We start from the raw sequence: 71675 nt of genomic DNA, 5'->3' as shown, positions 1-71675 counted from the left end.
ACCCGCAGACAAAGCAGTCATGGGAGACGATCATCCTCGACCGCGAGGTACTGCCGATGATGAGTGTTGCACCCCTTGCAAAAAGATTGCAGTCCTCCATGTTCCTACCGTACCCAGCTGGCAGCTCAGGACCATGGGGAAGCCGGAAGAAATCCGAGACCGGAGAGGGGGCACAGCAACATTTCCAAAAACAAGACGTTGCGGTGTTTTCCTCTTTCAAGAACAATTTCAAGGTGTTTCTTTCATGAGAGCAGGTGGCAGAAAAGGCACTGGAGATGCTAGAGAGTGTTTTAAAGGTTCAAGGGGCCAAAGAGTTTCTCCAAGCAGTGGGGACCCTTCAGTGCCTCTCTGGCTGGCCGCTTCTCCTTCTGCCTCTCGTGCGCTGAAACGGGGCCTTGCAGTCGCCGTTATGATGCTGCTGTCATGCTGTTCCCCATCTCATTTGTCGCGGAAGTGTATTTGAGCTCTCTCCGGCTGTGTGCCGCAGGACAGGGAGAAGCCTCTCAGCTTGGGGGATTTGTTTTTTCAAAACCATTGGATCCAATCCCTTCCGATAAGAAGGTACGCGCATGGCATTTGTGTTCACAGAAACAGCAAGAAATGGGGATACCTGCTCGTGAGTCAGTGCTCTGGTTAATGTCTGGAAATACCTTTGAAATCAAAGTGAAGGATTGGGTTTCTGACTATGGATAATACATCCCTTTCATTTTTCTGCTGGAAGACGGCAGGGGCAAGTAGCATACCAATGCCATCCCTGAAAGTGCAAAGTGGATGTTCAGTTTTTTTGCTGCCTTGTATCAGCCTAAAACACCAAACCATGAAGTCAGCTGCCACTGGGTTTAGGATCTATGATGCCTGATGGGGAAAAAAAGAAAGCAACGTGTTGCGTGAGAGAGAAAATCAAGCTACATTCAGCATTGACACTTCCGACCTCACTCGGCTCTTTCCCTCAAGCCCAGGAGATGGCCTTCAAAATCAGGAGACTTTAAAAAAATAAATAAATTTGGTCTTCATTTCCTTTGCCTCCTTTGTCCAAGCCCTTCAGATTTTCAAACTTTTCTGCACAGCTGAGAGGAATAGGTGCTTATTTTTTTAAAAGCACAAGAACAGAGATTTTTACATAAGCACATAACTCAAGTATCTGGTACTTTAAAAAACCCATCAAATATTATAAGAGTTGCAATGAAACCGAGAGATGGCAAGTGTCATGAGCTGAGCAGCACACACATGTCGGATGGAGATGGGGGGAATAATTGATGAATGAATCGATGGGCAATACTGTAGCAGAAAAAGGGGATTAATGCATGACACTTCTTCCCATTTAGCGAGCGAGCTATGCACATGAGGGACCGAATATCCCAGGTTAATGTGGCATTGCTCCCTCTAGAACGGGGGTTGAATGGAAGGAGAGTTTATCGTCAACTGATGCAACTAAAATCTGTGTTTAACAGAAAAGAAGACACCTACTCATGCTTGGTCTGTGCTACCTTTCTTTTTTTCTTTTGTGCCATCCCTTAGCATTAGAGCCAGTCTGGAGTTTCCCATCAGAATGATTTTTTCCAACAGTAAACCACTGCTTCTGTTCAAATTAAAGCGATTTGTTCAGGAAAAGTTAACTGAAGGGTTTCATTTCAGGTCAGGTCAGAATTAGAATCTGTCATTTTATGGATCTGACCTGGAACTTTTCATTCCCAGTCACTTCAGTGGAGCAATAAACTGCATTTCCTTGCCTGATAGGGGGTGAGGTTCAAGCCCCTGACCTCTCCCATGGCCTGAGCGTCATGGGTAACTTCATCTCCCGCAGGGCAATGCAGGTTTTCTCTTCCCAAATTGTGCAGTGCATCATGGGAGTTGCATAACTCTAGGTGTACCATGGGAAATGTAGTCTGGTCATGAAGCCCGGCTCACTTGGGGGGAATAGAGGGGCACCTGACTCCTGAATTCGAGTCCTATAAGTGAATATTACAACATGTTGCAACGCTGGACTTCCTCTGCAGGATGGCCATTTTGAATTTTTGCTTGGCTTTATACAATGTTTTGCAATTCTACTGACCTGAAGGGTTCAAATAAACTTGTAGACTTGTATCTTTGTTCCTGGTTATGTATTTTTGTTTTAACAGGAAGAAAGCAGATTAATTTAGACTCATGATAACAAGTGACTGCTCTTTTCATTTGTCTAAGGCTGCTATGTACATATGTATAGTTTGTATAAGCTTCTTGGAGGTAAACAACAAGGCCATCAGGCTGGTTTTGGAATCTGAAAGGAAGCTAAAATGTGTCTGTCAAGTCAGCCTGGAAATGAAAAGTATATTAAGTACACTTATCCAAGAGAGAGCATTGTAAGTCGATACGTTTTCCTTGCAAAGACACTGCTGCAGCCTTGCTTCTTAGCTAGCAGAGCACTGATCTGATTTACTGAATCTTTGGATCTATTTGTGTTTGCGTCTTTAGACTAGCATGGCTAACTGTGGGCGCACGTACATGAGATGTGTTAATGCACATTAGCCTAAGTTAATGTGCCTTATGGGCACATGTCTACACATGCATGCCCTTAATGCACATTAACTTAGGCTAATCATGCCTAAATTTGATAACTGCAAAATTTAGGCTTGATTAATTAAAGCACATTAATTCATGTGTAGATGCGGCCCAAGACTAACTTTAGTGTTGAGTCTGCCCAGCCACTAGGGGACCAGCCAGAGTCCAGCCCCTGGGCTCCTGACTGGTCACCTTTCCTGGCTTCAACTTGGGACTAAAGTTAGCCCCAAGTGCTGGTAGCCATGTGGCCGGAGGCTGGAGCTCCCCCGCAGTGGCCACAGGGGCCCATGGCAGGACTGGAGGGACTTGGGACTAACTTTAGTCCCAAGTCCTTGCACGTGTAGACACCTGCCAAAAATCACTTAATGCGCATTAAATTTAGTCAAGCTTATTTGCACATGTAGATGTACCCTATGTCTCTTTAGAGTAGGAGGCCATATGAAAATCCCAGTGTGAGTTGAAATCTGGGGACAATCCACTCCTGACTACTTGTGCTTTGCAAAGGGCTTCCCCCCTCCTTTTCCATTTGACCCGAAGCTCCGTGACGAGTGACTCTTCCTAGACTGTGACTTTGTGGCTCAGAAAAGAAAGCCTAGCATGCTTTAAAACAGTGCCAATCCCTTTTGTCTCTAAACTCTGAAGGTTTGCCTTCCAGTTTTTCCAGCTAACCGTTCCAACTTTTCGTCACCCCTCTTGGTTTACATGCTGTAGCACTGATACGATTCTCCTTCTCTTTCTGGGTAGGGTGAGGCATTGGGATGGTGCTTATGCGGTTGACTTTGGATTTTATGAGGATAGTGTTCACTCAACGCTGCCAGAAACAAAACAGTTTCTAAACCCCACCCAGAGATGACAAGCAGAAATGTAACCTTTCTGTTGCTCCATCTCCTAGTGTTTGCTTTGCATGAGTACACAATAACACTATAACCTTGGATTGTTTGAACTAGCCCGGAGTGTCACTGGGAGCATTATATTCAACAGTTGTACTTGACTGAATAAGCAGACGGTTTTTTTTCCCCTTGTCATAATGGCACTATCCCACGAAGGGGTGATGGATTGCTTTTCCTCTTGCGCATGCTGTTATCGCTGTGCTGTTCTAATGCTAGTCAAACATTATTGTGAATAGCCAAACTCAATAGCAGCAGTGTTAGGCTGGAAAGTCAATATTAGCTGAGCAAACAAAGCAAATAAAGAGTTGCTATTTGCGTAGCTATGAGTATTTGTGTGCTCTGCTGCTGAACAGGCTACTTTGAAATAATAATAATAATAAAAAAAAAAAGCCTTGGTTTCTTCAAGTCCATGAAGGTTTTATTTAGGATAAAGGAGGTGGATTTTTTTTTTAACTTCACATTTGCTCCCTTGAAAGCCCAGCTTTAGCTGCTGGCAGCACAGGAGAGTACTGACTGCCCCCGGAGGTTAGCTCTCCCTGGGTACATCTACACGTGCTATTAATTTGAAGTGGGCTTACTACACAGTAAAAATACTGCACAGTAAGCCTACTGGGGAACATGTCTATACATGCTCCCTCTTGGGAGTAGATTTGCTCCCACCCTGCTCTGCCCCACTTAAGCAGCCAGGGGGAGCTCCAGGCTGGCAGGGAGCGCAGGGCCGGTCCCCACGTGCACAGGGCCGGGTGAGCTGTGCCAGCTGCTGGTCCCGTATTTACAGGTAGTAGCAAACCATGCAGTAGCCTAATCTACTGCACAGTAGCTCCTGCGCACCGTTACCTAGTGACGCTTTAATGACCAGTGGATTAGTCTACTCTGCAGTAAAGCATCTCATGTAGACACACCCCCTGGGTAGCAAAACTGCTTTTAGAGGCATGAGATGGCTCCTTTGGGTGCCTCCATTGATGGCTGGCACTGTCCAATTGACAGACTCTTACTACCAAGGGGCTGGCACGGGGATCTTCCAGAGCAGCTGTAGAGCAGTGGGATTTTAAGTTACACGTTAAAAACCAGCTTCTTTTCTTGAGAGGTAGCTGGGGTCTTATCCTTCTCTCTCCGGAGATAGGCGGTTTCCCTTCACTTCTCCCACAAGGATCCTCCACTGCCCTCTTGAGATCAGCTCTGAGCATGCGTGTGTGTGGGCGCACACATGTGCATATGCACACGTGACAGGGGGGGAAGTTAAGCCCTGATTGAATTTGCATTTTACAGTCTCTCGTTAAGTTTCTGCTAGTTTCCAAGGTTCATGGCGTGACCTTCTAAATGACACACGCCTATTTATAACAAGCTGCTTGTGGCTGACTGCCACTTGAAGAAGAGCTGAGAAGGGAAACCAATAGTTAGTGCCTTCATTAATATTGTATTGCTCAATGTATGCATCCAAAGTGCATGCTAAGGAGAGATGCGATGCATCCTGTCTGGGTCTGTAGCTTGTTCCTTCTATGAAATGTTGTTAAATATGAAGACAGGACGCGACTCGCTGGGTCTGACACAGGCAGTATGGAGGCATCGAGATCATGACCTCCTTCTTCGGTGCCTTGCAGAGACACCTGGTTCAGAGTTTATTTCTCATCCCGAGAGACTTCTCTCTTTCCAGCTGCTGATTGAAGTGGCCCTGTTGGGCTCTGGAGGGTACAGTACATTACAGTTTGAGTTTGGGTAGCATATTGCATGTAAACTCCATCCCAGGATGCTTCGCAGAGCTAAATAATACAGTTAGTGGGTTAAATAATTAATTCCAAAGGAGGAGAGTAGCCGGGAGGTACAGCTAGGGACAAAATATAGACAGCATTTTCGGCTGAGATTTGACATGAGATGGAGAGAGAGAGGGAGAGGCAGGGTTGGCTCTTCTCTATTGAAGGTGGTGCAAAGAAGGAGACTTCACATGGCCAGCGGCCACATTGTGTGCAAGGACAGAGAGAGGACTATTTCTAGAGAGGCTATAGAAATAAGGACAGGTGGCAAACAGCAAGTAGGGTAGATTTGCACCTTATAGACTGACTAAATCAGAGGGGTACTTAAGCACAAGCTTTCATGAGCTCAAGCTCACTTCATCAGATGCGGTGAAAGGATAGAGCAGCGTATCAACCAGTGAGTGATTTGAATACAAAAGGCTGGCAGGGAGGCAGTGCCGGGAGAAGCAAGCAATAAACCCATAGGAACAAAAGGGTCACCAGTGGGGCAGAATCCCTAGTTTTGGTTTAGACCATATTTAACACAGTCCGGCCTGTGATGATCTCTTGTTCTGCAATTTCTCGTTCAAGTCAGTCTTTAAAACTTTGCTGCCTATGCACAGACAGCCTGAGGTCGGTGATGGTCTGTCCAGGGAGGCTGACGTGTCCTGCCCCATGCCTTTCCGGAGCTGATGTCAGATGTAAGAGGTGACAAGATCGAGGTCTATTATCACTGGCTGTAAGGAAGCTCACTGCCCTGCCTGAGGAAGCGTTGATGGAGCTATGCTGGGCAGAATGGAGGTGGGTCCTAGAAGATGGCCCGCCAAAGTAAACCAGGAAGGGGTGAGATTTCTGCAGCCTGAAAGCTTTCTCACGTTGCTGGTGCTGCAGTGGCCGTTTCGGCTGGGGCCGTTTCCAGGAACTTTGCAGCAAAAGCACTTTTCGGGTTGCCAAGCCGAATGCGGTACATCAGCACAGCTGAGTGGGGAACTCAGCTGAAAATGTTGGAGAGTGAATTGTGCTTGCTGTGACACGCTTTTGCAAGGCGAGTCAAATTGCCCATGTAATCAGCTGCATGGACTCTTGTGGCTGGAAAAGCGGAGAGGGAGGGCCACAGCTTTCCCCGGCATGGAGGGAAAAGAAGTTGTGCCCACAGCTCTGCTGACTGCTGCATCTGGGCTGCTGGAGGTGGGCTGAGTGTCTTGGTCTACTTTGGAGAAGAGAGGGGGAAAGGAGGCACAGGGAGAACACCGGGCCTTTTGCAAAATGAGTCCAGGATAGGAAGGAGAATGGCTCTTTTCTCAGACAGGAGCCAGGAAGGGTTCCCTAGACACCCCCTCCAGAGAAGCAAAACCAACTGTGATTTCAGTGGTTGATACTGTGCAGAAGGCTGACTGCTACAGGAAAGTTGGTGTATGTATGTGTGTGTGTGCATACATGTGCGTGCATGCATGCCCCCAAACTGACTGTGGCAGGGCATGGGGATCTGGGTGTCCATCTCTGTCCCACTTTGGCAGGGACTTTTCTGGCCTTCCTGCTGTAGGAGCTTTTAAGATGTTGCCCCTTAGAAGTAGGGAAATATTACCCCCATTTCACAGGCAGGGAAACTGAGGCATGGGGTAGACAAAATGACCCACTGCAGGTGATGTGGGGAGTGAGCCCGTGTCTCCTGCCTCCTGGCCTGGTGCCTTCCCTACGTGACTATCCTTCCTCGCTCCCCACAGAGGCAGGCTGCAAGCAGCCAGCCCTGAGAGGTTCTGGGCCGAGGCGGTGGCTGTCGTGCCTGAGCAAGGCCGTAGCAGGAACCAGTGAGCTCGGGCAACGTGCTTCTACCCTGCCCTCCCCGCAGGGAGCAGGTGGAGGACCGTCGTCTGATCTTCAGTTGCCGTCATGCACGGGACCTCAGAGCAAGGCTTGGAGGTCCCCACGCCTGTCACCTCCAGACTGCAAATCCCTGGATCAGGGGCTGAATGTGAAAACAACACGCGGGCTCCAGCTGGCACTGCACGGGCTGGTCTCAGCCTCGGCTGCCATGGGCACATCAGGCCTGTGCTTCTCTCCCTCGCCTGTGCCAGGGTGAGGCTTTGGTCCTAATCTTCAAAGCAATTAATGGATCAAGCCCATGCAACATTAAAGAGTGAATTTTGGGCTGTGAATGGCTGTGACAGCTGCACTTCTCCGGGATGATGCCCATCACGCCGTCTGTGATGAAGCATGTCAGCGCTAGGGACAACATGTTCCCTGTCAAGGGGAGCGGTGCTGGAGCAGTCTTTCAGAGGACAGCAGGCGCATACAGGGTATGTCTACATGTGTGGTTCAATGCACATTAAAGTGTCGCTGAAAAAAAAAGCTATTTAGTGAATGCACATTAAACATCACTTTAAAAACCGTGCTCTTTAGTTAATGTGCATTAAGGTAGGCTAATATGGATTTTCCTACAGGGTCTAATCAGCTTTGAGACATTCCTCTTCCGAAAGCTGTTTGCAGCCGAAGGGTGTATCTACATGTGCATTAATGCATTTTAGTTAATGCACATTAAATCTAGCACCTCCATTGTGAGGTACTAAGAAAATGTGCATTAGCCTGACTTAATGCACATTAAGTAAAAAGCACAGTTTTAAAGTGACGCTTAATGAGCATTAGCCTATTTATGCGCATTAACTAAATGGCACAATATTTCAGTGACACTTTAATGCACATTAAAATAGGCTAATGCAAGTGCATGTGTAGATGCACCCTAAGAGCCCTGCTTGCATTGCTCCTCCCCTCACGCTGCTGGGAAAAAGGAAAAGGAAGGACCCTCGAAATGGCGACTGGAGCAAAGAGCCCCACAGGCAGCTCCCACCTCGGCCAGTCTGTTGCTGCTTTTAGGAGAGATCTGCAAGCCATGGCGAGAGGTGGCTTCATGCTTCACTTCTGGGTCAGACCCTTGCAGGGCAGGGGCAGCAGTGGGTAGGACCAAACCTCCTCGCTGTGCTCTCCGGAGAGCCGGGGAAGCAGCCCAGGCAAACCTGAAAGGGTTTTCCAGTCCAGCAGCCAGCACAGCTGAAGAAATTGGCCTGGAAGTTTAATCTCTGACGATGCAGCTAAACAGAAAATCAGGTGTGTGCGTTTGCCACCGGTGTCCGTGGGCATCTGGTCTTTGACTTGTTGCTTTGGCAGTCTGCTGTACCCAGCCCCCGTTCTGACAACAGTTGTTGCATGGCTGTGTGTACAGATGGTGCAGGTGTTCGAGTGTTGCACGCAGGTTGGTGGGTGTGTGCAATCACACCCCCATGCCAGATGCAGTCGTTCCACCCTACAATTTAGGCGCTGCGCTTCCTCGGCGCTTTCAAAAATGCAACACAGATAAATAAATAAATAAATAAATAAAAAGCTTGCTACTAAATTTCGCTCTGTGAGTCTCAATATCATGAAGCACATTTCCTGTACAATTATAGCCATGGCTAATGCCATTTGGAATAATTAAACTCATGTGACAAATGTAGTTGCATTAATTTTATTTATCTTGAGTGGGTTAACGGGGACTAGCAGTGGAAAAAGTAATTATTTTGTTTCTAGGGCACTGGGATTGCTGATTTGGAAACCTCTCTGCGACACATTCCTTAAACATGGAATAGCAGCATGCGAAATGCGTGAGGAGGTAGCATGGTGCATAAAAATGAACATAATTTCTGAAAAATGGAATTAATGAGGCAATGAGACTGTTTTAATGAGTGCAAGCTTTGCAGTAAATGTCACTGTGCCAATGTCTTTATTGTAAATTATAATGGGCATTTTGGAAAACACTGGCTTGATGTAAAGTGAAGGGAAGGCGTCGGGATGAGGTGAGCTGTACCTGCAAAAGGAGAGACAAGCTGTTGCGCCATCAGGGCTGTGTCTTTCCTTATTCCACAGTGCATATTAGCCTGTGTTAAAACATCATAGGAGGAGTTTACAGCTAAGCCACCTGGAAGACATGTTTTCCTGGGCTCTTCTCTATAGGGTTCAGCATCCAGCCTCTGTTTGTGAGTACTCGCACACCTATGCAGCCCTTGAAAAAGCTGAACGCCAGCACGTGTGCTGGAGGATGGGTTCCTTCCCCACGGCACGTGCCCCTGCTCCCCAGCAAATAACCATCCAACTTCTGCGGCTGTTCAGCTCCCTTGAGAGCTCCCGTGTGATGCCCTCAGTGAGATGATTCATAGATTCATAGGTGTTAGGGTCGGAAGGGACCTCAATAGATCATCGAGTCCGACCCCCTGCATAAGCAGGAAAGAGTGCTGGGTCTAGATGACCCCAGTTAGATGCATATCCAACCTCCTCTTGAAGACCCTACGAGTGGATTTTGATCTTTCTTCCCAAGGAATTAATTTTTTTTGGATTGCGTTTGGGCCTATGAGCCCTATTGTGCACACGAGCTCAAGGAGGCATGGGGCTGGCAAACAGAGAACAAAGAGAGGATGCTCCCTGCCCCAGAGAGCTCACAACAAGTGTACCTGTGTCCGTGGGTCCCGTATTCAACGGGCCGCACTGAAGCGCACGCTAGCTGAGTAACCGTGGACTTTTGGCTCCCTCCATGCCAACTTCGTCTCCCCGGCGCTCCTTGTCCTTGCTTCATTCTGTCCTATGTTAGAAATGTGCAAGCTGTTTGGGGCAAAAACTCAGTCTCTGCCTCTTCTCTGAAGAGCTCAGCCTTTCCGGGGATGCCCCAAAAGTGAAGCTAATAGCTTGCACTTGCAAAAGCTGTTGGGGACAAATTGAGGGTGCCCAGACCTTCTCGTTCCCAAAGCAAAGTCCTGTCCTTCCTCCACATGTTGCCCTGCTCAGCTGCCCCTTCAGGGAAGAACATATTTTTGCAGCATGCTCTGAAGGGAATAGAAACTTGGCTCTGGCAAGACAAAGTGTAGGATCTGAGATCCCAACTGAGAACATGTGCACTTGAGCACCTTGGCTGACTACCACCATCCCAGCATTGCGTGGGGAGAGGGGTGACCTCTTCAAGTCTCCGGAGCCATCGAGGTGCTTCTGGGTCAAAGCCATGGCTGGAAGCGAGCCAGAGGCTCCATCACATGTTGGGCAATGGTGCATGGAGAAAGTTGGAAGCCGCCAGTCCACGGCGTATCGCAGTCTCCCCAACAGGGACTGCAGCTTTGCTTGACCTTCATACGGTCTATGCAAGTGCAAGGCTGGAGAGCAATGCTGGTTCCACATCTGCCTATCGGCCAAGGAGGCTTTTCCTCTGGGCAGAGGGCAGCCATGCATCAGGACAGTGCTGGTTGGCTATGGAGCTAGCGCACAGACACTGGCCTTACTCCACGGAGGACCCCATCTTGCAACGCGCAGAGACCTCTGGATTCCTTTAAGAGTCAATTGGACGTTTATCTTGCTGGGATCCAGTGACCCCAGCTGACTTCCTGCCCTTGGGTCGGGGGCTGGACTCAATGATCTTCCGAGGTCCCTTCCAGTCTGAATGTCTACGAAATCTATGAAACCTATGACCCAAGGGCACTCTATTCAAAATGGAGGAAGGCTTTCTCCCATCTGTATCCAACCATCTTTGGGTCTGGGAGGTATTGACTGTCTTTGTGTTGCTACCAACTGGGCATGAAAGAGCAATGCCCTTGTGGAATAATATATTTTTTTCCTGTGTTGCACCAAACTTCATCATTTTCGGGGAGGTATTCTGTGGGCTCTCCAGCCCATGGTTTTGGCCATTCCTTTGCAAGGAGCTGCCCTGTTGGTGGAGAGGCAGGTATTGGGGCTGGTGTGATGTGGGCAGAGAATAAACAGGTCTGTTTGGCTTACCCAAGTTTACCCAGTAGGTGGACCCCTTGAACAAACAACCTGTGTCAATGTTGTGTTTCCGCCCATGACCCAGCCTTTACTGGAGCCTGTTGGAAAGAGAGACTATTTGGTCTGAAGTCAAGTAAGCTTTGGCCCACAAACCCTTGTGCGCACTCTCTCTCTATATATATATTTAAGTTCATTAGGATTAAACTCCGTGGCGTGTACAGGTGCTGTGTATGTGTATATATTTATAGGGGTGTGTGTATGCATAGGTAAGTATGTGTCTGTGTATCTATGTATGTGTGTGTGTGTGTGTGTGTGTATGTATATCTACTTTGGTTAGTCTATAAGATACAAATCTACCTTGTGCATATTTAAAAGGACATCAATTTGGCACACACGTATTGCACAGGTCACTGTGTGATTTCAGCCAACTTTGGTTGGATCGAAACCACATGGAACTGTTTAATTTCCCTCATTAAATAAATAAGATGGATGAGTGACAAGGCAAACAACAGCTCCGCGCTGTGCCGGCCCGCCAGCGGTCCCACTCCCATGGAATGAAGCAGCAGCGGGATTGGGTCCCATGTGCTCGTATGAGTCAGGTGTCAGCAAGATAATGAATGCCTTAAACTGATTCAACATCGGATATTGTTACAGAGCAATTACAGGGCCAGGCTGATTCTGGTGCCAGTAACCAAAGGCAAAAACTTTTTCCTTTGTAGTTTTATTTCTGAGCCTTAGGTAGTGGGTGTGTTTGCAGCGGGCCACCTCCGCGCAGCACAGCCGCTTGGGTTTACAATGGAGCACACCTCTCGGTGGGGGGAATTTTGTGCGCATGTGACAGTCAGCAGGTGACATGGTAAAAAGGGGGTTGTTGCTTTTTTTTTCCTATTAAACATTGCAACCACCTCTTCAGTGGCCAGGTGCCCAAGTTGTCATTAAGATCATTACAGGGCTGCAACAAGTAATCAGTGCAATTAGCATATTGGTCATAAAAGGCGGAGGAAGCCCGGGCATATGGCAGAGGTACTAGCCTGGGACTCAGGAGACTAGGGTTCAGGGTCTACCTCTGCCACAGACTTCTTGGGTGATCTTGGGCAAGTCATTTACACCATCCATACAGGCCATGCTTAAGCAGGTGTATAGATCCAGCACTGCTCAGTGATGCACGCAAACATGTGCCTAAGCTCCTTTGTGTAGTTAAACGTCGAGTCCTCTGCTGAGTGTGGATGCTTTTCAGACCTGGTGTTTCAATCTTTGGGTCGTCATTCTTCCCATGGACGTGGGTCAGTCCTCTCCCTGGTGCCGGGTGCTGTGAGGACAGATGTGCTAATGCACACGAGGCCGTTGGACACTTCTTAGATGAGCATCATCACAACAGCTGTGTCTCCAAAGCGGCATTTCTGCATGTGATTTTGATGTCTAGTTAAGCCAGGCCCTTTTGGATGTTGCTGTTCTCCCAAAACGTACTTCAACGGATGGATCGAAAAATGTGACCTTGCCCTTCACTATGAGCACCGCGAGACCCTGCGGGGAAGGGATCGTTCTTACCTTACTCCAACCTAGGTTGGGAGTTGTGATTTGGTTTTGCACTTGCCTCGGCTGCTGTTTGAGCAGCGCGTAGCCGTCGGAGCAAAGCAGCCTCAACAGCTCCTCAGCTTTCCTCGTTAGTGGTTCCCCTAGCACCCTTCTGCCCAGTTCTTTGTCCAGGTTATTCAGAGACGCCATTTAAAATGTTAATTATAACAACATGCCATCTTTGGCTCTTCCCAGGCACTTCTAGCCAACAGGAAGAACGCAGAAAACATTTGGTCTGCTAACTAATCCAATACATCCATATCGTTAATCCGTAAATTGCCTTCGAGGGCATTCTAGGTTAGAGCAGGCCCTTCTTGATGGTATCTTAGATGTTGACATCAAAATGTTCTCATAGCAGCCTGTGCCCCAGGGCTTTTACCCCTGTCAGAGTGATACGATCTGCACCTGCCTGGTACTTTCCGAGTCTGTTTGAACCATCAGGGTATGGAGGGCGGGTGCTTCGCTGGGAAGGGAGTTGTTCTCATGAGGTTTCCAGCCAAGTCCCGATTGCACAGTGAAGTGTTCTGGATCTGAAATCATCTGCACGTGGGTGTTGGGCTACATGCACTGTCACGGTGATGGGACTGATTGAACCTCCATCCCCTTCCTGGCTCCTGGCTGCACCCCCTTGGTGTGGAAGCAGATGCTATGTGTCTTAGTCTGAACCTCAGGCAATAATGTCCCACAGATAAGTCATGCTTACCTGCAGTTCTTCTCTTCTCTTAACATCTAAGATGCCATCAAGAAGGACCTGCTATAACCTTCTTTTTGGGTGCCTGTGGCCAGCGGTGGATGGAGAAATCAATTCATCGTCTTAAACCAAATGCAGTTCGGTGTTCGTGCTAGGAATATGGCACAGTGTAATGCAGAGAGGGAAATGGGCTCAAAACCAAGCGGTGTGCTATGTGCATACCTATCGTACATGAAGCCCTGCTACCTCCTTGCTGTTTGCAGACACCCCTTTCCGTGCAGATCACCTGAAAAGCTGCTCAGCAGAAACTTCCCAACCTGGGTGGGGGAGAGAGAGCGGGAGGGAGTTTTGATCTGCTGCTCTGCCATCCCAGCACCGGCTAAACAAGCTTTGACAACTGCTTCCACACCTGCTGTTAAGCTGAACCAACACAGCTGTACAATAAATGGCCCAGTATCCAGGTCACATACAGGACTCATAACTCATTACAGAGCAGCCTCATGTCCATCACATGCTCTTCTTAATATATGCCTTCACCACGGATCATCAGTTTCTCATTAAAGAAGAGAAATAGGAGTCTGAGAAGAAAAACTGTTGGTTCTCTATATGCTCTTTAGGACAGTGGCAATTATTGCAATTAATTATTCCAATTATTGCCAATTAATGCCAAATGGAAAGGATGGCCAGCCTGGGTACTCTGTCTGCTTGACTTTCAGGGCAAAGGAAAGAGAGTGTGCCTTCCTGTGCTATGCCAGTCATGACCTTGAGCCACTCTTGGGCTGTATTAATTTAGCAGGCTTTCTAATTAAGCCACAACTTATTAATGGCCAAGTATAAGCTTTGAAGAGAGCTGGATTTTCAGGCTACGATGGACAGTTTATTTTATTAAATGCTGTTGTCTTGAGTTCGTGTCACGGTGGAGCTCCGTATCGTGTGCATGTAAATGAATGCTTCGGTGAGTGGTCAGGGCCAAGAAGAGGGTTGGTAGCGGTACAAGGATCCCATCATGAGGTGATGAAGCATGAGTGGCAGTTTTGGGGGCAGGGACAAGTTGAAACTCCTCCGTTTCGGGAGTGGAAGAGGAGGAAACATAAATTGCACTCAGCATGGAGAGGGGTGAGCAGGCTTGCAGACATCAGCCAAGACTCACACTCTCCAGTGCTATCCCTTTGCAAGTGGGATGCGGTGTCTCATGGTGCCAACCTGTTTCAATCATTTTGGATTCAACCCTTTGCAAAGAGAGGGAGCCATTTGAACGCCTGGAGGGGAAGCTTTGCCTTGGATTGGAGAAAGCCTCTCAGCTTGTCTGATCCAAAATGCTCACAGTTTGGAGCCCTTGCTGTATAGACACCTGCATGGCCTTGCTTGCCTGAATGCAAGAGGGCTGCCACGAGTCCCCATGAATGCTTTGGAACTTGGATTGAAAAAAAAAAAATGTACCAAAACCCATGGTATTTTTTCATCTGAAAATGGAGCTTTTGTGTATTGAAGAGGGATAGAATGACCTTGCTCCTTGGAGGAGTGAACTCAGAAAGGCAAAGAAGGGTTTGTGGCTCTCTCTGGACTGTGCATAAGCCAGTGCCACGTGCCGAAGTGCCACGTCTCTTCCAAGCACCCAGTGGAGGTAGTTGAAAAGTGAAGAGCTTTTGCCCGGGTGCACTGGAGCTTTTGCTGGGGTGCATTACATTATTATAATATATATAATGGAACGAAGATTTCCTTCAGCCTCTGCTGGGCGCGGTGGGCTGCAAGGCCCTTCCTGCTGGCTGTGCAGAGGCAACATGCTTATTTTTTGGGTGCCTGCATCCTCCCAGCTGGCTTTAGAAAGCTGAAGGCGAGATCCCCAGGGGTCAGTGGAGCTCTGCTGATTTATGTCAAAGGCTGGAAGGGACGTCCAGAGGCCATTAAGTCCAACTCCCTGCCTGAAGCAGGATCAGCCCTGTCCAAACCGTCCCAGACAAATCCATCATCTAAACCCTATGTCAGCTGAGGGTAGGGCGCAGCTGATAAGGAGTCCACCAAAGCTGAGCAAGCGTGTATTGCTTCTGTCATTGTCTTCCCTTGCTTGTTGGGACATAACCTCCCTCTTCATTCTTCTGAAGAAACTAGGGAAGTGAATGGACTTGTCTTCTTGACCTGGGAGGCTCACCTGTACTCAAGCCCAAGAACATTGTGTTCAGAGCCGGCTCCTCGTGCCAGCCTCTGGGAGGAGGTGGACCTCCAGGCTCTGTCTGAACAGCAGTCCCTCTGTCTCCCACGTCTTACACAACCCACTTTGTTCTTGCAGCTGATTGACTTGCGTCTGTGTGGAAAGCATGCCTTTCTCCCAGAGCTATTTGGCGGGGCAGATGAAATGCATTTAAGATAGTGCTGGTAGCATGCTTTCTGGCCTGCTCAGGAGTGTGTAGACAAAACCAAATTTCCAGTTTATGCCAATGCAATTGTGTTTGTGTTTGCACGGCCCGGGATTTCCTGCCACTTTAAAGTCCATTTGGCGCCGTACACTAACACTGCTCAGAGAGGTTTTAGTGTGCGCCGCTTTCATGCTACGCTGCTCCTCTTTGCCACTGCTTGCATCATGTTTTATGTTTGCTTTTTTGTCTCTCCAAGGTAATCATGGCCCATGATCTCTGGCTAGTGGTTGTAGGAAGAGGCTGCACCTCAATTTCTAATAACTAAGCATATAACCTTGTAATACAGTGTAGGGGTGGTGGTTGTAGGACATAGCCAGCCAAAGTCCTTTGGGTAAATCCAATATCTTTTATTAGACCAACTAAAATAGTTTGAAAAATTCTTCTTTGCAAACTTTCAGGTACAAATGCCCTTTTCAGATGATCCCGCTGCCTGAAGAAAGGTGTTTGTATTTGAAAGCTTGCAAAGAAGAATTTTTCCAACCATTTTAGTTGGTCTAATAAACAATATCAGATTTACCCAAAGAACCTTGTCTGCCTAATAGAGCGCAGTGTATTTTGAACTGTCTTCACCTCTTTAGTGAGTCTTCTGTTGCCTCCGTTTTGGAGAGATCTTTCGAAAAGTTTCTGCAGGTTTTCCTGTAGGATGTGTGCTGTCAATCTGTTGCTATGGCAATTCTCCGGAAATACACACCTGCTTCTCCTTAGTCTTTGGAAGGATCAATAAAGAAAGCTGGTTCCTGAATTCCAGCTGGGGTGTAGGAACATCGCTTCTGGGATGGGCATGAAGTCTCATCCATCAGCACTGGGTTACTGTCCTGAGACCAGGTCAAAACTCATAGATTCATAGATGTTAGGGTCGGAAGGGACCTCAATAGATCATCGAGTCCGACCCCCTGCACAGGCAGGAAAGAGTGCTGGGTCTAGATGACCCCAGCTAGATACTCATCTAACCTCCTCTTGAAGACCCCCAGGGTAGGGGAGAGCACCACCTCCCTTGGGAGCCCCTTCCAGACCTTGGCCACTCGAACTGTGAAGAAGTTCTTCCTAATGTCCAACCTAAATCTGCTCTCTGCTAGCTTGTGGCCATTGTTTCTTGTAACCCCCGGGGGCGCCTTGGTGAATAAATCCTCACCAATTCCCTTCTGTGCCCCCGTGATGAACTTATAGGCAGCCACAAGGTCGCCTCTCAACCTTCTCTTGCGGAGGCTGAAGAGGTCCAGTTTCTCTAGTCTCTCCTTGTAGGGCTTGGTCTGCAGGCCCTTGACCATACGAGTGGCCCTTCTCTGGACCCTCTCCAGGTTATCCGCATCCTTCTTGAAGTGCGGCGCCCAGAATTGCACGCAGTACTCCAACTGCGGTCTGACCAGCGCCTGATAGAGGGGAAGTATCACCTCCCTGGACCTATTCGTCATGCATCTGCTGATGCACGATAAAGTGCCATTGGCTTTTCTGATGGCTTCGTCACACTGCCGGCTCATGTTCATCTGGGAGTCCACTAGGACTCCAAGATCCCTTTCTGCTTCCGTGCCATCCAGCAGGTCATTCCCTAGGCTGTATGTGTGCTGGACATTTTTCCTCCCTAGGTGCAGCACTTTGCATTTCTCCTTGTTGAACTGCATCCTGTTGTTTTCTGCCCACTTGTCCAACCTATCCAGGTCTGCCTGCAGCTGTTTCCTGCCCTCCGGCGTGTCCACTTCTCCCCATAGCTTTGTGTCATCTGCAAACTTGGACAGAGTACACTTCACTCCCTCTTCCAAGTCGCTGATGAAGACATTGAAGAGTATCGGTCCTAGGACCTAGCCCTGCGGGAACTCATGGTTCACAAGGCTTGTGCCAAGGCTGCTGCTTTGCACGCTGCCTTTCCTAAGCAGATGTGTTTTTGGGAGGCTTGAGTGTTCAGGGATCACTTGGAGTCGACATCTTGTAGGCATTTTGCCAAACCCATCGCAGTTTTCTGGAAACCCCTCCTGCCTTTCAGGCCCTCATCATTGCAACCGAAACAAGAAAGTTGTCATGGTTTTTCTCATCGACAGAAGCACCAACTTCCAGATAACTAAAAGGGACATCCCCTGTGTTTCTATGTCTAATCCCCACTACAAATGTAGTGTGCCCAGCAAAATCTTCCTGCGAACTGAAGAGCACTGTGCTGCCCAAAGAGGGTGAAGTTCACAACCGCGGTTAAGAGATGGAGCGAATAATGCCAGTCCTGAGTGTCTCAGAAAACAATCCCTTGGAAAGGCGGCTGAAGGGAACCAGTAGTTCCAGGCTGATGGCTTGGTTGCTCAGAAAATAAATCCCATAAATGTACCGCAGGTAATTATGGTCATATCTACTTCCAGAAAGGCTTCTTTGTCACTTGAAGAGATAAGAAGCTTGCCCCTGCACTTGTGGGGATATTTAAGCTGCTGTTTTAGCCACTCTAGGCATTATGAACCTTTTTTACTTCTGTCAAACCTAGTATCGGATTCCAAAATCGAGGGCCAGTCGTGAAAGCCAAAGCTGCTACAGATCCCGCAGTGCTCCCAGTGCAATGCAGTGCTATGAAGCTTGCCGTCCTCAGACCTCAGCCCTGCCCCAGGCCTGCCGGAGCGAATCTTGACAATGGGTGCATCTACACGAGATACTTACTGTGCATTAGGCTAATAACACTGCACAGTAGCGCATCACAGCACAAACCGTGCTAATAGCCTATTGCACAGTGTTATTAGGCTAATGCGCGGTAAGTGTCACTAAATAACCATGCACCGGTGCTGCTGCACAGTCACTCTAGATAGTGCGCATTTAGTTGGGACTTTATTAAGTGAGTACTAAATTAAGTGTGCAGTATCTAAGGTGCAGTAATGAACATGTAGATGTGCCCGCAGTATCTTACAGAGTCCTGCTGAAGCACTGATCTGCGCAAGGGTCTGCCTGCCTGTCGGGGGCCTAGGATTTTAAAAGGAGGTGGTAGAAAAGGAACCTGAAGCAAATTGATGCCAGCAGGCCGGCATCCTTGCTTGTCAGCGATCTGAGCTACCGCAACGGCTGGGGACTCGGTGAAATCTCCCAGGTCACCACATTTCCCATTTGCTTCTCTCTCTTTAAGGGCCTCCCCTGGAGCACGGTGTCCAGTTTGGGGCCCTGCACTTCAAGACGGATGTGGACAAATGGGAAAGAGTCCAGTGGAGTGTGGCAAAAATAATTAGAGGCCTGAGAAGCAAGATTTGAGGAGAGGCTGAATGACGCAGGGTTATTTAGTCTGGAGAAGAGAAGACCGAGGGGGGTATTTGAGAGCAGCCATCAAATTCCTCGAGGATGATGATAAAGGGGAGGGAGATTTGGTTTTCTCTGTGGCCACAGAGGACAGGACTAAAAGCAATGGTCTCAAGCTGCAGCAGGGGAAACGTAGGTTGGAGATTAGGAGGAATTTTCCGACTCTGAGGGTGGTCAAGCATTGCAACAGGCACCTCGAGAAGCGGTGCAATCTCCCTCCCTGGATATTGTTAAGAGCAGGTTGGGCAGACGCTTGGCTGGGGTGGTTTGATCAGGGATGATCCTGCTTTGAGCAGGGGGCTGGACTAGATGACCTTGTGAGGTCCCTTCTAGTTCGACTCTCCTATGATTCCTGCCTTCCCTTCTCACTCCACAGGGATTTATACACACAAGTCTACTGACCGCTCTCATGCAAAAATTAAATTCTCTGTACCCTTTTCCCTTGCACGGTCTCCTCTCCAGAGTCTCCTCAGTAAACTTTCCCAAAGCATTCCTGGGGCTCCACATAGCCTGATACACAGTGGCCCCGACATCATGTGGATATAGGGCACTGGTGGCAGTTTAGAGCTTGTAGGTAAATCATTTGCACAGGGATGGGTGCAAGTGTGTGGCAGTAGCTAACACAAGCAAGGGGTGGCAGTGCATTGAGAGCTGCTCAGCTGATCTGCAGGGAGTTCGGTGTGTGCTTTGCTCAGATAATTGATCGTCCAAATCAGTCTTTATTCCTGAGTCTTAAGTGATACTTTTTCAGTGTGAACGGTTGGAATCAGTGACCTTCCGGCCCCTCTGGCTGGATGAATGGTGCAAGGCTGGTCTGGGTAATGTGGCTGCACAGGCTGGAGGTTGAGAGTTGTCACCATTGACTTAAATAATGGGAGAAATTTCTGCAAGTTTCCCGGATCCCCTCCGGGGGAAAGGGCCCATGCGAATGTCGTACTTGGTAAAGGCGTTGTGCTGATGGCTCTGAGGTCCCGTTGACGTTCAGTGCTGGTGCTTCCTGGGCAGTATCTGCAACCACTTCCTATACAGACCCTGCTGCCTCTTGGGCCTATAGGAAAACAAGTAGGATTGGTTAAAAAGGGGATTTTCCCTATGAAAAAAACTTTCTCAATCTAAGCAAAATGTTTTGTGGAAAGCAATACATTTATGGTTTTATATATATCATGTGTGTGTAACTCAGCTCAACAAAGCCTTGGCTGGGCTGATGCAGTTGGGGCTGGTCCTGCTTGGAGCAGGGGTTGCACTAGATGTGACCTCCTGAGCTCCCTTCAACCCTTGTTGTCTGTGATTCTATGTTATATGTTATAATCTCCGTTACATTATTATAATATATATAATGTTTTTATATATATGTGTGTGTGTGTGTGTGTGTGTGTGTGTGTGTGTATACACACACATATATATAAAATGTGTGTATATGTATGTATATATATATATAGTGTGTGTGTGTGTATATACACACACATACATATATACATACATATACACACACACACTATATATAAAATCAAAACATTGTACACACACACACACACACACACAGAAAACATTATATATATTATAATAATGTAATGGAGATTGTGATTATGCCTTGAGCAGGGAGTTGGATTTAGATGCCCTTTTGTATTTATATAAGATGTGTATGTATATAAATCAAAATGTGTGTGTGTGTGTGTGTATCAAAACATTACTAGAAGATTTTTTTGGTCAAATAATACATTTACAGTTAAATGTATATATTTTACCAAAAAATGTATTTTTTGACCAAAAAAAATCTTCTAGTGAGATAATGTTTCGATTTTTAATTTATTCTCTTTCACTCCCTTTTCCCTTTCCTCTCCTTTTTTCAACAGAGAAAGCATTTTTAAAGGAGGAGAGAATAGGGAAAATAAATCCTATTTTCTTTTCCTCCTTTGCCCCTTTTTCTACTGGAAAAAGGTGGGAAGAGGAAAGAAAAGAGATGAAACACCATTTTAATTTCTTTGGAAGTTTTTAGTGGCTGTTAAGGGGGCTGGGGGTGCGCTCGGGCGCACAGCTGACAGCCCAGCGGTTGCAAGGTCAAGGCCACTGCAGGAGCGCTCATGACGTGGCCCTGACAGATTTCACCAGGTCTGTGAATTCTGCTGAATGCCTTGTCACGAGGACACGAAAGAGGAAAGAAGTGACTAGTGAAAGGTCGACTCCCGTAGTAGGAAGCAGCTTCCTTCAGCAAACACAGATGAGGCGGCATTTGCCTAATTAGCATTGTTCACCAGAAAGAAGTGATCCTGAATGCGGGAATGTCAGATGGAAGGAGACTCTTGGGCCATCAAGTCTAGTCCCTGTTTTCACAGGCAATCGATAACCGAAGGAATCTCCAAATCATCACTTTAGGCGCTCAATGGCAATACAAGGAGCAGTATCCAAGACATCGTGTTGGGAAAGGCTGTACCTGCCTCCATGAATTGCACAGATGCAAGGAGAACACATCGATGTTCTCCTTGAACACCAGACGACTTGCTTCTGGGACCATGCGGGACTGCAGATGTGGCACGTGACACGGACTCGGAAGGCCTCGTTTTTAGTCTCCTTGCTCTTCCCCGGACAAGTCGCTTCACCCTCTGAGCTTTGGTTTTCTCTCCTGTAACTTATCCGTCTGGTTGATTTAGGTTGCGAGCTGTGCAAATCAAGGATTGTCCCCCCTTAGGTATTTGTACAGCACCCAGCCCCGCAAGGCCTGAACTCTGACGGGGTCTGTTGGTCTTGCTATGAATGACTTACTGAACAAAGACTTCTTCTGTCTGGAGGGTAATGCCTGACAATGCTCACACTATGTGGGTTCAATGCCATTTTTTCCACGGAAGCAATCCAGAATTACACCATTCTCCGGACAAAGTTAACCCCCCCCCACCCCCACCCCTAATTACCTTTGAATGCTGGTTGGAAAATCAGGTCAGCATCCCCTGACACACGTTTCACAGCAGGCTTCAGCAAGGGTTTCAGTTGCTTGGGTTGAGGAGAATAGGCCAACCAGGCAGATCTGAATGAGAAAAAAAAAGCCGTGCCTTCGTTCTGACAATTAAAAAAAATCAAAAGAAATAAGTTCCTTAGCTCGGCTTTCCTGGCACTTCTGGGCTGTTTACAGATGTGTAAATAAAACTTTACAGTCGCCATAAATCCTATTGTGCAACATCCTCGAAACCCAATTAGATTCTGACATCTGCTGAACGTTTAATTACTTTTTGACGAAGGAAATGGAAAAATTGACAAATAGTTTAACCCATCAAATGTCAGCCTTTTGTGAGCATGTTTATACAAAGCTTACATGCCAGCGTCTCTTAATTTTTCTTGCTGCTCTGGCAAAGAAATAGACAAATATTTATATTCCAGGCACACAAGATGGCTTTCATATTGTTTTCATGTTTAACTGATTTCAAATGAACTAAGATGGCTCTTAATGTGGTTACAAGAATTTGCCATTAATTTTCACTTAAAATTGGATCCAGCTTGCTACATGTCTGCAATATATTAAAGTTAATAACGATTTGTTTAGAAAATGCGTTGCTTACTGCCGGCTGATTGGCACATGTTCACTTGGTGGAAACATCAGATTCCTATTACATTTAAGCGATAATTAAGCTCAGAATATTACTCCTATTTTGGAGTGCTTCAAGCACAATATTTCTCTTAATGCTCCGGGAAAACAGAGCGCAGGACTCTCGGCTGCAAGCACGGTGCCTCTGGCTTAGCTCGTCCATCCACTACTTCGTGTTGCTGATTCCAGCGTCGCCAGAGAAACCATGTGACAGGACATTATGTAGAATATATTTCTGGGGAAAATCTAGCCTTTGTTATTTTAAGCTTTGTTACTGTACCCTCCCAAATGTGTTTTTTACTCCTACGCTCAGCAAAGCAGCACTGGAGGGAGCGAATGTAGCCAAGGTGGCATTGGGCCAAATGATATCCCATGCCTGGCTGGGAGCTCGACAAGTTCTCAAGTGTAAATCAGAGCAGCCTCGGGGCTGCTGTCACTTGAGCTTTGCTTCTCTTGTCCCCTGAAGTGCATCGGAGATCAGAGAAGAGCTGGTGCTGAATGACACCCTGGCCTTGCTGCTTGCCTCTCGCTCTGTGCATGTGCCAAATTGCTGCCTCTTTTGGTGCTGGCCTTTACTCCAGGCAGGGAGGGTCAGACAGTCCAATGATCTGCCCTTTACCAAAAAAATCCTTTGGTGCCTTCCTGGCCCCTCCGATCAGCTTTTCTGGAGAAAGAGGAGCCACCCTGTGCCTGCTATTTATTTATTCAGCATGTGCAATTTCGGTATATCATTTGAGTCACCTTAATGCAACATCATCACCAGCATGAAGAGCTTGAAGGCCACCAGGTCATGTAGTAAATGGACGTGAGTCAACAGTGTGTGACACGATCTGAACTTGTCCATAAGGACGTTTGGTGTCATTGCAAAGGCCCCATAGGTATAGGTTTGAGGCACAGGGACCCCGTCCAGTTTGAAAACGGTTGAGAAGTGCCCAACAATGGCATGGCCAGTTGAATCCTGGTTGAGTGGCTGTAGGGTCAGATCTGACGGGGTGATACATCGATGCTTGTGCTGACCTTTCTTCGTGCCATTGATGAAGTAAGGCTTTTGAAAGGGTGGACCATATTGGGTGTCTTGAGGGGAACTGAGCTTTTGTTGGGGGAAATATGTCCCAGTGCACTGGCAGTGTAGGATTATCACAGAGTCTGGCTACTTCAGCATTTGTGCGGCAGAGATGAGGGGGAGCAAGGTTACTGAGGACTGGCACCCAGGGGCGCGGAGTGGGGCGCAACATGCCTGACACTGTAGCACACACTTGCATGTCCCCTACTTTGCTGTGCCATGAATGAGCAAACCAGCAGATGCTATTTTGCACCTGCACAACACAGTGCAAGAGCAGATGAATGTAGCGTGGAGGCATTGGCCAGCTGTAATGGTGGGACTCTCTCTCTGTCACGTCAGAGGAGAGGCGAGAAGTGCAAGGCATTTGGGCTGCGTTCTTGCATCTCAGTTAATTTTCAGTGAAAGGTGTTTCTCCTCGGCATGCCCTTGTCAATCCCAGTCCTTGGCACGCACGGATGTGGGACATGGCTTGCGGTGTCTTACTTCCTGTAGGGAAATCTCATTCTTTTCTTTCCTAAGCCTGGCGCTGGTACAGTCATGCCGGACGGAGTCTTTTACTGCCTTCGCATGTGATTCATGCCATTAGTGTGCTCATTGCCTTCTGGTAATGGTCCACCCAGGGTCAAGGAGTCCTGTGGCTCTGACTCCTCTGTTGAATCAGCTGAAGAGTCTGCCAGGATTGCTCAGCAGCAACCGCTTGCATCCACCTGATCTCCGGGACTGACGCAGCCCGCAGCCGTTTCAGCAGGCCTTTGACTCCGGCAGGTCCTGGCTCGCTCTGTGTCAGGTGGAAAATACAATGCAGAAACTGGCTACAAAACCTTTTAAAAGGCTATTGCAAATGTCTCCGTTTTAGCTAAGAACCGCACCCTCCTCTCGTGCAGGCAATGCTCGGGATTTTGTGGTGATAGTTGTGCGTGCGTGCATGCATGAGTGCGTGCGCGTGTGTGAGTTTGGGATGGCGGGGGTTATACAACCTCCTCTCCTGTTATATTATTACCAAGACATCTCAACTTTCATTAGCAAAGAACATTTCCTGTCCTCACGGCAGTGCAGGAAACCTTCAAACCACGACCTCTGAAAGCCCAAATAGCCAAAGGCAAATAATATAGTAATTAAGGGTATTATTTTAAAGCAGACTTCAGTAGGGATTTGAGGCCTGATTCATGGTTTTGAAATGCTTGAAGCTGGTCTCTCTGCTCTCCCATTTTTAAAAGCTCTTGAAAGGCTTTTGAGAGGTTGCAAGAAGGCCTTTTCTCTCCCCACATGTCTTCTCCAGCAGAGAAAACCCTCCTTGCCTATACTTTAGTTGTAATTATTTCTGATGCAGTAGCCTAACTTGGAGGGGGGCAGCCAGGGTACAAGTCCTGGGCACCGATTCAGAGGGGGCCCCAGTGTGAGATGTCGGGGGTGAATAGCTGCAAACCACCCCATCCTTGGGTTGCACGTCCAGTGCACACGTTAGCCCTTCCATCCTGCCATTAAAGCTTGTCCTCATTGGGATGCCAGGACTGATAAAGGAAAGCAGCCCACCGAACCTCCAGCAAGACCATTTGCAGCCCTGCCAGTCCAGTTTAGACTGGGAATGAATTTGGCCCTTTATCTTGCTTAGACGGGGACCCCCCCACCCCGTACTTCACTTACACGTTTAATAAAAAGAATAAAATATCAGAAAGGCAGAAGATGAACCTTTAATAATTCAACAGCATCTCCAAGCTGTTTCATTACCTTAATATTTGCAAAAATTGCCAGCAGCTCTTGACACCTTTTCCTACTCACTCTCTGCCAAAACAGCCCAAAAGGAAGTACAGTTTATTCACCTGCCCTCATTATGCTAATCACAACATTGCAGGATTTGCCTTTAAGTGTCCTCACTCCGTGTGATGGGAAAAGAGCTGTAACGCAATAAATTCAATCTCGCATAGCTGCTGGGGGCAGAAAAATACGCAAGGCATGTGAAACCTATTGATCTTGCTCATAGCATCTTTGAAACCATTGTTATTAACTGACAATAAATCTAACAAACTTTATAATTAGGTTACTTCTTTCCTTTGAACTCCCATTGCCGGAGCCATTAGTTAGTACAGTACTGTGATTTATAACTGGGAAGAGGCACTAAGTTCGTCAGTTTATCGGCTTTTATTTTAGAAGGCATTTGTTTTCCAGTCTCACAGGAAACTCTGCTTCTCCCCGAAGCTTTGTTGTAAGTAGTAATGCGTCGGTTTTGTTTCTTTGTGCCGAGACTGCCAGCCAACGTGCCAATTAGTTCCAGTTGTGATTATTTTTATGATGAAGTGAACTGCCCACTGGGAATAGGACTGAGGACCACCAAAGCTCATCTCACCTAAGCCATCAAACAAGCAGCAGATGGTAACAAGTTGTGCTTAGTACTCAGTGAGGCTGGATATGAAGCAACATCAAAGAAGTGGGGGAAAAAGTCGTGAAAATTTTTCCATTTGTGTTTTTCTTCAAAAAAAAAAATTTATTTCTTTTATTTTTTTTTGGAAAAATTGAGACCAGCTTTTCAGTCGGATGAAAGAGGGGGAGGAAGGCAGGGAAATCCATATGGAAACACTGCTGAGAAATGTCACATTTACGTTTTTACAAGTTACCTACCGCCACTGTCCTTCGCCATCCAGATCTCTCTCCTTATTGTGATGGTTACATCGTTTGATGTATGCCTGCTTTCGACAGGCTACGCTGCATTTCATTGTGCTGGGAACATTCGATAAGAGCTTGAATAGACTCATAAATGCCTGATCATGTGTCCTCCTCCCTCGTTTTCTGAATGTCTGAGTGATCTAAAAAAGCAACTGAATTCTCCACTAGCCTTTCACACAGTCTGTCCTGGTTAGAGGGATTCAGTAGAATAATTGCCCTATAGCGCCGCATGCCTTGCGCTGCCTCCCAGCGCCTAGTCAGACAGGGGTGTTTACAGGAGTTCATTGTCTGAGTTTAGATATTGATGGTATGTGGCTGATTTCCCTTCGAGTTCGCTTCCAAAGAGCCCACAAACTGGTGCGGCATGATTGAGTTACATGTGTTTCCCACCGTGTGCAGGGCTGAGCTCCATCTGGGCTCGTATCACAAGCCTTTCATTGAACCCAAGCCGCATTTCTGGTTAGACTCCCAGCACAAAAACAGGTGCCATGTTGTGGGTTCCCTAACTAAGAACTCATTTCTAATGGTTTAGTAGACTTAAAGAAGACATTATTTACCTTGCCTGCCTGACTGAGATGATAAGGCTCTAGAGGGCTGGTGGTGTAGATGGTGCCCTGGGGCAGTACTGTTGGCACTTTCCAAATCAAACAGCTGGTTTTTGTCATTGATGGGATATCTTAGTCCCTAACCATCCTAACAACAGGAGCAGAGTCAGTTTGGAAGCTTGTTTATTTTGGAGCGTCACATCGGTGTTTGCACAAACTAGGTTTTTGAACAAATTAAGCCCTAACTCATGAACTCTTGGTACCAAAAGGGAATCATTGGGTGAACTAGACTTAGTGGCTCCAGAGCCCCTTATGGCCTGATGTTCCCATAGGCTGTCTTATGCAGGGGATCAGATTGGATGGATATTGTAGCTCCTAGCAGCTTTAAAATGTATATTCAAGCTAGACAGATACTGTACCAGCCAGGAAGAAGTCTGACTGTGAGCACAGTGGCTCCCCACCTAAGCACTTGTGACTTTGCACGTACTTTGCAACAACTTCCTTTCACCTCCCATGATTTTGGATTGCAGGGAATCATGTTGAGTACCTCTTATTCCCATTACCACCATGTTAGCTAATGTTGCCTTATCCTGTGTTATGCAGGAGATCAGATGGGATGCATATCATGGCTCCTACTGGCCTTAAAATGTATATTCAAACCAAACGGATACTGTACCAGCCAGGAAGAAGGCTGACTATGAGCCCTGTGGCTACCCACCAAAGCACGGGTGACTTTGCACATATTTGCAACTACTTTCTTTCACTTTGGATTGCAGGGAGTTGTGTTGAGCACCGCTTATTTCCATTACTACTGTGTTGGTTGCCTTTCCTGGCTCTTTATGCTCTTAAAATAATGCTGACTCCACACAGAGCTTTCTTTGGGGCTACCAGCATCTCTTTCAGGTTTGGGTTTTTTTTGTGGGGGGTAGTTATTAATTATGATTATTATTTTTATTTGTTAGCGGTAATGAGTAGTTGCTTCGTGCTCTATAAAGGGTGGCCTTACTCCGGGGTGTGCGTGGGCCGGGCTGGCTTAGTCTCCTTTGTCTGATAAGTTCTCTTGGAATCAGGCATTTCCCTCCGGGCTTTTTTCCGTCAGGTCATTGCAAAGAAGGGAGGGGGAAAAAAAGTGCCTACATGAAAAGGGTTCGATTTACACAGCTACTCCAAGGGCTTTCCCAGTGCCTGTGCTGACAGGAGGCTTTTTTTTTTTTATTGTGCGTCAATTATTTTCAAGTGAATGGAAGACATTATGTTATTAAATCCCACCCTGCCTCTCTAGGTGCTTTTAATTTGTATGTTTAGGTTTGAATTTCTCCAGGAGTGCCAAACCCGATGTTTGTTTTCCTCGGGCTATTTTCATTTCGGGTTTCGGTAACTGTCAGAGCCGGAGAGTTAATTGTAGCTCGCAAGGTTATCTTTCAAAGCTAACTTATATTTCTGTCATGCGTTGGAGCCAGTCCTTGACTGCCTATCTTTACAATAGCATAGATTTTTGACTCTTGTAATTATCCTTTGAGTTTAAGCTGATTATGTAGACTTTATAGCCGGTGTTTGTTCAATTTACCCGTAGCGTGTTGTTTGTACAGTGGCTCCAAAAGTAAATACGGAGCTGATTAAATGTGGAGGCCTGCTCACCAACGGCCCCGTTCCCAAAGATATGTTAAAATAAACAGGGAGAGGGGCTGTTTAAGGGAGGCGGTGTGTCTCTCTTGTATCTTTGCATTCACGTGGAAAAAAACCAACCCACTAGCTTCACAGCCCTCATCCGAGAGGCAGCTTGTTTCCTTTTTTTTTAATGCAAGTCAATACGGTCCGTGGGTGTTTCTTTGTGCCTGGTGAAGTGCTATTCTGCCACACTGGCATGCAGTTCACTGGAAGCCTTTTCTTCTGCAGTAGAGATGAGCGCATCAACGACAAAGGTGTTTTCTCTGTCTCAGACAGCCCTGCTCAGCCCGCCCAGGCCCCCCTCCGGCTTGGCCCCAGTAGTGGGGAAAGATCCTGGGTTCTCCTCTCCTCTTCCTTAAGACCATTTTAGTCTGGACATAAGGAAAACCTCCTTTACTGTCCAAGTCTCCAGAGTCTGGAATAGACTCGCCCCAGCAGTGGTGCAAGATACCTGGATACCTTCAAGCAACGCCTGGGTCATCTGACCCCAGCTGACTTCCTGCCCCTCGGACAGGGGGCTGGACCCGATGATCTTGCGAGGTCCCTTCCAGCCCTTCACATCTATGAAATCAATGAAGTACAACATTTCTCAGCCCATAGGTTACGACCCAAAAGTAGATTGCAGGAATATATGAAAGAATCACAAACAAACTTGAAAAATGGGTTCTCCTTTAAAACGTGGGAAACCGTGGGTTTTCCCTCGCAGGCTGGTAGCGCTGCGTGGGGCCCCCATACCCTCCATGCACCCTGGGAGTCGGTTCAGTAGTGAGGGGGCCAGGGGCCTCTTTTCTACTTCAACTGGGTCAGGACTGGCCATTGATGTTTACAAAGGGGTCCTGGTACAAAAGATTGAGAACCGCTGTTGTAGCATGTGTGAAGCAAAGGAGCCCATGACACACTGCCCAGCACTTCTGGCTGGGGCCATGGGAGAGCCGTGGTGCACACGCATTCACCCGGGCACTGCAGGGAAGCAAGTGTGGCAGTACCATTTGCCACACACTGGTGACTAGGCTCTGGGTTTGGGTGGATATGTGATTTGAGTGGGAGCTGGCAGCCCTGGAGTCCAACGGCTTGGAGCAGCCAGGGAAGGAGGATGTGAAAGAGGCAGTGAACTCCATGGACCCACCAGCACCCAGGACACAACCGTGCACTAATTGCTCATGGAGGAGGAAACAATGTTTGCAGTAATCACAGAATCACAGACAGCGGGGCTGGGAAGGGACCTCAGGAGGTCACATCTAGTCCAACCCTCTGCTCCAAGCAGGACCAGCCCCAACTTCATCATCCCAGCCAAGGCTTTGTCTACTTGGGTCTTAAACACCTCCGAGGATGGAGACTCCACCACCTCCCTGGGTAACCTGCTTTGGTGCTTCACCACCGTCCTACTGAGAGTTTTTCCTACTATCCAACCTCAACTTCCCTTGCTGCAGCTTGAGTCCATTGCTCCTTGTCCTGTCATCTGCCCCCACTGAGACCAGCCCAGCTCCATCCTCTTTGCAGCCCCCCTGCAGGGAGGTGAAGGCTGCTATTCAATCCCCTCGGTCTTCTCTTCTGCAAGCTAATAACCCCAGTTCCCTCGGCCTCTCCTCAAAAGTCATGTCCTCCAGCCCCCAACCACTTTTGTTGCCCTCACTGCACTCTCTCCAACGTGTCCACATCCTTTCTGTAGTGGGGGACCCACAACTGGACACGGGACTCCAGATGTGGCCTCCCCAGTGCCGACCAGAGGGGAATAATGCCAACCCCCTGCCAGTTGCTTTATGTGCCTGTGGAGTGAGCTCTTGCTCTTCATTCCCCAAGGCTTCTCTTCTCTTCTCTTCTCTTTTAAAGGACATTCTGCCTTCCCTCGGTGCAGCCATCGGTTTCCAGGGAGCGGCTCTTTGCCACCTCCTGGCTTCACTAGCAGAACTTAGGCCTCGTGGTTTGCTTCAGGAGTTGCCGTAGCCCCTATTCGTGAGCCCAGAGCCTGAAGGACTGCCAGGGAGCTGCCTGGAGGGTGACAATGCAGAGGATGGTGCAGAGACAGGGAGAGGATGGGACTCGGGCACTTGCCCAGATGTTAGCCCTGCTCCACCCTGCTTGTGGCTTCCCCCAGCCCAGTGGCTGCATGTTATCACGTGGCAAAAATCCCCACTCCACAGAGGCTCAGCCATACTCCTGTGGGATGTATTCTGCTTTCCCTTGGCAGCTATCAACTCATTAAATACTGATTTTTCTTTCCATTATTCAACCAGCTTCAAACTTAGCCTTGTGCAACTCAAGCTTATCGTGTTATCTGGTGTCTCATTGCAACAGACAGGCTAAAACTTGCTCATCTTATCTTGCATTTTCTATTTTCCCTCCCATTAATGCCAATAAACACTTTTTTTCCTTATTGCTTTAACCTATGAGCTACTCGGAGCTTTGCCTGTTAAATCTGGGGCAACGACTAGCTAATGCTCTTGAGGAAACGGAGCTCAGGGGTGGCAGAGAAAGGCGTGGGTGATTACACACACACAGATTAAGGGAGATTTAGGGTATATCTATGCTGCTGTCGTAGGAGTAATTGCAGCTAGCTCAGACATTCCTGAGCCAGCTTTAATCTGGCGATCTTGGGTACCCACGGCAGCAAAGCTTCAGTGTCAATGACTTCAGTGTTAGGGTCCCGGATGGGCGTGTACCGTCATTTCATTGCTGGTGCATGTGTGTAGATGCTCACACGTGCTGTCAGTGCATCTCTGAGCTCAGCAGGACCTATTTCTCTGAGCAGGGCATGCTCTGTGCCTCTCACCCTATGTTCCTGACCCCAAACTGGTGCCCCTGGTGCCATCACCGTCGAAATGAGAACTGTTGGAGGTGGCTTCAGCATCCCTCTGGACAGGGGTCCATAGCAGGGGGTCTTTTCCCGGGGCCCACGTGCAGCATCCTGGTGGTTTGTCTTGGCCTGCTCTCATCAGCCCCGCTGGGCTTTGGAAAGACCTGCCGCCAATCTTAAAAATAAATGAAGAAAATTCCTGCAGTTTGATAGCGCTCGTAAACGAGCAGAATGACTCCATAAAAGCACACCCCCCCCGTGCCAGCCACTTCCCGATTGGCGGGTCTGGGGTATAAAAGGTGCAAATGGGAGGATGGACGGGATCCAACATCCTTGTGGTTTCCTCGCAGCGCGGGTGTTAGACGGATGGGAAAAGTATTTGCCTTCATTATCCTTGTGGGTGGCTCACACATGTCGCTCCTTCCTTGGCCTTGCGGTGATCAATGGCTGTCTTATTTCCCCTTCTCATTAGCAATCCTTTCCTAGTTTCTCGGTGACATGTGAGGGGGAGGTGAAGACGGGACTTCCCTGCCCAGGAGCCTTCAGAGTTGCTTTGATTTGGGGTGCCCTGGCTCTCCTCCTCCCCTCCCCTGCCCTGCTATCGAAGAGGGTTTTGCCGCTTGCTTCCACGTGAGGAAGGGGATCTGTTTCTCCCTTGATGGAGCCACGTGTGTCTCGTACGAGAAGTGACACTGGGAAGACGTCCTCTTCCTGGTGTCGCAGCAAACTCGGCAGCCATTTCCCCCAAATGGAGAAAAATCCAGCAAGCTCAATTCCCTTGAGCTCCCCCCTCGATGAAATCCTCAGACTTCATCCTAGTTCCAGTGTCTAAAGGGAGTGTGTCGCCACATCAGCTGGGCCGTGCAAGGACGTGTGCCACGGGCGTTCGGGAGCTCTGCACAGACACAGGCCAGCGCACGGCTCTGTGCAGCCTTGTTAGCAGGGATGTGGGAACACGAGGGGTGGAGTTGTCTTTGTGGAGCATCTGTTTTATTGGAGCCGAGCGAGTAAAAATACATACACGAGCAAGTGCCTATTAAAATGCTTAAGGCCGTGATTGCAACGGGCTGGGAACATGCTGGGAAACACCCAGCCGGCCCTTCTGTCAGCGCTCACATCCATCCCCGCAGCTCCAAAACAAAGGGAGTCACCTGAAACCACAGGGGAGAAAGATTGCAGGATTACACACACTTTTGCCTGCAACTACATTCAGAGACAGTGATCTCATGGGTTCAAAGCCGCGCTTCCAGCAGAGACAGGGACAGGAGACAGAGCACCTCCAGCAAAGACAAGGGGAACCGTGAGTCACCGGCCGGAGTCACGCAAGCCACCCTGAGAAAGGGGAGAGAATGAATTGCACGCTTGCCTCTGCCTGTTTGAAATTCTGCAAGGGCCGTGCCTGGGTTTGCACGGATATTAGCACGAGGAGGAGTATTGACTTCTCTCCAGCCTGGGGGGAACAGGGGAAAACAGATTATATAGCCTGCCTCTGTTGGATGAGGAGAGATTATCGGCGTGCCTGGGGATTGTTCAGAGACTATTAAAAAGACAATGTGTGTGTGTGTGTGTGTGTGTGTATGTATGTGTATATATATGTATGTATGTATGTGTGTGTGTACATGTGTGTATGTATATAAAATATACATGTGTGCGCGTATAAAATATATATGTGTATGTATGTGTGTGTACGTGTGTGTATGTATATAAAATATACATGTGCGCGCATATAAAATATATATGTGTATGTATATGTGTGTGTATGTATATATATGCGTATGTGTGTATATATACATACAGGTGTAGGTTGTAGCTGTGTTGGGCTAAGGACCCAGGCAGACAAGTTTTTTTGGGTGAATCTGATATCTCTTATTAGACCAACTCAAATAGTTGGAAATTTAAAAAAATATTATATGTGTATGTGTGTGCGTGAATGCATGTATGTATGTATATATACACATACACATAGATACACACACATATACACGCACACATATCTATGTATGTATATATATACACACATACACATACATACACACACACATATATGCACATACACACACATATACAGATATGTATGTACAGTATATATATATAGATATTTATACATATTATATATACAAGGGAGTTTGGACACATGCTCAGCAAGCCAGCAATATAAATCCCAGCGAGGTTTAGAAATGGCTCTTTATGGCCGGTCATGTTCTTTTCACTCGTGTTCATTGTAATTTAGCTTTTATTAGGGCACAAATTGCTTTCAAGGAGAGTCACTGTCTGCAGCAACGGCAACAATAGCGGGATGAGCCACTCTTGCTGTGCAAGTTCCCATTCCTCCGACTCCAGCTCTGCCGCTGGCTCGGCAGGTAACTTTGGCCAAGTTCATTTCTCATTCTGGGCTTTCCCTGCTCCGCCAGCCCCGTGGGCGTGAGAATACCCACTTAATGAGCACAGGGACATCTTTGAGGGATGTCAGTCCATTAAGACAAGGATCACTGGCTCTTGACATTTGGAAACCAGTATCAAGATATTTGACTTAAACCCTCGGTTCCTGGGAATACGTGACCTAGCGAGACTCTTCGGTATTCGGCTTTTTTTTTTTAACATGAAGGTTTCTAGCCTGTGCAGAGGAGGGCTTGACACCATGCCTAGCATATATCTTGAATTCCCAGGAACCAAGAGAAGTAGAAAAGAATCCCCAATATGGATTTTAAAATAATAATTGCACAATTTTTGTGCCAATTTCATGCTTCTGGAGGGCCTGCTTCTCGATTTCCCGGTGCTCCTGGCTGGCAAAGCTTAAGGACTGGTTATTATTAGTAAAATGACCTACCAAACTCGTTGTGTAGAAACAGTTTGTATCTGTTCCAGGGGAAGGGGGGGAGAGGGGCTGTAGGGCTGAGACTTTCAGAGCAATGCAAGAAGGTCAAGCACCTGTTCTGGAGGATGGCTGGCTAAGCCTATATTGCTTTCAAAGCTGTGCCCTAATACCCAGTGTTCCCGTTTTCCCTTGTCGCGTACCGAGCTCATGATCGATGGAGCACTGTCCAACTGAAGAGGTAGGAAGATGCATGGGTTTTTAGCACTGCCATGCTCAGATGGAAAAAAAGGCATGATAAAATGGTAGAAATACTGAAGAACTTTGTAATACAGTCTGCAAAACGACGCTGGGCCAGACAGCACCCTTGGAGCAGCCGGCGACTCCTCTCACCAGTCCCTCCATGGGCTTGCTTCTTTGCAACTGCTTTTCCTCTCTTAGTGCTTGCACAAGCTTTGCCTTCGTGCAAATTAAAAATGACTTAAATCCTTTGCATAATGCTCCCTTCCTCCTCTTATCGCAGGGGCAGCTGCTTTCCTGCACTGGGCCAGCCATGCATGCAGCTACGGTGTTTTATGAGAGGGATGCTTTTGCCCAGAGGAAACATTTAGTGGCGTCTCAAAGCCCTTCAAAGAAAACCTGTCCAACACCGTGGGAAGTCCCTCTGGTTTGTATATCGCATAATAAGGGCCGCTGGCTGCATCCGGGCTGTCACAGTGACCACTGCAAGGTTTGAAACCGCAGGAGCATCAATGAGCTCCTTCTTGGCTTGTTTGCTGCCGAGTTAAAAAGAGAGCGTGGGCATAAGGAGAATGGGATCTTGTAAGTAAAGAGTGGTTTCTCTCTCCATTTTCCACAGGCAAAATGCCCTGGATGGATATTCAGTTAAAATGAGCAGGCAGAGCCCAGAGCTGTCCCGGTCTGGAGGGGAGATAGGGCCATGATGGGCGGCCTGGGTCAGACAGGGAAATGGTTTTGTGCATGCTTTGCATCGCCTCTTCATGATCTCTGCAAGGACTTATCTCAGAGCACGGGATCACAGACAGCGAGGCTGGGAAGGGACCTCAGGAGGACACATCTAGTCCAACCCCCTGCTCCAAGCAGGGCCAGCCCCAACTACATCATCCCAGACAAGGCTTTGTCTGCCTGGGTCTGAAGGATGGAGATGCCCCCACGCCTCTGCGTAACCTGTCCCAGTGCTTCACCACCCTCCTAGTGAGAAAATTCCTCCTAATATCCAACCTCAACTTCCCTTGCTGCAACTTGAGCCCATTGCTCCTTGTTTTGTTCCCCATGGACCCACGGTCCCCATGGTCCACGGATATGGAAACGGCCACTTCCGTCCCTACGCGTTCAGGAGCAGAGAGGGAAGAGACTGGAGCTGAGTGAGTCCTTCCAAGTCACCCCTTGCCTCCCTGGGCCTACCCAATTCTCTGCACCATATCCACTGCCTCAATCAAGCCATCAGTGCTGCTAGGAGCCAGTCTCCTACATCAGGGGTGCTGGGATCGCTGCTTTTTTAGGCCGCTCCTAGATGAAGAAACATGAAGGGTCTTACTCTGTTCAGGACAGGGTGTCTTCAATGGCTGTTTAAATGTGTGCTCATGCACATGCTCCTGCCTCCCCTTCTGATTATGATTACCCTTAATTTAGCTTCCTAAACAGGCTGGCTCGGCAGGGAGAGCTGTATAACCCAGCCACTTCTCTCCCCCTACCTGAAGTTGGCACAAGTAATGGTTGTGCGTAGCTCTTCCTAGCTCACCACAAAGACAAGCTGGCAAACCAGACAAGGGCCCCGTCAGAGTATTTTGGCACACGACCTCTTTCTAATACCGTTCCCACCCCCGTTGACCCCCTGAAGCCCAAGAAGACAGAGCGGTGCATGAAACCTTCACGTGCCTAAACTACGTTGGACTGAATTTCAATCAGATGCTTGGGCCGTGCTTCAAGCGGGCACGGGCTGACCGATGTTGTGGGGTTGCGTGGTCGCAGGTGTGAAGCTCCATGGCTTTGGCTGCTGTTGGTGTAGGTGTTTGGGGTTGTTTTGAAGTGGGAACTCATGTTGAAGCTGAAGGGCTAAGACTTTGCATGGACTGAAATTGGAAATAATGGTGTGCACGAACCTTGAGAACCAGCACGGCTGGGTTTTCACGTGCTAGGAAGAGCTCCTTCCCGCATCCTTATGCTCACCAAAGGTGTCCAAAGAGCAGCATTTTTGAAGCAAGCAAAAGGGGTCTATGAGAGAGCGTGCAAAAGCGGTCTTGGCCATGTAACGGTGCTGACTTCGTGTTCAAAGCCTTTGTGAAGGCCGTTAGCCATTCGGAGAGGTGGAGTTACTGCAGCCTGTACCTGTACAGTTGCATCCCGTGTCCTCAAATGGACACTCATTTATTTGTATTATGACAAAGCCTAAGGACCCCAATCCTGGACTGGGTCACTTTTCTGCTACATGGGACCTATGCTAGGAGGAGGGTTGGTGATATGCGATCCAAATAGCAGATTGGGAGTCTGCTTCTCTTCCACCCTTTAATTCCAGCAGCAGAAGTTTGTGCTTTGAGGCATATAGGCCTCATTTTTGGCAGAGTCAACTATACTAGGCCCCAGATAAGCTCTTAGTAGGAGACAGTCTTCCCATCAAGGCTATTTTACTTTTTGTTGTTGTTGCTGCTGTTGTTCTGCCGATAATAAAATAACCTGCATGTCTGCCAAAGTGGAGCAGAACTGCCCAGTGCCTTGCATGCAGGAAGTCGGTGGTTTTTTCCTCGGTTGAATGATTGCTTGTGTGGGTACCGAATGCAGCACCTGGCGGGAGGGCATTGGCCAACACACATGAGGACAACCTTCAGCAGGACATTTCCCCAATTCTCAGAAAGAGAACAACACCTGCAGGCTTTGAATGCAAGTTGGGGATGCGGCTCAGAGAAGGGAGACTAGTGCCTGTATGGCACTTGGATGTATTAAAAAATCATGGATGCAGAAGAGATGGTTTTTCACACTGGGAGTTCACTGGAAAACCATTGCTCTAAGGGTGGAATCAAGCTCTCCTTCGCTTTAAGAAACCCTGAAATCTTTCCCCATACTCCATAGCACACACATGCTCCCAAACCTGCGCTAGTTTGATATATCGGTATATTTATATAGATGGGCACGTGTATAAATTGTGAAGAATAAACTTAATTTTATTGCTGCCTTCTGAGTGGACGTTGGCAGGACAGTGCATCGTGAGACTGACAAGGGTTTGATGTTCAGTAATAGCACATCAGCAGGCCTATGGTACTTTGATGTATTATAATAGTCCATCATCAGAACAATGGCATTTTGATGTATTGGATTAGAACATAATCAGGATGATGGTGCTTTGATATATTATGTAAGTACATCATCAGAGTGGTGGTACCTTGACATATTACCTTAGTGCACTGTCAGAGTGTCAGCACTTTAATGTATTTCAATAATACATCATTGGAGCTCTCGGGTTCGTCGGAGGCACTGTCTCGCCAGCTGGCAGGGGCCATTGTATACACTGAAGAACATCCTCTGTCTCTTAAAAACTTAATCATTCTTTATAGAAGCCAGAGCTTTTTGAATTAAGTAGGGCTAAAAATATTGGCCGAGCTGCCTGCCGGGCCTCCAGAAGGCCTGCCTCGTCATCTGTAGTGGCACGGTGGGCTTGGGCCAAGACAAACAAGGTGTCTGCAAGCACAGTGGCTTTGAGCTTTGAGACCGTCACTGGGGAAGGGGAGAAGGGGCTTCCCTCAGCTGCTCTCAGGGGTTTGGCAGGTTCATGTTCGTGGTTTTGTAAGGAAAGATCAGTGCCAAATTCCCATGCATTTCCTTTGTACGAGGCCTGGAACATGCAATTGCCTCCAGACATGCTCAGCTTTTCCGTGGGCACACCGGGTTGCCAGCGCCCAGGAAAGGGGCTGTGTGAATTAGTGCTGGAGGTGCTGACGGGGCAGTCAGAAACTTCCATCATGAGTTTGAAGCCAGATATAATCCACCTTGTGTTCGTTAAGCTCTGCCTCAGCTTCTTGCCTGGGAAATGGGGTTGCTCTTTAATTCACAGGGGTCTTGGGAGGAAGACTAAGGCTAGGTACAGACATTACATTTAACACACAGAAAACGCTTTAAAACCGTAACGGAACAGACGTGTGAGGCACTTAAAGCGCTTTAAAAATGGCGGATTCCGCTCTAACTTAGCCCTCAGTGGATGTGGTGGTAAACTAAAGTGCTTTAGGTTGGAGCACTTTTCTGAACATCTGTACCGCATCCACTGCGCTTCAATGAAGGTCATATTCTGCCACCGTCCCAGGGGCCTCTCGCTGGGTGGCTTGCTAGCTTTGGCTGGTGCTTGTCTTCTCCAGGTGATCACTGGCTCAGCCCTGCCCCAGGCCGTCACAGAGAGGGACAGAAAAGGCTCTGTGTCCTCCGTGCACAGCTGGCCAAGGGGGTGGGGAAATGGAGCCTCTCTGCCTCGCGGATCCCCCCCACCCCCATAAGCTTGTGGCTTGGGTCTTGGTGGGGGCCAGGCTGGGTCCACACGGTGGAGAGGCTCCATTTCCCCACCCCGGCCCCAGTTCCCGGTGTGGCGAAAAGCTGGGCCAGGCAGCCCCGTGCTGCAGTTTCTGGCTGCCACTTTCAGGTGGCTCAGGCCCCCATCATGAGGGCTCCCCCACAGCTTGCTGGCTGGGGTCCAGGGGTGGGGGGGGGCATGGCAGGGCTCCCTTCCCACCCCGTTTGCCTCTTGACAGCTGCAGCCAGGAGCTTTTTGCCATGCCATGAACTGGGACTGGGGAGGCAGGGGCCCCCTGTCTGCCATGGGGGCCCCCCCACACAGCTTGCTGGCTGGGGTCTTTGGGGGGGGAACTGGGTTGGGTCTCTGACAACAGGGCTCCCGTCCCCCGGTCCAGTTCCCGCCGTGGCAAAAAGCCGGGCTGGGCAGCCCCGCACTACAGCTCGTGGCTGTAGCTGTTAAGAGGTTGGGGTGGAAAGGGAGTCCCCCCTGTCATGCAGACCCAGCCTGGCCCCCCTTGAGACCCCAGCCAGCAAGCTGTGGGGGGGCCCGTGCAGCAGGGGGGCTCCCTTCCCTCCCCCACCATGACAGTCGCCAGCTGGTGAGGGGGGTGTGGGGAGAGGGGCTGCTCCGGCGGGCTCCTGGAAGGTGTGCGGGTGTGCCCCCCACTTGCTGGCCCTGGCCAGTGCAGTGCACCGCCCCCAGCCTCCCAGTGTTGAATGTCTGTTCAGTTCATTCCCACTCTAACTTAGAGCACTTTGAAGTAAAGTGTGATCGAGCGCTTCCACCAGGGGGGCTTGAACGTCTGTATTTAGCCTTAATGTTGATGCAGCCCCTCGGCACTGCCCGTGGCTATTATCTCCCATTAGAGAAGAGTCTGGCATTTTCCTTTCTCTTGTTGACCTCTTGCCGTCTTCTTACATGTATGTGGCCTGGAAACCTCCTCCAGGGCAGAGCAGGGGGGTTTTATGTGCTGGTTCAAGTCCAGTGGGTGCTGGTGTCTGAAGCAGCGTGGCTGTGGTATTGGTGGCATTTCTTATACTTAGCGTGGGAAATGCCGCAGAGACACAAAATGGTTGTGGGCGGTGGATGCCGGCTCTTGCCCGCTGTCCCACCATGACTCGTGGCAATGGGGACAGGCATGCAGCACTGGCCACGGCAGGTATCGAGTGCACAGCGGGTCACGTATTCTCCATGGTTCACCTGTATTAAGATGGTTCATCATCCCATCAGAGATGCCACATGTTGAGGGAGGGCTTCATTGTGTGCCCTGGCACCTCTCTCAGCTGGAAGTCTGTGTTTTAGCAGTGAGAGAGATTTGCCTTCGAGATTTGGACTTTTGCCGAAGACCCTTACGCAACTTAACTTATCCCAGCGTCCTGATCAAGGCCATTTTCCCCTTTCTCGACTGACTGAATCCTCGACTCATTTTCTTTCTCCTCACCTCTGACAGGAGACTCCTCTCCATAATAATCAGCTGGTATATAAAGATTTCAGCTGCACGGTTTGCTTGCTTGGCAAACTGTTCACTCTAGCGTCCTTGAGGATTCGCTCTTTGTTCTTGAGGGGTTTTCATTGCTCTGGAAAGTCACATAATAGTGCTGTTTCGCTGTATGGAGGACTGAAGGTGTGCACGTGGGAGAGGGTGAGCATGGCTGGCAAATCCCTGGCGCTGTATTTGCATGTGAAAACCGGTGTTTGCCTTCTCAGGAGAGTTTCTAGGACCCATGTTACCCAAATGGCAATAGTAGAAAAGTGAAGACGTCAAAGTTCCCCTGTGAAAAATGAGGTTTATTTTCTACCCACAAGGATTTTTACCATCTTGGATTTGTCCTCAGCCTGAAGAAGGGTGCAATTGCGTGTGCCCGACAGCTTGCAGAAAAAAGATGATTTTTTTTGCCATTTCTTAGTTGGTCTAATCAAAGATATCGTCTCTGAACCAAGAGTTCGAGAGTTTTGCATTTCTAAGAAGTCAAAGCAGGATTCGGGGACTCACAACAGCGCTTGCACGCCTCATCTCCTTCCGCTCGCGCAGCCCTGAAAAATAGCTCACCATGCCCTAGGAGTCCAGACCTCCTCATTTTGCTCTCGCTTTCCTTTCCTCCTCCTGCACCTGTTCCATAGCTCGATGCTATTGCTGCACAGATGTTTCTCCCACATCACTGCGTGATTATTTTTCAAGTGGCTTCTCGGAGCAGATGTTCCCCTGTGCGTATGCATCTTTTCCCACTGACATTTTCTAAACAAACAGCAGATTGCATTGCTGCTACCCAATTGAGCTATGGAGAGGGGGGGAAAATCCCACACCACCGGTTATGCATTTCTCCTCCCGGGTGATTTAGCAAAGGGTGCACACATGCTCATCTTCTCCCTGCTCTCCATTTGGACGCTCTGCAGATGTTTAATCGGGGCTACTATGTTCTCCCTTCAGAGCAGTGATAACCTCTTGGGAAGGTACTTTGGGTGGAAACTATAGGCAAAATTGGCTGTGGAGGTGGGATGGGTGCAGCGAGGGCCTCCGGAAATTCTGGCTTGGTTTGACTAAAGTTGACTCTTTACTGGAGCTGCTCCTTCAGCGTGGGGGCCAAGCCTAAGAGTAAAGGGGAAAACGTGCATTTTGCAACTGAACTGTATTTTTAATTCTTTCATCCAAATTAACATATGGACCACCCCTCCCCCCCGAAAACCCAGACCTGGGGTGGGAGGGGTTCAATGACAAAATGAAACAAGACCATTCCTTTGGCTTTTAAGTCTGGAAATCACTTTCTGAATCTTGAAAAATGAAGCTTAGCTAAGTTTCAAACTCAAACTTTTTTTTTTCCAAACCAAAAATAAAAACATTTTTCTAGGAAATGTCAAAACAACATGTTTTTCCTGAATAGTTTTATTTAATCCACAATTTCATTTTTTTCCCACGAATAAACAATTGGTATGAAAAATGTTGCCAGCCCTCTGCTCTGGTTATCTGTAACGGCAAGGTAAACCGCGCGCCTGGGTTAGACGAAGATAATATACAGAGCTTGGGTACCGCGCTCTCTTCTGCTCATTACTATGCCTCGTAATTATTGAAATGGTAATTTTGTCATCTGATGTAGTGTAGGAGCAGCTCTCAACAAAGTCTCTGCAGCTGTCAAGTGTAATGCATGCACTAAAATCATGTTTCCCTGCAATAAGGTGAAACAGAAGGTGGACAATATAAACTTGCAATGGTGATAGACTTCTTAAGACCTCGTGCCAAGCCTATAAAATGTATGTCTGATCTCAAAATGAATTTGGAATCAGAGAAGGAGGAGACAACACGAAAGACTGCCAAGAAGGATCTCTCTCGGAAGTGGAGCTTGGGGAATAGCGCTAATATTTTCGGAAATTGAAACTCCGACCATGAAATTACCTATCATTTATCATCCCCAACCACCTTACAGAGAAAAAAAAGGTATTAAGCCTTATTGCTTTTTAAATACTTATGATCTCAGAGAAAAGCTATCTAATCTAGTTTCTTTAATATGTATCTTATGAAAATGTCCGCAAGACTGAGAACAGAGTAACAGCGTGGACTTTTTTTTAAAAGAAATATTTTTAAATTAATTTAGGCCAGGAAAATGTTGAGATGATCTAATGTTAAAACCCACTCTAAGAGAACTAACACTCAATCTGATGCTGTCAAGCTCTTCCTCTGTTAGGATGATGATGCCCGTCATAATGCCTTGAATGGTCATCGCTATGAAAATAGTACCTTGAACTTGCATAATACTTTTTATCTGGGATTTTCAAAGGGCTTTACCAATATTACTTCATAACAAGGCGTCTAATGGTCCTACAAGGAAATTAAAGATTGCTTTTTCTACTACTGCAATGCCATCCTTTGGGGTGCAGAGCAGCACTGGGGGTTTTGAAAGCCCCGCTACACCTTGGTCCTGGATAGGAAATGAAGATGACTAGCATTTGATTGCAACTGCAGAGGACAACCGAGGTAACAGCATGAGTTAGGTAGACTTCAGTTTGATAAGGGTGCTGAGCTGAACAGCCCTACTCTTTGGAGGAGCACCAGCGGCTCTTCAATTGAAGTGGGAAGCTGATATCAGGTCCCTGTTTTTTTGTACTATTGACAGAGCTGGGAATGTTTCCTATCCTGCAAAAGCATTGAGATCACCAACATTTTCTTATTGTGCCTGGATGGGAAATCGAGACTCATCAAAATGATGGGTGGAAAGACAGTGCGTGCCTGGGAGAGACCCCAGAAGAGCCACAGCCTGGTGGTTCAGCTGCCTGGGAGACTTAGCGTCAAGCCCTGACTAATTATGAAGACCCGGACTTGAACCTGGGTGTCCCAGGCCCAGGTGAGTGCCCTGCAGCCACTCCGCTCACTGCGCTCTCCCCCACAATGGAGGCTATTTTCTCATATGGTCAATAATACATTGTGGTGAACCGGCATTTTCTGAAAAAAATCCCATTTTGTCGAAAAATTTGGAATCAGCTCATGCCCCCTATGCACACGGTCTCTTCAATTCACGTGTGTGGCCTTGCTCCTGCGGTACAGGTGTTGCCTGCGCAAACCGTGCGTTGGTGAAGCCCTCCCTCGGGCAGCGTTGGGCAGTGCCTTCTTGCAGCTGCATTTTCCATGGGAAGCCACGATGCTTAGAAGCAATCACTTTCCTAACATTTATCCCCAGAAACTTGCTCCCGTTTCCAGCCGGCAACAGCGTGCAGGGTTACTGCGGCCAGTTGCTCCGTTTCACGTCGTCTTCTGTGCAGCTGCTGACAAGTGCTCTTCTTTCACCCCCTCTTGCAATGGGACCATCCATCCTCCTTCGCTGTTTATAATTTTCACAGGTAAGGGATTATGAATGTAGAGGGCTATTGAACACTGGAAATGTTCGTGGCGGCTCGGCACAAAGCTGTTTAGCACAGGTGTTTCTGTAATTGTGATGCATTGGGAAAATTTGGTGTTCAATGGCCCTCTCACTTGCATTTCCACCTGTGTCACGCGGTGGCCTAGTGTAGTACATCAGGCTGTAATATGAAAACATGCACTCATTCTGGCTGGCTCCAGACCTGCTAATGTTTTGCTAAACTCTCTCTGGTGCTTGATGGAGGGGCCGTGCTCTTCTCCATCTTTCTCTATGGCTAAGCTGCTCCAAAAAAGAAATGAAGTAAAACAGAAATGAAAGGGCACGAGCAGACCGTGGCAGTGCTGGCTGTGGGTCTGAGGTGGTCTCAGACAACGGGCAATTTGGTTTGTTCGGATCTGCTGTGAACGGAGAGTGGGAGATGGTTGACACGGGAAGAGAGGCAGGGGACTGAGCTGTTCTGTCTCCAAGGGTTTCCCAAGCTGCCTACACAAGCCCAACGAACGTGGGTCATCGAAGGGAAGGTTAAGGGGTGTCTTTCCTGCAGTTGACAGTCACTTGCATGACAGTCTCTCTGCAGGATCTGCATTATTGTGATGCTGCAGTATCTTTACTTTCACAGACCAGACCCAAATGCTATCCGGTGCCTAGAAGCCGAACACAATAATCCCAGGTGAGAAACATGGGTCAGATTTTTACATGAGTGTGACAGGGGCAGCAAGTGTGTCTACATGTGCACATTTAATGCGCATTAGCCCAATCTAAGGTGCATTAAGGGCCCATGTCTACACATGCGCACCCTTAGTGCACCTTAAAAATGGCAATTTAAGGCTATTCAAGCCTAAACTTGATACCTGTAGAAAGCAGGTATCAAATTTGTGTGCGGATAGCTAAATTGCATTAGTGAACATACAGATGTGCTAATGCACATTAACGTGGTGTGTGTCCATTGACTTGGGCCTAACTTTAGTCCCAAGTCAGTCCGCACACCCACGTTAATGCACGTGTAGGCATGCTCCTAAGTCACCTTAATGCACATTAGGCTAATGTGCATTAAAAAGCACGTGTAGACGTGCCCAGCCTGTCCTAAGGACATAGTGCCCCACTCCTGTGTTGCACGGGAAGCCACCACTTGTGTGCTTTTGAACCCAAGCAGTGGAGCTGGGCTCCTGCATGTTCCTCACAGCCTGGAAGAGGGTCTGGGCCTGTTGTTCCACTCTGGCCCCATCTCCATTGGTGAAGACTTGCTCGTTGGCCATGTAGACAATACGACACCCGTTCTAACGTGACTGGCATGATCTCTCTCGTCGACTAGCTTTTTTCTTTCCGGTGGAAGTAATGGGTTCAGATCCAGCAGTGGGATCAGCATCAGTCCAGACTGCAGTTTTTATGCATCATTCATACAGTCCACAGCTACTCCACATTTACTTTGGAACAGGCTGGTTTGTACTATGTACTAAAAGGCAGCATATTTGCCTTTTAGAGGAATTTATTGTCCAAATTCTCAACCGTCTCTGATATTGTTTCCATGATTATTCAGGAAGCAACTTACCACAAGAACATGTTCAGGTGTCTGGTTTGCTTTCTTCACTAAGCAGGGATCTCCATCGCTTCCACAGGCTACATTTTAGAGGGTTTGTTGTACATCAAAAACGTCACGCTTGAAAGGAAATGTTAGAGTTTACCTGCTAATGGTCAACCACACACACACACAAAAAAAACCCTTGAATGATAGAGGGACATAAATTATCTAGAACTGGCAAGAAATGAAAGTGTTGCATGGTCCCTTGACAGCAATGGGATGAATAACTGATGATGATTAGTTAAATCATAACATCGCTCATGCCATGCATAAATGATGAGCCAACTGCTTGCGATGCCCTGATGAGATGCAGCATTCTTAGCTTTCTATCATTCCCACTTTGTAGCCCCAAAGAAACTACCACATTTCTGCATTTTTGTGTTATCTGGCACATCAAGCAATGCGACAATGAATATATATTGACCTTATTATAGCAGCCGGCTGCTTGTGCCAGAAGCAGCCAGGCATACTTTGCACAAATTAAAGCTGTCAGCATGTAATTTATGGTTCATTGCAAAAGAGGAACAGAACTCTGAGGGGAACATTGTGGTTTGGGAAGCAGGTAGGTAGGCAGATGAATTGCATGATAAAATATCCCGCTAATGATGTGATGTTAAAGCCGAAGTGTCATTTTCATTCTGTTTTGCACATTTTTTAGTTATTCCTTGCTCAAGATGGGTTTTTTTCCCCCGCCACAGTTTTTTCTTTCCACGAGCTAAATTACTGGTTACACCTGAAAAGGATGAAGTAGGTGTGATAATTTATGACTAGACAGCAGTTGTCTGAAGACAATGTGGTGGCATTGTGAGCAGTGTTAGAACCCTGTAATATGGAGACATTTTACTAACACAGATAGCAGGCTTGACATCTAGAGGGTGCACGCGCGCACGTGTGCGCATGTGTGCGTGCGAGAGCGCGTGTGCCTGATTGAACTTCTGCTCTTTTTCGGAGCAGAAAATAGATTTGGAAAGAAAAATATAAAGAAACCTATCTGTGTGCGTTCAGTCCTGTTGACAAACAGTGCAAAATTATACATCCAGACTAAGACGTCAGAAATAACAGACTCGGTGCTTGCCAACGGGTAATATATATTTGGTGTCTTAGATGCTGGGTGTTTCTAGCCTTTTTGTTTCCAAATCTTTCAGCTTCTTGCGGGGGCGGGGTGGGAGGAAAAGCAATATAGGAAAGAAAATATAACCCAGAAATATAGGTGGAAAAGGTTTTTGCACGCGGTATTATGTCATATTCAATAATGCTTCGGGTTGAGCGATTCCAGGGCTCGGACTGGCTCTCTGAGAGCTTGTGGGAAGAGTTGCCAAGCCTGCCTCGAGGCCCGAGCAAAGCAAGAGAAAAGGAGGTTGCAGGAAACAGGGATTTTCACGCTGGCAAGCAGCACTCTCTCCAGCCCAATAAATAAATGATAAAATAATTACAGTTTGAAATAAAACAGAACTGAATTATTGAAACGTGCCCCTTAGTCACAGCACCGGCTTGCCCAGCAAAGCATGGCTGCGATGCCGCGGCTGGCGCTGCCGGAGCAAAGACGACCCGTGACAGAGCCACGTGCGGCTCCTGTTCCCGCTAGAGCTGGCTGCTGGGTGACCACGTGCCACTTCCTGGTGGCTTCGGAGGTTTCCAAATTGTTCCTCGCTGGACAGAGCCCAAGCGTTTGCATGGTTTGGCCCAGCAGGATGACGGTGGAACATCTGCTTTCTGGCTGGGAGGCTGGGGTTGCATTTCTGGGGCGTGGGAGAGGAGTTGTTTCCTCTCTAGCTGGAGAACCCACCCCAGCCCTCGGGAGTTTTCCCAACCAAAATGTTGCCCAAGTCTGCCCTGGACTCGCTCGGGTTTTGCCCTTGGAGCTGATCGTGGCCCCGAAGCAGGGCCCTGCTGGCATCAAGCGAGAGGATGCCTACATCGGTCTGCCGGGGCCCAGCTGCAGGATCGGGGCCAGTGTGTGTGCACACGCGTGCCTGCGAAGACGTGCCGCAGGTCAGAGACTGAGACTCCTCCAGGGGCAACATCGGCTTTGGGTATTTTGCTGTCTCCTCTGAGGGCTCGTCTTTCCCTTCCTCTGTTGCTGCTTCTCTGTGCCTATTATTGACATAATGCCTCAGCTCCCTCTTGGCAAATTCCACCTCCCGTTTCCCTGGGGAAAGGGAGATTTTTTAATTATTTTTTTTTGGATGAGCAAATTAAATACCAGCCCCTCTCCCTTGCTCTCCTTTCACTCTTGTGATGCTAAGGAAAGGCTTTTCCTTTTTCCTGGATGTGGATGATTTTGTGAGGCTGCTGCAGGTGCACGTTGTACCTTGACTGTAGCCACGGGCTCATTTTCAGGGTGGAGATGATGGTTGTTTTCGGGGTGGTTTTCAGGATGGAGGGCAGGTTGAAGGGCAGAGAGTTAGGGAGGGGAAGGGCATGGATCGTGGGCATCCCTGCTGAGGACTGTGGGTTTAGTTGCTGCACCCACCGGCAGCTCGAGGTTGGGCTCGGGACCTAGAGGACTCAGACTTGGAGAAAAATCCGATCAAGCTTGGGGGTGGAAAGGTTTTTGATGCGCACAAGAGAGGGAGCTCTGCCTGCACCGACGATGGAGCCGGAAGCGTACGTGATAACCGGGGCCGCCATGCAGCTGCATCCCTCCTTCCCGTTGCCCCTCCTCACCTGTCTCAGCACCGGTCTGGAGGCCGCAGCTCTACCTCCCCAACTTGCTGCCACGTGTCTGAAGTCAGAGTTATGCTGCCCACGAAAGGAGGCAAAGGAGAGGGCGCACGGCCATGCTTTTAAATGCATCCGCTCCGGCTTTGAGTGAACCGACTCCAATGGAAAGCGACGCTAGTCTGAGCATCGGGTGGGTGCTTGCAAGCAGCAGGAGCCAGCCGACTGCAGTGGTTTGCCCAAGGTTGGCAGAGGCCGCTGCGCTTGGTGACCTCCGCGCCCAGACCGGCCGCACCTCCACAAGGTACGGAGCAGGAGCACTGGCACGGCTGCTCCAGGGCTGGAGGAGATGACCTGCAAGGTCACTTCCATCTCTGTGCCTCTTAAGTATCCATCTCCCCTGACCCCCAGCGTGCACCAAAAAGAGATCCCGAGCTATGCGCGAATGCAGCTCACCTCCGTTGTCTCATGCCTTCGGAGACCGACGGGGCTGCCTGGAGCACGCTTCCCTTCCCCACGGCTGATCTAACAGCAGCAGGCGCCAAGCCAAATCAGTTTGGTTGCATGGCCTAAATGAACCGCGCTGTCTGGGGGCACGTGTGGAGTACATGCGCCCGTGCGCTGCGGGGAAGGGCGGTGTGGGGATCTCTGTAACCTCTTGGTAGATCAGTGTGACGGCAACTAAGGCCCATGCAAGCTTTGGCATGATTAAAAAGAAGCACGTTTGCTTGCTTAAGCCTGGATGGTTGTGTGTGCCTGAAGCAGCTCTAATAGGGAGCAGGCAGGCAGGGGAGCAGAGCAGTAATGGACCAGATTAATAGAGACAAAGCGCTGTGCCGCCGGGCTGCCCTCCTTCCGTGTGACGGTCCACGCGCCCCGCAGCACGATACCAAGAGCCGATCTCTGGGTGCTCTCGTGGGCCTACATCGATTCCCCTTTCAGTGGGTTCAGCACTGATTTGTTTAGCCTCTTTGCCCATCGCAGGACACTCTGCAGCTGCTGTAATTGAGATTAATTGGAAGAGATTTGCAGTTGGAGCTTGGGCTGGTGACACGGGTTGCTGCTACTCTCTGCTTCTCAGGGGTGTTTGAGCCTCTGTTATATTTGGCTGTATTCTGCTCTCTTGATGTTCACTACTTGCGTATACTTTGGGAGCCTGTAAAGCATACAAATGCTCACGTGCACCTGGGCAATTCCTGCTGGGGCCAGCTGCGTTCAGCTCCTTTGCGCCGTCTGCGTTGCACTGAGGCACCCGGGACCTGTTGGACTCTTAAAGCCAGTCGGTTCGAATGAATGACCACTGGATCTTGTTGGTTTAATAAAACATATCATTTCTACTATGAATCCTGATTGCTTTTTCCTCTAGACCAATACGGCTGCAACCTGGATACCTGACACACGGAAGAATATCGACTTTTAGCCCATTTAAAAAAATGAAATCTTTCTATTTTCCCAAGCAGGAAGCTACGGTGACCGCCTGAAACCTGAGATCCTGCTCCTGCCTTTGTTGCAAGGGCATTTGCACCATCACAAGGAGGTGAGAGGCTCGATACCAGCTATGAACTGCTTGCCCAGAGGAACTTTCCATCTATTGACTCCTCTGTGAAATCCTATGAAATGTGACCTTTCATTTCTACCCAGGAGAACTTTTACCATCTTTTCTCCAATGCCTAATGAAGGGTGCTTGTGCCTAAAAGCTTTCAATGAAAGATTTTTTTTTGCAAAACTCTTGCTGGTTTAATAAAGATATCACCTCTACTACAAGTCCTGATTGCTTTGACCACTGGATTGGCAGAGCCCAGCGCATCTCCCGACCAGGCAGGACTTCAGCAAGGATAGTTCATGAGAGGGCAGGAAGATATGAGGAGCTACCATGGGTGGGTCTAGGATTTGGAAAAGAGGAGTGCATCATTACAAGTCACAGCACCCACCAGTGATTCTGCTGATGGCTAGAAAACGGGATCGAGAGATTTGCTTTTGGGAATTGGCTTGCAAGTAAAGTAGATATGTATTCAAATAATGGTCCAGAAGTCCCCGGGACCGGGTGTGAGAGCTCTGAAGCAATCCAAGGTGACATTGCAGAACTGCTGGCAATAGTCTGTCCCCCATCGTTGCAAACGGCCTCCGTGCCAAAGGCCCGGAGGGCTGCAAACATGACACCTGTCTTCCAAAATGGGCTCCAGAGGTGATCCTGGGAACTACAGACCGGCAAGTCTCACTTCCATCCCTACCAAGTTGGTAGAGTCTAATAAACAGGGATCCTTGTTTTCTCTGATTTAAAAAAAATCTCCAATTTTCAGTTAAAAAAAAAAGGAACTCCAAATCCACATTTTTCCATGATTAAAATGAAACACCACTGTACATCGATCTATATCTTAGTGGTGTTTCATTTAAATCACTGGAAAAAGTAGATTTGGGGTTACTTTTTTTTTTTTTAACTGAAAATCGGGGATTTTTTTAAATCCGAGAAAACCAGGATTCCTGGTAATAAAGAATAAAATCAACAGTCACCGAGCCAAATACGATCTTCTAAGGAAGACTCAACATGGTCTTAACGGGAAATCCTGCCTCACCAATCTGCTGGAGCTCTCTGAAGGCATCGACGAGCTTGTTTGTGGTCAAGGGGGGATCCAGCTGACATAATATATTTGGGTTTCGAGAAGGTCCCTCACCAAAGGCTTTTAAAAAAAATGCATTGCCACAGGATTGCAGGCAAGGTTGTTTTGTGGGTTGAGAACTGGTTAAATGATGGGAGGCAAAGGGTAGGGACCCATGAATACCACCAAGCAGAGTAGAGCTGAGGAAGCCTTGTCTTGGGGTTGGGATGAGAAGAGTGGGTTCATTAAGACCCCAGTCCTGGGCAGAAAATACAAATGGTGACTTTCCAGGATGGAGGGAGATCAAAAGGGTCCCGCAAGCATGTGTGCTGGGCCCTATTTTGTTCAATGTGTTCATTAGTGTCCTGGAAAAGGAGATGTGACTGAGCACATTAGTCCCCTAACCCTAACCCAGTCCTTCCCCACTCCCAGGGCTGATGATCTTCTGAGCTCGCTTCTGGCCTTACAATCTATGAATCTGTGAAACTGGTCTGGGCAGAAAATACAAATTCATAATCCTTTTTATGGCTGGAAATTCAAAGGGTTTCCTGGCTCTTCATGCCCCTGCCCTAGTAGGAGCATTGCTAGCAGATGAAGGGAAGTGATTCTTCCCATTTAGTCAGCACTAGATGAGGCCACATTTAGAGGCCTGCATCCAGTTTGGGCAGAAAGGATGTGGACACATTGGAGAGTCCAGCAGAGGGCAATGAAAATGGTTGAGGGCTGGGGGACAGGACTGGTGAGGAGAGGCTGAAGGAAATGGGCTGATTGAGTCTGGAGAAGAGAAGACCGAGGAGGATTGAATAGCAGCTTCACCTCCCTGCAGGGGAGCTGCAAAGAGGATGGAGCTGGGCTGGTCTCAGTGGGGGCAGATGGCAGAAGGAGCAATGGGCTCAAGCTGCAGCAAGGCAAGTTGAGTTTGGATATTAGGAAGAATTTTCTCACGAGGAGGGTGCTGAAGCGCTGGACCAGGCTCCCCAGAGAGGTGGTGGCATCTCCATCCTTCAGACCCTGGTAGACAAAGCCTTGGCTGGGATGATGTAGTTGGGGCTGGTCCTGCTTGGAGCAGGGGGCTGGACTAGATGCTTCTTCCAACCCTCATTTTCTATGACTGTATGAAGGACATGACCCCAGCCCTCTAGCCTGGAGTGGGAAGTTGCTCCAGGTGCTCTTTGCCAAGATAATTTTGCTTGTGAACCTCCGGTGGCTCAAGATATGCACTGAACCAGAGCACAGCGTTGCTCTCAGGTTTATGCTGTTTCTCGTCTCCGATCAGAAGAGGTGCACATGGGATGCGCACTGGGTGGCACTGGCCTTGGATACTGGTTTCACAGGGTTTTTTCCTGCGCTGTTATTGATGTTCCTTCATTTAACAAATTTCTGCTGCTCCCATCATCGGCACCAAAAAGAGTCAGCTAAAAAACTACCAGCAGATATCCATCTGTACGTGGGTATTAAGCGATGTGAAGTGGCAAGAGCCGTATCACTCTGTTGCAGAAAAATACTTAAAAAAAAATAAAATAAGACCAAGCTTGTTCATTGCTAGCTCTGTCTTTGTAACCAAGCCTCAATCTCCACCCATCGATAAATCAGCAACAAGAGCCATGGCAGCATTCGTGATCTATTAGTGTTAAATTATTTCAACAAAAGCAGGCCTTGATGTTATGTTGAAGTTGATAACTTGAGGGTGCGTTTGAAAAGGATAAAAGCTTTGCCTTCAAAGGAGGGCTTTTTTGTATGAAGTAGACTGCGGAGAGAATTAACCATTTCTGGAAGGAACATGCCATTCCAGGGGCTAATTAGCAAGGTTTGAGGCTTGTGATTCTGGAGCCGTACCGCTCTCTTGACTTCCTGTTTTACATTTTGAATCTTGCCAGTGGGATTTGCATTCATTGCTTGCTCTTATGTACGGCGTGTTTGCATTTGATTGTGATATTCTGATAACCTGCAAGCTCACTTCTGCTGCAGCCCGCACCCTCTGCGCACGCTATCCCGGAGGGGGGGGAGACAGCCGAACAAAAATCCAGCTGATGAATGAGATCTGCTTTTGCTGACGGGTGGGGTTTTTGCTTTATTTGTTTGCTTATCTTTTGCTCACAAGTGGTTTTTTTTTTAATGATCTTTAACAAGGGAATAGGTCGAAGGAAAGGGGAAAATTGAGGATCTGGCGCAAACACGCAAGTCACAAGGATTCTTGAATGAACTGCCAGCTGCACCAGTACTTACATGTCTGATAACTCATGCTGATGCTCTTTGGCAGCATTAAAGGTGTAATCTTTTTCCAAGAACATTATTCATCACAGCAGCTTTTCTTCCACATCAGTCGTGCGTGTCTTTATGTTCCATCTCGGTAATGTGACCGGCGAGGATATTTTAGACACCAGATATCAGGCAGCTCATTTAGCAGCTGGTAGATGTGTGATATAGCCATCACTAGCCATGCTACCTGTCCCAGTCGGGATGAAAAGGGGAAGCACCGCTGACGAGCTCAGCTCACAAAAGAGATGTGGGAGGAAGGCAAATAATAAAAACCAAGGCTTCCACAGGGAGACACAGCTTGTATTAGCAGTGAATCCATCGCTCGTTAGGGGAGCCTCCTTGACCGAGGCTGGCAGCAGCTATTCATGCAGCCTGGGAGGAAGGTTAAGTTGTCTTGCAGACCTGATGCGACTCAACCTGGCCCCGAGTGTCTGCTTTGAGTGCCTTATTCACTAGGAAAAATAGATATAAATACATCTCGCATTCACATCCTAGTGTAGACAAAGCAAGCTGTAGCTTTACCATGCTCATTGGTCGAGGTGAAGTCTACGCTTCCCTCCAGGGAACACGCGTTAACACTTCCACGACCTTGTCTGCATCGCGTGTGAAAAACACCCTGTTCCTACTGCAGACCAGCCCGAGGGTACGAGGGCAGTTCAGTCTGCGTGCGGCTTTGCTCCCACTGGCAACAGGGGCTTGAGTGGGTTACGAGATCAATTTAGGTCACTGAAATCACTGAGCGACCCGGGTGAGCAGCCTACCTTGCACCTGAACCGGCAGCGGTAAAGGTGAGAGGATTCAGAGCCCCTTTCCAACCCGCAGGATCTTCACCAGCCTCGCAGCAGAGAAGTTAGCAGCTAGTTGTTAGACTTGCTCTTTAAAACTGGCATTCCCCCTCTGCAAATTACAGGCACGAAGACGGTCAGGACCAAAGACATTTTAACTGGGGGAGCGAGTGGCAGCTGTTACAATGTGCATTTCAAGTGAAAAAATAGAGATAAACTTAGAGGAAGAACTGAATAAATAAAGATGGCCTGGCTAGATATTTGTTAGCATTCATGAGCACCAGGCCTTCTTTCTGCATGTCATTAAACTTGATAATTCATTAAAGAGGATCCTCTTATCTCACAGAGTAGCCACTTCCCTTTGTCCTGTGGAATCGATGCCTTTCCATGAACACATTGCTCCAATCTGGACGGTGTGCCAAGGCTGGTGCAGCTCGGGAAATAAAATGCTTGAGGAATGAATGGGCAGCCCTTTCTCTTGCATGAATTCATAAAATCATAGAAAATGAGGGTTGGAAGGACATCAGGAGGTCACATCTAGTCCAACCCCCTGCTCCAAGCAGGACCAGCCCCAACTACATCATCCCAGACAAGGGTTTGTTGAGCTGGGTCTTAAACACCTCCAAGGATGGAGACTCCACCACCTCTCTGGGGAGCCTGCTCCAGTGCTGCACCACTCTCCTAATGAGAGAGTTTTTCCTAATATCCAACCTCAACTTCCCTTGCTGCAGCTTGAGCCCATTGCTCCTTGTCCTGCCATCTGCCCCCACTGAGACCAGCCCAGCTCCGTCCTCTTTGCAACCCCCCTGCAGGGAGGTGAATGCTGCTATTCAATCCTCCTCGGTCTTCCCTTCTGCAGACTAGATCAGCCCATTTCCCTCAGCTTCTCCTCACCAGTCCTGTCCCGCAACCATTTTCATTGCTCTCCTCTGGACTCTCTCCAATGTGTCCACATCCTTTCTGTACTGGGGTGCAAAACTGGACACAGGACTCCAGATGTGGCCTTCCCCGGTGCTGCATAGAGGGAAGAAACACTGCCCTCGATCTGCTGGCAGTGCTCCTCCCAATGCAGCCCAGGATGCCGGTAGCCTTCTTGGCACCAAGGGCACACTGCTGGCTCCTGTCCAGCTCCTTGTCCCCTGTCCCCCCCAGGTCCTTTCCTGCAGAGCTGCTGCCCAGCCCGTCAGCCCACTCCCTCCTGCACCAGGTTGCTTTCCTCTGTTTTACACCTCGATTGCCGTGTCTTGTAACCCTGTGCTGCCATCTCGGAGCAATTATCGTGTTCCGACAAAAGGCAGCTTTTCTGACATCTGGGGGGAGGTGGAAAAAAAAAATCCAGCCCCCAACCCCATGCATGAATTTGTATTGCCTGACATTGAACCGGGGCTACATTTGTCCAGCTTACACTTAGGAGGAGTGACAGGCTGGAGAAGAGAGAAGTGCATTTCATTTTCAGCCCAATAAAGATGAGATGGAAAAGGAGTTTCACGGTGGATTAGCGCCCTTGAGGTACTTGAAGTTGTCACTTGTAATATGCAGGAGCCACGCTTTGACCTCCTCCGTGCAGCAGAAGAGGCGGAAGATCCCCACCTCCAGCCGGCGGTACTCCACAAATCAAGCCCGAACCCTCCCTCCCGAAGTCGCCTTATAAAGACACAATTCAGTGTCAGCATGGAAAGCCGGAGCTGAGAATTTGAACCCCAGCTTGTCACCAGCCCTCGTCCCCCGGGAGTTATTAATAGCAGGAATTTGAGTTGGTGTTTCTTTTCTTCGGCGGACACTTGGGAGGGTGGAAAATGACCTCAGTGTGAAGAAACTTTATTTTCTGCTGCCTCTCGATTTATGTGGGGAATCTGTGGCCTGATTAGCGCCTATCATCAATAACCATGCGGCGGAGGCTGACAGTTGCTGAGTGGAATGAAGAAACCCTGTGAAGCAAATAGCTACAAATTTCCCTGACAGCCCCGGTTCGATTACAAGGAGTCAGCTGCCAAAATACCAGTTATTACAGGCGTGGAGTGCCGTGAATAGCTAAGAGGAAAGTAACACGGGCAGCCGTAAACACAGGGGGGGCCGCGAGCACCCACAATGCTCCTTCCCTTTGCCGGGGCACCGGCGGATCGCTTCTTTACGGCTGGGTGGGTTTCCTCTAGTCGAGTCTGCGGACCGGATTATGCTCCCCGAGCCTATTGGCAGAACAAACGAACGTGCTAGCAGTAGCATTTTTGCTCCAGCCGCAATCAGGCGTTTTTAATGAAGCTTGTGCTCTGACTTCCAAGGGCGCGGGGGGTTCGGGGGTGCACACTGCGGCTCGTTTCCTTTCTTGAAAGAAACTTAAGAGGAGCCTGGAAGTGAAGCGTCTCACCTGCCCCTCTGCCCAGAGGTTTCTCTTAATCACAACACGCGACCAGTTATGGTCAGGGGGGAAACCGAGGAGGTCAGCAGCACCGACTTAGCGATAAACTTCATGGGACCTTCTCCCTCGGTGCAGGAGCTTAGGGAAAAATCTCCGCAAATATTTTCTGACATCTTAAAATACATTGACTTTAGCTGCGTTTGCGCCCCATGTATATGCATTTTCCACAAATATCCTAGCCAGCGCTCCTGAGGAATGCGGTTGAAGAAAGCGCTAAATTGTGAGCAAATGTGAGAGAATAAATGCAAAAAGCACATTCTGAATGTGTAAATTGGAGTATTTGTGCCCAGAAGTGACTCTCAGGGTTGTGTTAAATGCATCAGGGCGACCTACATCGCCAGTGGAAGCTAATCAAACGCAACTCGAACTTTGTAGGTTGAACGTGGGCAGTTTGCTGCTTGCAAAGCACTAAATGCACCCAGAGTCATGCACAAAAATCATACAGCAAACAACTTTGAGTAACGGATACAGGCGCGGTGAATCGGTGTGTCTGTAGCGCGTTCACATGGGGAAAGAAGTGGAATTCACCCAAGGCTTTATTCCAAGCTCGGTACCCTGCTCTGCTTTACACGCAAGACCCCAATGGTCTTCAAATCCTGACGTTTTCTTTCCTGAACCTATTTCTACGTTCAGATTAGAGGTACCGAGCCAGTGCAATGAAAGATTGATGTCGGTTTTGTTCTGCCTTGTCTATCATCATCACCAGTGACACCAACTTTCTCATCGGCGTTCTGGTGCTCATGCAAGCTTTGTCTCTCTGGCAATCCTGCAAGAGGCCAAAAACACCCAGTTTGGTTTTTCAGGTCTTTGCCCAACTTGTCAGAACCAGAAGTAGCTGGGTGGGGAGGAAAGAAACCCCCTGGATATGCAGTTGAGTGGAAATTTGGCTATAAAGTCTTGGACCTGCCTATGGGCATCTGTGAATGCTTTATGTCATATGGATTTGTAACCCTAACGCTGAAGAAGTCAGGACCCCTTCATTTACAGCTAGGTTGTGATAGCCAAATCAGGGCATCTCTCTACACAGCCCTCCAGAACCGAGATGGTTAAAAGATTTTTGTCCAAGTTGTTTTATATCTTTTTTTTGGTCAAAATCAAAATGGTTCTATAGGAATGGGCTAAATCCATTATAATTTTGGCTGGGAAAAAATTTGAAACAAATTCTGCAGAGGCTCGTTCCTGCTAATGTTCCCGTGTTTTGTCTTGGTTTGTTTGTTTAATTTTGTTTTGCTATTTAGACAGGATCAAACTGCATTACCCATGCTCTGTTTTATATTAGACGCGTAACATATTGACCTCCTTGGAACGGTTTTCAGTGAAATAGATCTCCATAGAAATGCAGGTCATTGAAGCCAAAATCTTTTCTGGAGATGTATCTGTTTTAATGAAATTTCCAACGGGAAGATCTCCAAACGTCAGGGCACCCTGCTCACTTCTGACCGCAGCGGGACCCCAGTTGAAAGCCCTGCCCTTCTCCTTTAGAAAACGAGGCATTTCAGAGCAATTCTGTTCTCTGAAATGTTCCAGCGGTTTTGTTTCCCATCCCTTGTCGAACAAAAACAAAATTTATAAGTTTGGAAGTTGCCATGAAATAGGATCAGGGCCCTACGGCCAGAGTGAGCTGTGTTACATCTCCCAACGTACATTGTTTTGACACTATAGCAAGGAAACGTATCTGTAGTATCACAGAAAACGAGGGTTGGAGGGGACCGCAGGAGGTCGCATCGAGTCCACCCCCCTGCTCCAAGCAGGACCATTTTGCTGGTCCCAACTTAGTTAGTTAGCTATTTCTGCTTGTTTTTGTTCCGCAGGCAATTGCAAAATGTTGGCTTTCCAAGCCTGTTTAGCGTAGAAACACGTTTCGGGATGTTGGGGTTGGCTGTGGAACGGGAACTTCATTTTCTGACCTGCTGTCACCCAGAACAGCCTACCGTTGTTCGGGGACGCTCAGTTTGTTGAAGTGCCTGGGCCTGAATCTAAATGCAACCTCTTCTCTTTTAGGAGTGCGAGGCAGCCCTAGCTGGCGGCCCCAAGGTCGGGCCCGGGAGACCAGGGTTCCCGAGTGCCAACTCCACTGTGATACCGATCCTGTCCGCAGCCGCCTCGGGTAAGTTGCCTTCTGTTGGAGTTTCTCCAGGTGCTAATTAAATAGCGTTGGGCTAAGCCGTGTACAACATCTGATGCAGGTTAAAAAAAAAAGGAGTTTTTTGGGGCAGATGAATGCAGGAGATCTAAGATTAGAGCGAATGCGGCATTGCAACCTGCTCTCTTTTGCTCTTGCGATTTTATTCCTACGAAGGTAAGGTCCATGTAGGCTAGAGAGGAGAAAAGGGGAGAATCACCCCTCCAGCCCCAACCCCGATTTTCTTTGACACTTTTCTTGGTGCTTCTTTACAGCCCCAGGCTTGGGGGTTTTGAAGAGGAAGTTGTGTCTGGAACGGAGCTAGCGTTTGGCTCTAGAAAGCCTGGCCTGAATCTCCCTGCCAAGGCCCCCCTTCCCCCACATTGTACAGCTTCCACAGCAGATCAGATATATCCTCTTGGGAGACAAGATTGCATACAGAAGGAGCATTGCTTTCAGGCATACCAGCTCCTTGGCCTTTCTCCATGAGCCAGTCCTTTATGGAAGCAAAGGGGACATGCCCCAAATACCCATTTCACAGCTTGCCAAGGAGATTTGTGCAAAATATTCCCCGTCACTTGGTGGGAACGTGACATATTTGGGAGCACTCATTGGTTTGCAGTGCTGGACTAAGCTAACACTTGCACTTGGGCGGGTGCGACGCTCTTGAGTTGACTTTAATTTGTCTTTTCCCTCCCTAAGCGGAGGCAGGCCCTGCGGATGATCTTCCCCATTGCACAGGGTTATTTGTCAGGTTTCAGTTTCCCTCAGCTTTCCTTTTAAAATAATTAAAGTGTCAACTCTGGTTCACAGGCTGGTCAACATTTTAATTCCTCTCTAACTTTATAAGGCAATTTCATGAATTATACAGTGCGGTAACAGAAGGAGCTAAATAAAGATGCAACACTAGCTGTGTTTAATAAATACACCCTCGCTATCCATGGAAGCTATTTGCAAGTCAGAAATACGGCACACGATGATCTAGCTGTCAATTGCAAATTTTTGAGATTACAGCTGGGTCATCACTATTTTATGCTAAATCCTATCTTCTAAAAATAAAAGGAGAGGCCGTGTGGTGGGAGCTTCAGAGCCGCGCCGGCTTCACAATGGGTTCCTTGGCTTTGGTGACCTTACAATCTAGCAATCATTTATAAATGAGCAAACTTGTATTTCCTTCCCAGATAAACGCTTAATAACCTTGCAGGAAATCAATAGCTGTGTTTACTAGAAGTCACGAGGCATTAATAATAAAGGGAGACCTGGCTGAGGGCCCAATCCTGCGAGGTACTAAGCAACATCTCCACCCCCTGAAGCCAATAGGAGTTGAAGTGCATTGTGGGATGAGGCCCTTATTTGCAAAAAGAGAGCAGGGGCACCAAGAAAAGTGATTTTCATGGAGCTGTATTCTCTGATGGTAACGTTTTCCGGGGGGGCAGAAAGAGGCCTGCGCCTTTACTTAGGTCCCAATTAACTCTTTCGAGTGGGGCTGGAGCCAAGGAGGGTCTCTTGCATAAGGATTTCCTTTGAGAAAATTCCTGACGGCCTCCTACTTGCTGAACATCGTCCTTTCGGAGTCGAAGTACCCGGGTCGGTGTTCCTGAGCATAAATGGTGTATTGATTGATGTATTTTAAGGGACCACATACTGCAACCCATTACGGGCTGGAAGTAGTACCGATACATTACAGCACTCCACTAAGGAGCACTTGACGCCTTTCAGGAGGGAGCTCTGCCAGCAGAAATATCCTTTGCTGTCATTAGGATGGTGGCTGTTAGCCAGAGCCAGCTATTCCTGATGGGCGAGGAGGTGTTTGAAGGAAGGAAGTCAGTTCATCCCTTGCTTATGGCCAACTCTTCCAATGCCAAGGCCTGGTGTGCTGGAAGTTGGTGACCCAGCTGCAGGAATTAGAAGGGGAAAGTCTCTGGCCTGTGCTGTGCTGGCCTCAGATTGAAGGATTGCTTCTAGCCAGGGCTGCGGTTGTGGATGAGATGGGCACTTCCATTGGGCAGCGCGTGCTTCTGCTCGGCGACGTCCAGATGGCCTCTTTGGCACGTTGACACCGAATGCTGTATCATTGAACACAAAATATGTCCCTGCAAAGTTTTGCATCGCTTGCAAATAAATGCACTGTTTCCAAGGCCAAAGTATGACGGGGTAAAGGGGTTGGACCTGCTGTTTAGTGTTTAGGTCCCTTCCGACTCTAAGCACTATGATACTATAGAGTTAAAACCTACATACAAAGTGCAAAATAAAATGGTTTGAAATTTGTTTCTCCCTCCCTGGGAGTTCAGGTCTTCACATTTCTGTGTCTCTGTTGTAAGAGCGGGTGATACCCGCTGCCAGGTGAAGTGGTGAGAGCTAGGTTAGAGTCGCATTAAGTAGTTCAATGTGGAGAGAAGACAGCCCTGCTCTTAGGAGTGCCTGGAAGGAAATCCTTTTAGACTAACCCAGCTACAACCTCTATCCCTGAATTTTTTTTTTGCAAATGTCTAATTGGTCTGATAAAAGATATAGCCTCTACCACACTGACTGGAAGGAAATCCTACACCCCACCAGCTCTTGGAAGAACTCGTTCTCTCAAATGAGACTTTGAGTAGGACAGTCCTAACGAGCTGTGGACTTCCACGGGGAGGGCAGTACCCGCAGCGTGTCACCTGTGACGGAGAACCCCTCTGCTTCCGTTTGGAGAAGCCCTACTAAACACGAGGTCTCGGAAAGAGCACCGCTATGAAAGTGCAGGGGCCGAGTGCTAGAAGTGTGGAGCTAGGATGCCAGGACTGCTAATTTCCTCGTTCGGAGTCTCTCTCTGCCAGCAAGCAATTCCCTTGAAACTTCCTCTGTCTCCATTTTAAATAACTGTGAACCCTAGGAAAAGTCCCTGCTTCTCCTAACCGATCCCCAGCAGGTGTTACAGTGCAGCGGCAGATGTCCACGGTCCCGCCACCGGCATGCCAGGAGTTCAGCTTCTCTGGGCTGGGAGTTATTCTCCCAGAGCTTTGCATCAATGGGACTGCTGGGCCCACGTGGCAGCATGGCGGGTCCGGAGGGCAGCCCTGTGCACCCCAGGGGAGGCCAGGGCATCACGCAGAATGGGAAGGGAAGAGCAGAGTCATGGAGCAGGTAATTAATCCTCCTTACACCTAGATACCACTCTCAAAGTCAGCCATGACTGGCTTTTAGCTTCATCGCTAACCCACATCAATGAGACATGACCTGTGAGCCCTGGGCAGTGACTATTACACAAAACACGTCACTTCCAGCCATTCTAAAGAAACACATTTTGACTCGAGCTATGGACCTGGTTGGGATGGTGGAGTTGGGGCTGGTCCTGCCTGGAGCAGGGGGTTAGTCTAAATGTGACCTCCCGAGGTCCCTTCCAGCCCTCCTTGTCTATTATTCTATGACCCTCCTCTCCCTGATGAGCTCCTCTGTTTTGCATAAATAATTGACAGGTCATTAACATCTCATTGAAACTGTTAGAACATTGCTGGGGGTGGGGATGGTGTGCGTGTTTGGCAGGGGGGCGGGAGGGGAACGAAAGTAGCACCACGGAGGTCAGAGCTGATAACTGTGAATTATGCAGGGAAAAGATCCATCAGATTTAAAATGTCAGGTGATAAAACAACCTGACATCAGAAATATTGAAACCAACCTAACCACCCCTCTTGCCCCCCGTGACAATAACTTGTGTGATGCCTGTGAGCCTGATGAAGCTTGTCAGGCCGATTGTTTTGGAGAGACCCCAAACCAGCATCCGAACTGGATTTAAGTGTGCAACTAAAAGTGCCGCTCCAGGAGCCGAGTGCCCGCCTTCCTAACGTGAGCGTGTGTACAGGCTCACGTTTGCAGATACAAACAGGCTGGGTGTGCAAAAGCATGTGTGTAAAACTGGAGGCTGGAGCTGGGTATTTTGAACTGGAATGCGACTGCACTGTACAGAGGGCGCACAGATGGCCTCACCTCGCTGAAATCCCACTTGCATCCTCAGGGAATTAAAAAATAGGTGTAGGTATAGATCTATCTATATCTATATATAGATAGGTCGCGCTATCTATATTTATATCTATATCTATATAGATAGGTCGCTCTATCTATACCTATATATAGATAGGTCACTCTATATCTATATCTATATAGCTAGGTCGCTCTATCTATATATCTATATAGATAGGTCGCTCTATCTATATCTATATCTATATAGATAGGTTGCTGTATATAGATAGGTCACTCTATCTATATCTATATCTATCTATATCTATATCTATAGCTAGGTCACTCTATATCTATATCTATATAGATAGGTCGCTCTATCTATAACTATATATAGATATGTTACTCTATATCTATATCTATATAGCTAGGTTGCTCTATCTATATATCTATATAGATAGGTCGCTCTATCTATATGTATATCTATATAGATAGGTCGCTGTATATAGATAGGTCACTCTATCTATATCTATATCTATCTATATCTATATCTATATATAGCTAGGTCACTCTATATATCTATATAGATAGGTCGCTCTATCTATCTATCTATCTATCTATCTATCTATCTATCTATCTGTATAGATAGTTTGATTTATCTATATCTATATCAATAGATCGATCTATCTATATCTGTATCTATCTATATAAGCATTAGAGTTACAACCTTTTTGTTGTATTGAAAAACCACCCTGGGTGCAGTAAGTGCCCTCATAAAAGACTGCAGCCAACATGACTCCAGAGCAATTACCGTGGTACAACTCCTGGCGAGATTCCTGACTCAGCTGACCTTGTTTTGTGGAACAACTATAGACTGAGAGAGAAAATAGTAATGTTCTCATTTGTCCCTTGCTCTCTACACCCGTCGGCTCGATCGCGAGTTACCCAATTGGCGACGGAGATGCACCGAGGACTGTTCCAGACCACAGAAAACAGCTGGCTTCTCGTCGACACCTCTGCTTTCAACCAAAGGGCAAAAACTTTTGTAGTGGCCACGAGCACGAGGCGGCAGTGTGGGGAGTCTGAGGGAAACAGCCGGGCCCTGTTGCTAATAAAGAAGCGGTTAACTTGTTTTTTCACAGCTGGAACAGATGATCTGAATTTTTCTTTCAAGGATCACTTGGCTTGTGGCTGCGTGCTGGCCTTGTCAGCGACCCGTGAATATCAAGAGAAGGTTATTGCTGCTCAAAGCGGTTTTCAAATTAAGGATGGATAAATCCAATATTGAATCGCAGGGAATTTCCAGTTGGACTTGGGCCAGCATGGCAAAGCCAAACGTTCATCGTGTCAAGTAGAGTACCCCATGTCTTGTAGTCTGCCCTGCCACTTCGTTCAGCCAGTCTGACTGAAAGGAAGCTGGGCTATCCCTAGCGTACCTATGAGAGACCTTATGGATACACGTAGACATCACGGGGAAGAGAGGAATTGAGCAAACCCAATCAAGAACACCTTGGCTTAGTGCTCCTAAGGTTAGCTCTCTTTGGCTGCATCCAGACATGCAGGCATGTGCGGTTTATGGTGCTGCAAACCTCTTTCTGGTGCCTCAAACTGCACACCCAGAACATTCAAATGTGTCTCATGCTGCAAATTTGCAGCTCAGGGGCAAAAATTGCTAATGGGATTTCCCAGTAGGAAAAAACCAAACTGCCGAGACAAAAAGCAGCACAGCTACAACAACGTGTGCCAGAACGAACGGAGGCTCAGTCCTCCAGGGAGGTGCTCTGGCTGCCGGGCAGAGCGTCTCGACCATTTCATTTGTGCCCCAGCATGCCAGGAGCTGGGAGGAGTGGGGAAAAGCAGTTTGCCTGAAGTGGGGCAATTTGTCCCTCACCAAAGCGCACGTGCAGGGGTGTGCATTGCAGCATAATGTAGCAGCACAAATTTGTGCTGCTGCACGTGCATGCCCCTGTACATCTGGACTCTGCCTTTGTGGCCAAATATGCCTGTTTCCTGTAGTATCATGAGCCCATTTCTGTGCATCCAGCAGAAGTGAGGAATGAAATGCTAACTTTTGATACAGGCCCAGGGTGGGGAAGAGGGAGGCATTAATCCTAGTTCCAGCCTCACCGTGCATGTCTTGTCTTTCCTGTGCTTACCTTCCAGTAAAGAAGGATGACCTTGCTTTACTCCCAGGGTGCGTCGGGAGGCTACACTTGTTAGGGTTTGTGCAGTGCCTTGCATGGAAAACTTCACAGGAGAGGGCACAAACGTGCTGTGCGATTCCAAGTGCACTGGCGAACCTCCCGCGGTTCAGTCTGTGTTGAAAAGATGCCAGTCTCCTTTTAGAAGTCCCTGGGTTTGTTCAAAATGAGCTGGAAGCAAAACTCCCTCTCGGAGTCCCTCAGACATGCCGAGGAGTGGGGAATCTAGAGCTGAACTGCCCGAAAGCTTGCAAAGAACTTTTCCCCGACTATTTAGTTGGTCTAATAAAAACTATGGCACCTACGCAACGAACCTCACCTGCCTGCGTCCTTAGACCAACACGGCTACAACCAACACCTTTGCTGTCTCCTGTCTGAACCCCCGTCTCCAGTTCCAGCAAGGCCCTTGCTCTGGGACCGGAGGCTCCAATATCAAGTCGATCCCACGTTTGCAAATCCATTTGCCGCGACAAGCAAGGCCTCGCGTAGGTAGGGGCGTCCTTGTGCCCGCGCGTTGCACGGTCCAAGCTGGGCGAGGGAGCCGCGGCCTCCTTACGGTAGTGCCTTATCTTGGGGCAAAGCTTCATTTTCAAAGCTTGAGTGAGCGTGAGCCGAAGCATTACTTTAGCGTGCATTAAAGCTGCGCTTTTTTAACTAAATGACATCAGTCTTGGCACCTAATCAAGCAAGCCCACTTTTCCCCTTCTGTGCACACTGAAGATATCCCAATCTCGTTTCCAATGTGAGAGCTGAAAACAACTGGAAATATGTACTGGGAGGAAACCAGCATGAAATAGCCTTCAGTCACAGATTAGGGGTATGTCATATGTTTCATTACCTGCTGAAAAGACAGTCTCTGCGTGTTGGGGAATATTTATAATACCAAACTATTCACAGCCCTCTGCCTTTCCTTATTGCTTGCATGCAGCCAGAAAGGCGTTAATAAAGTAGCCTTGACGATCTGAATGATTTATAGGGCAGCGATTCTGTAAATAGGGTTTAAACTTTTAAAGATTTATTTGTTTTCCAGCGAAAAGCCAGGCTGGTGGCATGCAACGTATATACCACGTAGGTTAATTATGCTATTTATATGTAAGATAAATTGTCTAATGGGCTGCGTGCCAGTGCAGCAGTTCAGCTTGATGCTAATGTTTTCTAACAGATTTTTTTTTTTATCCCACTGAAAGTTTGCAGTGAGATGCTCTCGCTCCCCAGGATGCCAGGAGACGTGTTTCCCTGAGCTAGACGCCGTATCACTCGAGTGCCCCTTGTCGCCGGGCAGCATTGCTGATTTCTTATTAAAAATTCTCTTTGTTCCTCTTCAGTCTGGCGTTGGTCCCTCCTTGAGCTGGAGCAGCTGAAACGCTGAATGTTATGTCAGGGTTTGAAGTGCAGGCAGCTTTCTTTTCAACTGTTTCTTTTAAATCCACTTCAATATTAGAGCTTCCTGAACTCCTTCTTTTCAGCCTGTCCTTTATGCTGTTTCTTTTTAAGCCTTGTCCTTGTGTTATTATGTCTGGCAGAACAATCTAAGGCAGGGAAGATTTCAGAAGCGCCACGCTCCTTCAAACCAGGTTTGAAGTCTGCCTGCTATCTTCTCTCACCCCCCATTCCTTTCCCCACCCATCCATCCCCGGCATAGAAACACTGCAGGGTGCAACCAGCATTTCTGCAAGCGCTGCCGTTGCAAATCACCCCTGTCCCACACCAGCGCTGAACGCGGTATAGCAATCCCGGGGAAGGAGAGGCCATTTGAGATCGGGAAGGCTCTCAGCGTGTCGCTATCTTTGGCTGCAGAGAGACAGTGTTTTCCAGCACACTTGTCGTGCACCCCGCTGGCATCTCCATACCTGGCTTCTTCCGGCCTCCAGACAGTTTCAGATCTATTTAGAGGTAATTTTGCAGACAGAATGTGGGTGTTTTCCATTACAGCCATGCTCATGCTCCTTCTTATTCAAACTATGAATTTTACATGCCTTCTTTTCTTGAAAGTTTTGTCAATGTGCCTAAGAAGCTATTTATCCTTTGCTTCCAGATGCTACCGCTCTAAGTGCCGGCGAATGTTTTGTTATGGTTCCCAAGTTAACAGCATTTTGAGTATCGCTACTTTAGAAAATCCTTGCAAAACCATCTGTGATTTTTCGGCTCTTGTGTGGTATAATCAGATCACACTGGAGTGTGATTTTTATGCATCAAAACCTTAATGTCCTTATGATGAAGTCACAACAGATTTGAGAATTGACATCAATGTGTGGCCTCCCTGCGGGGTCGTGTCCGGTGGAGGTGCTGGGATTATTTTGGGGGGTTTCGTTGTATTGTATACTTCTGGCAGTCTGGGCAGCTCACAATCCAGTAACCTTGCATGCATCTCCCTTGTGCCCAAGCATATTTTCATCAAAGCTTTTTCTTTAAATATTAAAAGTAAAAGCTGAGTGAATATTTGAGACATTTCGCTTCCTTGGCCCTTATGCTTTTTGCATGAGGTTGTACGCGTGTGAACCTCCCAGCTGGTACAGATCATTTCTTTGTATTTGTGCTCTCTATCCTATTCCTTTGCACAGACCCTACCTATTGTTTGGTTACATCCTGAGAGCTCCCAACATGAGAGACTGAATGCCCATAAAATCCTGCCGAATTTCTCCTGTAATGTTGGCTCATGGCACCTGAATCAGGATGTGGGTCTTACTATGGATCCAGAGGGTCGTGATCAAGACCAAACTGCAAGCTGACCCTAGGCAACCCTGCTGAAGTGGGCAGCTGGTCATTAGGCAGCTGCGTGCAATGCATCCGCATCGCTCCTTTATGTGCCGTTGTTGATTGAAAGTGGTGCGCCTTCGCTGTGCCGATCCAACGAGCCATTGGCCTTGGACACACCTCTGACTTTGGAAGGACGGCAGAATGATGGCAGTTTGGAAAGCCCTATAGCATCCATAGGCAGGTGAAGGATGCATGCCCATAATGCAGGCTCCCTTCCACTATCTGGCCTATAAAGTGTATTGTGATGGCCGGGGGATATTTATTACAGGAGTGCCCGCAGGCCAGTCAAGAACGGTGCTGCTCCAAAGAGCTCAACTCAACGCGCAAGCCAGACAAAGAGGCATAGGATGGGGACAAGGGTAGGTGGGGCGGCGGGTCATCATATACTAATTATAACAGTGTTTGTCACGTGAAGAGCTCACCATGAGATAAAAGTGATGTTCTCCCCATCCTGGGCAACCTGGATCCAGAGTAAGGAAGTGCCAGGGCTGGAAAGGGAAATCAAGCGTCCCGACTCCCGGTCCTTTGCTCTGCACTAAACTGCGCTGCCCTCGCACATCCCCAGACACGCAGGGGAGCGCACGGTTCCTGTCTCCCTGCTTTTTGTTTCATTCAGGCTTGTTCCAGATTGTCGTAGCCTTCTACATAAATCGCAGGGCCGTCAGGGTTGCCGTATCACAGTCGGTCTTGTCAACTGGAAGGTTATTTAACTCCAGGGCATTGAGCATCTGCTGTTCTATTTCAGTCCAGTGGACATGTTCTTGGAGGGCTCTGCCAAATTTGTAATGAGTGTATTATCACAGCTACCCAATCAAACCATTTAAAAGTTGGAAACATCAGCCCCTGCTTCCTTTAGGGTCACAGGAGGCCCCCTCCTCTTGTTTTATAGATGTCATGATGGCTCTACTCTTTTGAAAAACCTATCAGGGTTTTGGATGGAGAGCAGCGAACCTGGTGGAAGGATTCTGGGTAATGGCAAAACGTGCCTTGTACCAGGCAACAAAAATGGTTCAGAGGGGCATATGACTGGTGAGGAGAGGCGGAGGGAACTGGGCTGATTTAGTTCAGAGAAGAGAAGACCGAGGGGGGTTGAATAGCAGCCTTCACCTCCCTGCAGGGGGGCTGCAAAGAGGACGGAGCTGGGCTGGTCTCAGTGGGGGCAGATGGCAGGACAAGGAGCACTCAAAGTGCAGCAAGGAAAGTTGAGGTTGGGTATTAGGAAAATCTTTCCACTAGGAGGGTGATAAAGCACTGGAACAGGTTACCCAGAGAGCTGGTGCAATCTCCATCCTTGGAGGTTTTGAAGACCTGGGTAGACAAAGCCTTGGCTGGGATGATGGAGTTGGTCCTACTTTGAGCAGGGGGTTGGACTAGATGTGACCTCCTGAGGTTGTATCCAACCCTAATTTTCTCTGATTCTCTGTGATTATCTGGCCCATTTCCATTGTCGAGACCTTTCTTGGGTTCTTAGATGTTGTCTGTAGTTGATGGCAGACCGGGTGCAATAGTCAGTGGCCAGCAATTGGTCTGGTTCCCCTGGGATGGATCCCTACTCTGGGTAAGAGCAACACACTGATAGCACTCATCCTGGGGGATCGAAACTGCAGCAAAACTGATGGAGAGCAAAAGTCAAGGGAGACATACGTTCGTATCAAAATCCTCTGCTGGGAAAAGCCTTGCAGACTCCTTGAATGAATCGTCTGATGCACTGGAGCCAGTGGGGATGGAGGCAAAGTTATTAATGCACTTAATGTTGCTTTTTTTTTTTTAAATAAAAAGGAAAAACATCAGCGCCTCTCCTCTGCAGGTTCAGATGCTGCTAGTGCTGCGCAGCAAGCAGACGGTCCCAGAATTAATCCTCCAGTCTTTTCCCCCCTAGTCGGGGGAGTCATCAAGAACCATTTGCTGTGGCTAGCCAAGGCTGCTGCTGCAGTCCTCCTCACCTGATTTATTATCTCTGCTGAACACACAGAGGAGAGGATTCTTCATGGGAAGAGAAGTTGGCAACTTGAAACGGTCCCTTGGATGCAGCAAATGTTTGGTTTGTGAGCATTCATTCAAAGCAGTGAAGATACAGAGAGAGAGAGAGAAAAAAAAAAGAAGAAAAAAGCTCTAGTAGTGAAAGAGGAAGATAAAGAAAAGACAAATCACAGGCGCTTGCAATGCTGTAATACAATAAGGCGGCTAATATTTTTATTCGGAAAGTCTGGGACAGATAGGTACTCCAAACGGCTATAGCTAATGTGAAATTAGTTTTGCATATTCAAGAAAGTAAACACGAGAGCCAGTTTGGGCTTCTGCAGAATTACAGAAATTAGAAATGGAAGAAACCTATTAATTCATCTTTCCATTTCCCCAAGGCTATTATAGGATTGTTCGCTACTGCAAATTATTTTTAGTATATTGTCCAATCTATTTCAAGTCTCATGAGATGGGGGTGGGGGTTTTATTCCCCTCTCAGGGAATTTATATGAAAGAAAATTGAATTGGGTTCAGCTACAAGGAAAATTGACCCAGAGATGGATCAGACCATTATTACGAGGGTTAAAAATGATCAAGTGCATTTCTTTCTTCTTGCTCTACTGAGTCCCTCTGTCCTCTGATTTGCCCAGGAGGGAGGTGGAAGTACGGAGGTGTTTCCCTCCCCTTTCTGGAGGCAATCCCTTGCTCAACCTCAGGCATATTGGAATTCCCATTAGAGAGCTCAACATAGGAATTTGCCTAAGGACATTTGCTTAAATATCCAAATTTCCAATGCCCACCTGCCCTCTAACAACTCTGCGTGGGAACCCAGTGACTGCAGGGCTATTGGACAGGCAAACTATGCTTTAAATGGGATCTAACTATATTTCATACCTACCTTGAAATGCTTCTACTGCCTTCTTTGCTTCAACCTTTTGACGCGGTTGGGTGACATGGGTGCAGCTGAGATTAAAACCATGTTTTAATCTTGGGGGAGACCCACGTTGTGACTGGATCCCTCGGTGCTCTTGGTTTGGTTGCTGTAGATGTGAAGCTTCAAAGACTTTGATTTGCTGTCCGCTCTAGCTTTTATGTTTCTAATCGCTGTGAGCGCAAGGTTCCCCAAAACTGCTCGACTTGTTACGGAGGAGATGCGTACTCCGTGCTCTCTTTCGGATGACTCTGTCCTTTCATCCTGTTGCTTTCTCTCATCCTCAAGTCAAAATTGTTTTTAGGTTGCAAGGGTATTTTTGCTTTCAATGTGGAAGCATAACCGTTTAGAGGGGTTTCGCTGCTGAATAGGCCTCTCCTGACTATTTGCTGCCGACTGAAGTGCACGGCACAAGTTCTCATCTCTGCCAGAGCAATTCTAAACAATTTAGAAAATTGTTTTGGTGGCTGTTTCAGTTGGAGACCCGGGGGGAATAAAACTGCATTTGGTTGCTTACTTTTAAAAGATTATGCGCAGGCCAGTAATTCAGAGGGTAGACAAGGCCCCTTTGACTCACTTTAAAAAGACAGAAAGGTTCGGTTATTAACCCTGGAAACTCAGCTGCCGCGTCTCCCCAGTGACACACGCAGCACGGCATTTTTATGGGCTTTTCAGTGTTGACAGCCTCAGCGGCACCCTCTATGCCCTAGTGAAATGCTGGCATGTCACAGGAGGCATGTTGGGATCGACACTCAGCCACGGAGGTGTGCTTTTGCCCAGTTTTCCTAGTTGAGTGTGCAACCTGGCTGCAGGGAAAGGTTACTCGATGCCTGCCAATGGGGCAGAGTTCCCCATGCAGGAACCGTTCGGGGCTCTGGCCTTGTTTGAAGGGCGGGCGGACAGTCTCCGCTATGGATCTTGTAACATCCATGTTCGCTCCCTTTTTTTACTGCTCCCGGAAGCCCTTCTGGCATCCGTTCCAGGTCTGCTGCTATGTCCTGAGCCCTCAAGCCACAGTAAGGTATGAAAACCAGCAGCCGTGTGCGGTGAGCAATGTGCATCTGTAATATGGGAGGCTGGGTGTTTCTCCATCCAGCTGACCTTCGCTGTCCCGGAAAGCCGAAACACTCATCAACTAGGGGTCCTGAAGGTGACGGGGGAAGCGGGCTGCACACGTGCGTCTCGCAGGATCGGCTTCCCCTGCTCCACGGGGTTGAAGGCCTTCCTGCCAATATTTCACCCTTTCCGCATCTCACAGAAGGGAGTGTTTGTCCTGGAGCAGCAAGGGCTTTGGCTCTGAATTGTCAGTGGAAGCGAGACCCTATTTGAATATCAGGATTTAATTTTATAGGGCTTATGCGTAGCCCAAAATATTAGTTTAACATTACCACTGGATAAGTCAACGCAGGCGGAAAAAATCGACCAAAGCCATTTTTTTTACCCACTTTTCTCTCACCTTTGAAGATGAAACTGAATCTCCGCTGCTAAGTTATAATGATTTATTGGTGGGTTGAGAAGCTGGGTTTTTAAATACTGCATCTTTGGGCTGCTGGCAGCCTTGCTCCCTATAAATCTTAACTAGTATTTCTTAGCCCTTTTATGCCAGCTGCTTTCATGCATTCAAAACCTTTTCCGTGCAGTAGCCTATGAAAATATTGAAAGGATGCCCAGAGCAACACCAGTATATGAAGGGGAAAACTTTAAGATGTTTTGTGACTATTTTTTAACAGAACCTGCCAAATCTTAATTTTTCCAGTTTACAAGTAAGAGCTTCTAACCATCTGTTTGCTGTCAACCAGTGTTTGTTTGGAGAGGAATTTTATTACTTTTTTCCATCTCACACTCCTGTTCTTACAAGTAGTTTACTGAACTTCATAAATGTCAGCTTTCATGGTTGTTTTGTAAGCAAGTCATGATTTAGGATTTAATCAAAATTGAGCAGTCAGTGTCTTTAATCAATCCGAACAGAGATCAAAACAAAGGAATGGAGACTGAAAATGAAACATTTAATGTATCCCCAGAGTCTTGGAAAAAGCCATATTTCCAATGTAATAGTTACCAGAAATTGTTACAACAAACTCCAAAGAAGAAAAAGAATACCCCCAAAACTGCTTGTGTAAAGATAAAAAT

General features: G+C 48.0%; 2 long non-coding RNA genes across 2 annotated transcripts; both read left to right on the top strand.

Moving 5' to 3' along the window:
- Positions 1 to 32229: 32229 nt before the first annotated feature.
- LOC132243948 (uncharacterized) lies at positions 32230 to 66332 on the top strand. Its single transcript, XR_009455500.1, has 3 exons — positions 32230 to 32470; positions 57644 to 57749; positions 65083 to 66332. It is a non-coding gene; the product is annotated as an uncharacterized LOC132243948 (long non-coding RNA).
- On the top strand, positions 33133 to 37201 carry LOC132243949 (uncharacterized). Its single transcript, XR_009455501.1, has 2 exons — positions 33133 to 33530; positions 34506 to 37201. It is a non-coding gene; the product is annotated as an uncharacterized LOC132243949 (long non-coding RNA).
- Positions 66333 to 71675: the final 5343 nt, after the last annotated feature.

Source organism: Alligator mississippiensis, chromosome 11, assembly GCF_030867095.1.
Source record: "Alligator mississippiensis isolate rAllMis1 chromosome 11, rAllMis1, whole genome shotgun sequence".
Taxonomy (NCBI): Eukaryota; Metazoa; Chordata; order Crocodylia; family Alligatoridae; genus Alligator; species Alligator mississippiensis.
Note: the sequence above shows the minus strand (reverse complement) of the source record. Positions and strands in the feature narration are given on the sequence as shown.